Source organism: Sinohyriopsis cumingii, chromosome 18 (genome assembly GCF_028554795.1).
Source record: "Sinohyriopsis cumingii isolate HCF-2022 chromosome 18, ASM2855479v2, whole genome shotgun sequence".
Classification (NCBI taxonomy): domain Eukaryota; kingdom Metazoa; phylum Mollusca; class Bivalvia; order Unionida; family Unionidae; genus Sinohyriopsis; species Sinohyriopsis cumingii.
In genome coordinates, this window is record NC_142978.1 from 86,509,800 (window position 1) to 86,577,276 (window position 67,477).

Sequence of the window (67,477 nt, forward strand, 5' to 3'; positions counted from 1 at the left end):
ATTATTTATGTAATTGTCGAAGTTGAGATTGCGAAGCACTGCAATTTTTAGCGAAGTCTATATTTCCTCCCGGTCCGTTTCTGTATCAATGCTTATCCTTTGTTAAATGGATTACAAATACTTTCCTATGTTTTTCATATATCCAAGTCTTTTGTCAAACAGTTTGTAAAGTTTCTACAAGATCGGAACGAATTTAAAACCTCTTGGTAAATAATTCAGGGGCTTCTAAAATCTTCTTTTTTATGTCTGATTTCGTCGGCACTTCGAAGGGTTTGTTTGTCCTTTAATTTCATGTTTGTTCAATTGCAGATAAATTTATTAGCATTGTGACTTCACCATGACTTTATGTATTTCAAATTAGGATCTTCCAAACTCGTGTTGGTATTTGTGTCCAGGTCACTTCTTGCACAAAAGTTCTACTTGCTATATAGGATCCGGTTTATTCCTAATAAGGTCGGCATTTTAGGCTAAGTCGTTCTGTAATTCTGCGTCATCTTTCTCGCCTATTCTAGAAGCTGCCTCTTAAATTATATTATTTCCTTGATATGAAAGCATACCTAACAGTTATATTGTTGGAATCTATAACATAAGCATACCGCTCCGACTTGCAAACGAAACAAACACTACAAAAGCGAATTGAAAGAACACTTCCAAGACTGACATGATTACAACATTTCCAGTATTTTAAAGTCATGTTTGGCCCTTGCATAAAATACGTGGACAACATGAGTTCTCTTTTTATGTGCAATATTTAAACGGACATGATTGTATAATCCTATAATCATATAATTCCTATAATCCGAAGTATTAATACTAACATTATTGACGCTTAAAGCCGATGATTCAAGACTGATCAAACACTATTATTACATTTTACGTCACACATAGCTTTAGAGAATAATGTACGAGCAAGTAATTCAAACAAATTGTTTCGCCAGATGTTTCACATGAATGAAAACATGTGTAAATATTTATATATAAGCATTAAAGCCGAATGTCGCAAATTATTTCATTATCCGTTAATTAAATTTAAATTATACCAGCATTTAAATAACTTACGCTCTTTGATTTTCACTCTGACATTACTGCTCTCGCAATACATCGATCTGGGTATGAGTACATCCGACTGTTTTTGAATGCGCCACATAAAACGTAAATTTAAGCAATACAAAATGCTCTATTTTTATTTTGTTTTAACATTATTATTTGGTTTATTGTTATATCAAATTGTTAGTCGCCCATGGCGCAGTAATGCGTATATAAACATTATTGCAATCGTGTGCTGTTGATTTTAGAGCAATGATGAATTTTCACACAGTAATCATTAATGACATATGAAAATAACGATAAAAAGTACTAAAAATTGCATTTTTAACTGAATTGAATATGGTACACAATTTTGTCGCAATCCTTTCTCCTTTCTGTCCCCTTCTCCTCTCATGCATAACGAGAAATAAACCACACATAAAGTGTGAAGTGAAAGAGAAGAAGAATGTGTGGTGCATGAAAACCTTGAAAGGAACTTATTTGTGTAGCCAATCATGTGCTGAAAATTGCGTTAAATGTTACAATAACAACAACAACAACAACGAAACATGGTATATAGATGTATTACAAAACGATTGGTAGTTGTAGTGTTTGTTCAAAGGCAACTAACTAATTGTAATAAGTACGCTCTGTACATGCTATTCCCAATGTAAATGATGTCCATATATAATGTTTGGCTCCCTGTTCAAATCAAACTTCAGTAACAGGTTGAAAATTTTCGTACTTGTAAAATTGCTTTTAATTCGTCATATTTTAGTGGTATCCCTCAATAAATTATACTTCTCTACTATTGTTGTTATCAATGTCTTACCTTTCGATCCAGGTGAACGTAAAACTGGTCTCTTTGATATGGATGCTAATTGAGACAAAACACCTAGCTACTGACTTGGATATACCTCTCACCCAAAGAAGCTCACACCACTGGAACAACCTCTTTATACGTGGTGTTTGAGCTAGTAAGATTTCCTCTTCCCAAACGTAGTCTCATGTGGACTGATTGGAGGACAGTTCCGTTGATATATGCGACATAAAATGATTAGCTTGTTGATCGCGCATTTTTATTTATATACATTTATGACTTTGATAAGCGAGGAAATACAATTCAGCCGCCGGCAACCGTGAGTAGACAGTGTTGTGGGCTTCCGTCCGTGGCTTGAGTATGAGGTGCCGTAGCGGAAAAAAGCTAGTCCAATTAGAACGCTTAGAACGCTAAAATTAGAAATTTTAATATCATATGTCCAGAATTTCAATTTAACGTGTTGTATCAGAAATGCTTGTCCTTACAGTTTTATTTTTCTAGGTCGAGATTTTAGAATGTATCTGTTGAATTAAACAGTAGTCGTTGAAGGTTATATTTTCTATGCCGAGGTGTTAGATTGTGTCTTTGAATTACACTGCTGCGGTTGCAATTTCAATGTTATTAGCAGATAATACCTAATTTACGTATTGGATCAATGGGTTTATGTTGAAAGTTCCATTTCATATGTTGAATATTTAGATTTTATTTGTTGAATTGCACAGCGCTGGTTGAAATTTCGATGTACAATGTCGAGTTTTTATAATGTATCTTCTGAGTTACACGACGATTTTGAAATTGTAATATCATATGTCGAGAGTTTCAATTTAATTTGTTGAATCACATTGATTGTGCTGAAAGATCCATTTCGTATTTTGAGTTTTTAGATTGTATCTGTTATATTACACAGCAGTGGTCGAACATTCTATTTTGCATGTCAGAATTGTTATTTTTATATGGTGAAAGGATATGTTAGTGTTAAAAGTAACATTACGCAATGTCCACTTTAACAATTCAAAATAATATCTAGTTTTAAGATACATCATTCATGTATTCAATTGTGAGGCGCCATTGCATTTCGTGCAGTTACAGTTTGAAAATTACCATCCACGGGTCGAGAATTACTATGAAATTCTTAGCTACAGATCGCTCTTGTGAACGGACCGCGTTTTTTTTTAAAAGGAGGCTGCTTCACGTTTCTGTGAAATTCAACAGATAAAATCTAAATACTTGCTGTATAAAATGGAAGTTTTATCACAAAGAGTGAATTATGGATTCTCGACATGCAATATTGACATTTCGACAGCTGCTGTGTAATTCGAAATATACACTGTAAAATGTCGATATAGGAAATAGAACTTTAAGCCACCACTGTTTAATTCAACAATCTAAACTTTCGATTTTGAAAGTGGAACTTTATAGACATGCATGTTGATCCAACACGTGATATTGGATTTCTCGACATACGACATCAAAAATTTCAAGTGCAACTGTCTCATCAGAAGAGATTTCGTCCGCTAAGGCGCCTCATACTTACGGCGGTGGGTTCTACATGCCCAATGGCCAAGCTGTTTATTGTCAATATTAAGCAATAACTCTGTCAGATTTAGTCCGCAAGCTGTCCGATAACAGCCAGTAAAACTGCGCAGCTCCGAAGTGATGGCAGCAAGTGTCAGTAAAATAAATGAAGCTGCAAAACGAGCGATTCAAATGATTAGCTGGTGGGCCATCTCTGACAAAGAAGAGGCAGCCGAGATGGAATAAAATATAACCGCACACCTGATAGCTGGAAATGATCTGGCCCGTAGTCGTCGGTGATTATTGATCATTTTAGACCGCAGCGAATATAATAAAAATGTTTAAGTTTATGTCTGATCCCTCATTCGACATAGATGCACCAATACACAAAGAGGAGTTGATACGTGATTATCAGTCTTCTAATGAAACAACGAGAACCAAGCCAACGTAGATGGGGGGGGGGGGGTGGGCAGTACATCCAGGTATATTCTACCCACTTGGCCATTTATTGAAGTTCAGAGTAGACTTTTGAGAGATAACAATAATCCATAGGCTGTAGGTGACAAACATGGATTTGTAAATAACGGTGTTATGGCGTTACTTAAAAGTGTGTTGATCAAGACTGATAGTAAAGAAATCGATGTATGTCACAATAACGTCAATGTTGCAACGATGATACTAGCTTTTGCAAGATATTCTGATGATTATTCATGGTCTGCTGGTTCATCAATGATGTTCTCAAATGATATTACTCTACATCATAACCATACACAGTATGACATAAGTTGCCCAAAAACACATACCAACGCCACCACTGACGCCGTCGTAACCCCATGGCGGCAGTCCAGAATTTAACTTGGGATTTTCAGCACGGCGATCTCATAGTGATTGTCAAGGTTGATCCAGCAATGTGATACCACTGTCACATATCTTCGGATTCCGCAATTATGTTAGGAAAGATATCTTTGGGGCCAAATATACGGTTGAGTTAGTTCGAAAGTCCACCGACAACGATGCTATCTAGCGAGATATAGATGCGGCTGATGGTAAAGTAATGCTAACAAAACTTGAGTTGTGGATGCCAGCAATGACTCCATCAGTGACTGGAGAAGTGCGGTCGTCATCGTTCATACATAGTGGTGGTAAATCAACGTTGTCGGGGCTGACAGTGACAACAGACTCAGTTACAAGCACAGGCAAGAACCATTTCTCAATATGGAATTTCAGCACAACGACATATATTCGTTGCGTTTCAGGGTAACATAAGGCTAGGAAATCAAGAAAGAAACTTAATGGACTACCGTGTGGACTCGAAAGATAGGAGGAATTTATTTTATAAGTTAATAGTAAAGGAGGCTTACTCTAAATTTTATAGTTTTCCACATTGTGCTGGGGACCTGATGGCTGGGTTTAGCCACCTTATCCGTCTAATTTGTTTTGGTCCTATATCTTCATTAACTGATTTCAATTGCCACATTGTGCTGCTGAACCGGATGGCTTTGGGTTTTTAGCCACCTTATAAAGCTAATTTGGGTTCTTACGTTATATTTGATAAATAAAATAGTTAACTCTTGACTGTGATTTAAGCCACGTTATTATAACTACGTTTAACGGGCCAGTTTTGATTGCTTATTTGGTGGTGATCCACCATAATATGGGTTGTAGAAGAATGAAATTGATAGTAGCTGTATTGGGGATAAATTGGGATGGTTTGGCTGCCGACCACATTTTTTATATGCAGTTGTAGTGCATTGCTTTACGAATCACAGTTCCAACGCCTATAGGTTCGTAGTAGGTGATAGGTGCAGGGTTAGCATCAGCGCGGACCACCCCTACTTGCGTGAAATGCTGTATGCCACCTCCAAAACCTCTTCCCCCTCAGGGGTAATTCATAAACACGTCTAGCAAAAATATAGCCGTCTGTATGAAAGCAGCATCAGTGATAGTATTCGTTTTGTGTGATGTTAAAGTTAGTACTGAAACAAAAAACGGGGTGTTGGGGTTGGTAATGCTATATTAATTGAAAAATGTATATAAATAAATCTATAGGAGTGAAATCAAGCATTGCTTATTTTACTATCGCTTTTGCATTGCTTATTGAATTCTCATACTGCATTGCTTATTGATTACCTGCAGTCGTATTGCAATGATTAAAGAATCAAACTTTCGACGCCGAGTGCAGTGTCGTAGTGGGTGATAGGTGCAGCCTGCACACAGCCTGGACCATGCCTACTTGAGTGATATAGCGTATAGCGTATGCCACCTCCGCACCTACTTCCCCACTCACGAATAATTCATAAAGATGTCTGGTAAATTCGTAGCCGTCTTTATGGAAGTGGCATCAGTTAATATTATTCACTTTGGGTGAGGATTTTGTCTCAATTTTGATTATTTTTTTTAAACGAATAAGGATATGTTAGGGTTGGAAGAGAAGATAAAATGCAAAATGACTAAGATAAAATATAGGTGTGAAATCAATAATTGTACTGCAATGCTTGGTTACCTATTCCTTTTTGCATTGCTTATTGAATTGTGATAATGCTTTGCTCTATTAGGATAGGATTAGATTTTTCCTATTTGTCTATCTCTTTGAGGAAAATCAGTATCGATTCGTTAGTCAGTTCAGGGTTTGTGTTGTTCTGGTATAATAATTCATGACAGGAGTAGGGAGAGACAATGTGCTTAAGAGAACGGATTAGTTTTTCCCTTTTCCCTAGGGCAAATAATAAATACGTGCCGAACATCCTCACTAGTTGACTAATAGATGTAGTTGACTCCTCTTTCATTATTAATTTGTGTATATTTCCCCATACTACCTGCTAGCGGGGTTTTGCCAGTTTTGATCCTATTTATGGCACGTTGGTTGTGGTTTTTCTTGTTATTGAGGCTTTGGTTTTGCAACTCATTGTTTTTATGTATCGATTGCAGAGTACAAACTTTGGGGCATGACCCCCACTAAGTTTGTCATTTTGATGTGATTTGTTTGGATATATATATATATATATATATATATATATATATATATATATATATATATATATATATATATATATGGGATGCTGTAATCAATTTGGGCCAGGTTTGGGTCATTAAGTTTGGTCTTTGCTGCCACGTCGGCTTTGTCATTGCCAGGAATAATGATATGGGTGGCACCCACATGAATTCAACAATTTGATCTTGTTTCATCATGTTTCTGTGAAGCAATTATGTTTCTTTGACGAGTTTTCTCGCCCCTTGAATTTTCGGTTTCTGTGGATTTTAAAACGTTAAGTGAGTCGCTGATTATTTGCGTTTTGTGAAGTTTTTGGTAGTTTGCCAATTTTAGTGCTTGAAATATGGCCCAGAAGTATGCTGTGTATATAGAACAATAGTCAGGGAGTCTGTTTCCTAATTTCTTATCTAATTCTGAGATAGTTAAGGCTGCAGCAGTTCTGTCTGGGTCTTTTGATTTTGATCCAACTGTGTAGATTTTGATAAATTTTCCATAGGAGTTTTCAATTATTGTTATGATTTTGGATCTTATCTCTAGTGGTTGGTATTGTTTGGAGCCAAACATCCATGGTAAAGTATCTGGGTGTTTGAGGGGTTCTGCTTGAAGGCTGTCAATTTTCAGTTCTTTCTTTAATGGATCTTTTTCCTCGATTGTGGGAAGTGAACGAGGCTCTGGCCAAATAAAATATTGCATCTACTGATGATGCCTCGTGTGTGGTGACTAGGGCCATGGACTGAGATTCTGGTTGCGTATCGTAGGGTCAGTTCTTCTCTTCTCAGTGTTAATGATGTTTCGCCTGAGAGTATATGTAGTTCTTTTTTGGAAGTTTTGTTAAGGGAACATATACATATAGGCAACCTTTTGGCTTGGATTATGTCAAACTGTTTGATGAAGGAGGGTGTGTATGAAGCGTAGATCGAACATTCATAGTCCAGTCTTGACCCAATTAGGTCCCAATAGAGCAATGAGGCAGTTCATCTTTTGCACACACGACAGAATTCCATCAGTGTAGGAACTGTTTTTCAAAACGTAATAAAGTTCTCAGGTATCCATTTTTCCACAGGTAATGATGAGTCATCATTACAATTCTGACTTTTTACTTGAAAATTTCTGACAAGTAACCGTTTCTTCGCTTCGTCTCCGCACTCTGAGCCAAGAGAGCTTCGATGTGATAGATCTCTAGAGCAATCAATGGAGGATAGGAATGATCACGCAATTATTTATACCACTGATACAACACTGCGTCTTCCAAGATGAAACCCCAAGCGTCCTCCATATATTCGTCCATGTTTTCTTCTTGACTCATCATCAGACATGTATCGTGCTGAATTTGACTGGGATTATTGTTTTGACATCCACAGCAATCTCTCTTGATCAATTACGTATTGTTTTGCTAGGTGTTTGACAAAACAGGAGACTAAATGTTGTTTTTGTTCTAGCCATCTGGACCTCATCACTATGTCCTCCGCAGCTACTTTGTCTTCCTCGACGTCTACGATATCCTCCCATTCCATTTCCAAAGAGTCTCCACCATTCAAAGAGGGATATGTGTCTTCCATAATTTCTAATAGTCTAGAATGACTTCTCTCAAACTGTTGTTTCGTATTGTTTTATCAAATTCGGCATACAAGATGATGTTCACCGTTTCGGGCAGAGCTGTAACAAACTGATGGTCTGCACGAATCTTGCCGGATTTTATAGGGTGGAAATGTCACTCTTTGCTCCCTTGGTCTGGAGTGAAATCAAAAGCCCACAAAGCGTAGACTCCTGTATAATCGTCGTACGTATCGCCATGGGTGTCCGGTAGCTTCGTACATGGACAAGTACGATTTCAAGTAATTCTTTTTGGCTCTAAAGCCAGGTTCAAAAGCCAGGTTCAAAAGGTCTGGTACACAAGGTCTTGGCATATCGACTGGCTTAGATTTTGGAGACGTCGAAGTGCTGAAACTCGAAAGGATTTTGACTGGGAGCTCCAATGAAGGCTGCATTACCAACGATACCAACGATTAAACGTTTGGGTAACTGTCCTTGGAACAGATGATCATCGATCTTCGATCGTAGATCAGCGGAAATGGCGATAGTTTTCACTTCCACGCGTCCTATCTGATACTTGGCGATAGTTCAGCTCAAATTCCTAGTGATGTTGTTTCCCACTTTATTAACACTTTAGTAACCAGCATCCCCTGTCATCAAATGTAAATGTTTTTCTTGTAACCACATGTCCAAAAACAAGCGATTCATCAGTTCTAATCTTCGGCTTTCATCAATTTATTTTTGACGTCGATAAATATCGGATTGTGATCTTTCCTTGGATCCAATTCAGTAAAGTTAAATTTGCCTGCCGTGTCAGGTTTCCATACCACCCACACAAGCGTCCAGATTGGTGTTCTTGGATTCTTTTCCATACGTCAAGTAATTTTACAGATACGTTGTATAAGGATCCTTATCCATGCTGCTGCTGGTCCGTTTGTTATTAAAGTAAAAATCCACTTCGATGAACAAAGAATTCATAAAATTGTTGACGGGAGCTACTGATTCATCTTCGTCTAGTTCGTCGGGGATGCAGGAATGACTGACTCGGTAGCGTCCAGGGCATTAATAGGAGTTTGTTTGCCTGCTCTCAAGAAAGCTTCTTTGGGGTTTTGTTCGTCGATGATAACATTTCGAAGAAACTCTTTACCTTGCGTCAAAGTTGCATATTTCAAGGCGTGCAATCCTTGCGTCACCATTGATTTCAAAACGGGGGCCACCGAACGAAATGCTGATTTCAGCATATCTCTTAAAGCATGTCCTCGCTGTCGAGCAACTCCTCTGTACACAGGATAAATGACTTACAAACCGTTAGAGAATCGTTTTCGAAAATGGAGTTTCATCGTGACTTTCCTTTTGATGAATGCAGTATTTTCTCCTAGATCTCCTTTAATGGAAATTTGGACGATGTCGAAATACGACTTACTGACGGACAAATAGTGAGGATGTACAAATTGGCGGTGAACATGACAGGTGTTTCCACCTTCCTTTCCAGCGGTCGTGGTAGAATCCACTTTGAGAGGAATAACTCGCAGTAACGGCACGGAGGTGTGTCCCACCACGTTGTATTCCACCAATTCGGAGTACACAAATATCAAATTCAATCTTTCTTTCAGTTCTACAGGTGTTCTATGATACTTTTAAAATTATGTATTGTAGTTGGTCTTTGGGTCAAAATGCGGTGCCATTTTTCGTTTCTCCACCCAATATTTCAAACACACTACAATTAAATTTGATGGACAACGTTTGTGGAACCTTAAATCTTATCAGCAGGCGACGAGACACTTTATGGTACTCGAGGGTGTCACTTTTTTGACACTCTTCAGCGCTTTGAAAAACACTGACTCGAACCTAGCAGCAATTCTGTCCACCATATGTTGACAGCTAAAATAATAGCCTGCAGGAATTTTCACGGTATACATGTTGAATGATGAATTGGTTGGTGATGGTTTCTAGGAAGGGAAATATTATTTTCATCCAATTGGTTTTATACTTGTTCATTCAAAACTTCGACATCAAAAGTGTATTGAGTTATAGTGATGTTTTTGTTTTTTCTGTAGGGTGAATCCTTTTCACCAAAGCCACTTCCCATTGGGATTTGCGATCCAATGTGAGGGTCTTTGGTAATTTGTCCATGAAACAGCACAAAGTGTTATTGGGAAACACCTCCATGGAACTGTCACTGGGTAACATAAAGTAAAAATTTTGGTGTTCATAATTCTAGAGTTATATTGTCTGAGGGGTCACTGGAGGTAAGGGGAGTGTCCAAATGGGTTTTTTTGTTGATCGGGTTGGGAGAGTGGCCGACGTTAGGCGCAAGGGTCATTTTGTTCCCGTTAGAGGAGTATTTCAGAGAATGATTGGAAAGAAGGAAACCGATCCGACTGCTCAGTAAAATGGTCCACAATTGTTTAACTCCTTGTTGCAAACCAACATTTGCAATGGCGGTACCGATGACACATTACACCACAAAGATTTGGCAGAAAAAGATGATTTGTGTTTTAAGCACACGTTCTCCACACCACACCCACAAGGGTTACTTTTGTAGATCTTGCACAGAAGAACTGGGTGAAGGAGCGGTCACTGACGTAGTGGCTAAGAATGTTTTCTTGTGCATTATGGTCACTTGGTTTTATATCCGATCATCTCTGACACGATGTTTACCCACTTTAAGGGTTCTTCGAGCGAGAATGCTTTTGATGTCGTACATTTCGTCTTTTTCTTAGGTCACGTGTTGTAACTCGGGCAAGTTAAAAGTTCCTATTTTATACTTACCCGTTCATGTTTTCCAATTTATAGACGGCAGGATGACGGCAAAAGCTGCCCGTAACGTTGCGATTTTTCCGTTTTTGACAATTCTTCGCGATTCATCAACATTTGTAATTCGTGCATCAACGATTGAAATTCGTGTTGTAGCTGGAACATCTCGGTCAAATGAGAATTGACAGGTAAATTCGGGATCCATTGTTCTTGCCAACGATGGTATTCTATCCATCGTTTGTAAGGCACTAAAGCCAGCTTTCGTCCTTCGATCGGATTTAAATGGTCACATCTGAGATCAGATCTGAGATGTGGCTTTGAGTACAGATGCTAAAAACAGGTGCACAACTCTTGCGTGTTGTACCAACATCTTTTTTCTTTTGACGAATGGGCATTTTATTCTGGACCATTTGGCGAAGAACGTGTAGATGCATCCTTTCTGATGTGGACACGAAGATATCGTGCCTTTCAAGACATTCGGGCAACATTCGTACACCGTATCGATGACGTCTTTGTAGGCGGTTTGAATCATTTGTTTACATGGGCTTAGGCGCTTTGGACAGGACGGACAACATATCTCAATGTTTGGCTGAACATGGAGGCAGTCTTTTCCTTTCTTTCCTTTAAGAGTAGGAAAGGGAATGTTAATGGGGGTGATATTTTTGTTTATTTGTTTGTTCCTGGGAACACACAATAAACAGACTGACGTCGATGACTTGGCACACGCCCTTTTAATTTATTTTTCTGGACAATCGCTTCGTCAAAAATGTAACAACTTTATTTTCTATATCGCCAAACCCTACTCCCCTTTCGTTGCTTCTCTTTTTCTTTGGACGAGGGTGTCTTTTCTGGGTACACGTCTATTCTTGGCGAATCGATTTCTCGGATGAGGAGACTGTCTTTTTTTTCCCTTTTACTTTTTGGGCAGAAGAACGATGATGGTAACGGTGTGCACTTCTTTGAGTGGACATCTTTTGAGCGTCCAGGAGAATAAAATACACTGAATCTATGGTTTGACATGCGTTTTTTAATACATTGTTTGTAGTCGTGTTCTAGGATTAATTGGGCAGATGTGTAGCCAGTCTTTTTGAAAAACTCTTGGACCATATCATTATCGCCATAAAGAGAAAATCATCCATTTTGGTTGCTCCTCCTTTTCTTTGGACGAGCGTGTCTTTTCAGAGGGCGACATCGATGCTTGGCGAAGCGTTTTTGCGAATGAAGAGACTGCCCTTTTCTTTTTCCTTTTCCTTTTTGGACAGAGGAACGATGATGATGAGGATGTGCAATTCTGGCGGGTGACATCTTTGGGCATTCAGGAGCACAAAAACACTGATTCCAATTTATACAGCATGTCTATTTTATACTGGAATGCGTCGGCACTAATTGTCTTAATGTCGTATTAATTTGATAACAGGTATCACGCGTCGTGGAGGGGTTCGCAACCGACTAAATCGGGTCAGTTCTTGCTTGGATAAATCCAGTAAACTCTGGAACATGCCCGATCTCTCTTGGATTTTGATTTGGGGTGGCAGATACTTTGTGAGCAGCTGCCTCACAAGCTAAAGAGGGTGTCACCGATAGAGGAGGGGTTCTTGAGATACGGATTTCTATTGTTTCATCAAACGAGGAAGAACGGGTGTCAAATTGGGTTTGGCTGCCGTTACCAGCAACGGAGAAGTGGAAGAACCTGAGGGTACTGGAGACGCGGTCACCGTCGCTGCAGGTCGTGGTTTCCGAATGTAAAGTTACAGTATTTCTCTTGCTGGTTGAAGATGTTTTCTGTGGGCTTTTCTTTTTCTGGGGACATTCCTCGTAATGTGGCCCTGACCTGGTCTTGACACCACTGCCCTTTTTCTCTTTCTGTTCCGTTTGGATTTTTTGGAGAGGACTTTGGGGGCATTAGGATCTCATTGTAAAGGGTCAGCTAATAATGGCACCTCATGTAGCACCGCTACCCCCAGATTTCAAAATGATTTGCTTTTTGGTTTGACTGTCGATGCGGGGATTGACCAGTTGCGTTAAGGCTACGTTTCGCTTGATGTGGACTGTGAATGATGCCTTCCAATAATTGACGTGCTGTCACCGTAAACCATCGTAAGACTTCTTTAAGTCTGGCTTCTAAGACACGAGCACAAATTTGTGGATTTTGTTCCCGACTGATGCCATAAAAATCACGAATCAATTTTACTGAAGGTACGTCATGTTGACGATGTGTAAGACAAACCCAAAGTGACAAGGGTTTTATGGATTTTTTGGTTGTTTAGTCGACGATGAAGACCAGTGCATGACAGGACCTCCGTCTTGGCACCAGTGGTGAAACAGATGGGAAAGATAAAGCAAATAATCGGGAGTGGTAGGTTCTAAATCCACGAGTAAATAATCGTATGGGGTTTGAATGGCATCGGCGTACACATGGGTCAGCCAAGGCGTTCCTAACTATTTGGCTAAGACTTGCACTGTTCCATTTATATCTAGGACTTTTAAACAACCCCATGCAATGAGCATTGAGACTGATGGTACTATGGGATTCACTTTGTTGAAACAAATTTTTGGTCGTGTATATGACACTCATAATGATGATGTCCTTTGTGTGTAAATTACAGGTTAATCTTTTCTTAAACTTCTCCTAACATGTCATCGAAGATGAATATATATGAATGACTGGAATCACATATGATAACGTCGTTTTCGCCAGGAATGCCTTCCACAAACACAGTGGAATCGCCTTGACTTTTTTGCAGGAAGCGGTAAGCCGATTGCCACTCTTTATAACACTACACGATACGTTGAGGGGGACGATCGATCAAAAGATATATATGTTCGATCAAGCGTTTGACAAATTCGGTGTTGCCTCAACCGCTGGATCTTGCTAATTAACATGCTACAGGGATCACAAAGATACAAGGCCTCCCAAACGGCACTATCTAAGTTTTCGTCAATGACTTTGAAAGTTGAAGATGAGGAAGAAGGAGCAGAGACAGCAGAGGTAGCCGTAGTGCAAGGACTGTCACTTCTGACAAGAAGACAGACAAGAAAGAGTTTTTATAGTTTTTACAGGACACATTTATTTCAAACTTTAAAAGTGAGCGACACGAAAAACAAACATACATAAAATCCAAATGATTAAGTACATTATTAATATACACATCACAACAATCAAGGTGGAATATAAACAAGTCTTTGTACAACATGATTTTGGTTAAAGAAAATGTGTCCTATGGACAGTGTGTTATGTTCTTACAGTCTCTACACTAGGTAGGGATACACAAAGGTCCTCTCGGAATGGTCTTTTGGAAATTTCCATGTCGATGACAGACCTGTCCTGAAGGGAGTGGTTGTCATCGGTTTTAGTTTCCTCTGGCACTACAGTTAGCACGTGTTTAAAATTTACTTTCCTCACTTAACGTTAGACTTATGGATCACAAATCTTGGGCATAGTTAGCAACGTCTTTTGTGCAAACCTTAAAACACGAAGATAGACAGGACAAGAGTTTTTTGTTACTTTTTTAAGGACACGTTTATTGCTAGTCAAAATGGAACAACACGAAAGACAAAAGTAAATAAAAGCCAAATGGTTACGTACAGCGATAAAATACACATTGCAACGATCTAAGTGGAATATAAATAAGTCACTGTAAATATGTTTTTGGTATTCAAGGTGTCCTAGGGACAGTGTGTAATGCTCGTACAGTTTCTAGATTGGGTGCAGTCACACAGGTGTCCTCCCGAAATGAACTTTCGTGAATAATCATGACAGTCCTCTCCTGAAGGGAGTGGTTGTCCTCGGTGACGGCTTCTTCTGGCACTTTCATTAACACAGGTTTAAAAGTTACTTTTTTCACTGGACGTTTGAACTGAGGATCATAAGTCTCGGGCGTAATTGTCCACTTCTTTGGTCCAAGCCTCAAAACCCTAATTTTTCCTGTCACGTACATCTGTCCAGTGAGGTTAAAAGTCACAAGCTACACACACACCGTCGTGAACATCTTCAGTGCCTAAACGTTAACGATCCGTTTTCCTGTAAAGGTCGTGAAGTATCGAGATGAAAGCTAAGGCTTTTAACAAAATGAGACTATTGTGTACATTTAAAGGTACCACTCTCATGGTTTTGGTGATACTACGCTTTACAGGTAGTAAAGAATCCACAAAGAATTGGCTGCTAAACGAAATCCCAGAAAGTAAGTCACTAATACACACACCACACCACGACCCAAATTCATGGGATACAGTGCAGTAAAAAGCGTTGGTATTTCATCGCCGCCTAAATATTGTCATTGATTCACTTCCACGGCATAGTTGTATCTCTAATTATAAAGTTTGTGGCATGGTAACCACATTTAAGTGTACTTTCTGCACAGAGATGATCGTATTCCAGTGGCGAATCTAAAGTGTTTACTCACTAACTTGCACATCACACACCGTTTACAAGTGTCCTCTTGAACTAAGTTTTCATTATGTAAAAGATTTTGGCAACCCTCTAACTCTTCCTCTGGATTTTGTTGCAGTAAGTCTACCTTGTAGTAAAAAGAATTAGAAACACTGTCGTAAGAAGAATCAGAAACACTGTAGTAAAAAGAATCAGAAATCCTTCATGCCCACGAGTAGTTGATGAATGTCTGAGCACTGAAACATTTTCGTCAGAATAAGTCCTTTTATAGTATTCAGATACCAGTTTTTTTAAACATATTTGACGTAGCGGATGCAATTGTTATTTGCGTTGCACTTGTATTATGACCAAATCTGGGTAAATGAGTTCTCTCAACTCCAGAGGTAAATCAAGAATGTTCTCTTATAAAGTATCCATCCAGAAATTGCTCAGGTCGTCCCACCAAAGATAGGTAGTGACAGTGCGGAGACAATCAAGCAAGTTCCAGGAAAGCGGAATTTTTCGGTTCCCACTGTTGGAGTGAGACCGCAACTGAAGCCCTTCACTTTATCCCCTTCGCCCAAATGGATAAATCCAGTTCTGGCTAATTCTTCTGGGGTAGGTCCCCCCACCCCACCCCGATATTTAGGCCACTTTCCTTTGAACGTTTGGAATCGACTTTCAAAGTCTCACTATCCAAACAAGTGCACAGGGATCGAATATTCTTCTTTCAAAGAAGCATTTTGATAAAGCGGTTGTAATACCCGTAGTAGTTTGCTCAGGCATCAATGAGATTCGTTCTACAGTTGTACGACGTTGAGGATGATATCGACAACGAAAACCAGTAAAGTCTCCACGATAACAAGTGGCATCGATTTCGCATCCATTAGGTTTGACACGCGCAGCATCACTTTCCATGCCATGGGAGGTATGGTAGTAGTAGTCATAGCAAAGTTCCCATGACGATTTAGTGAATCACTTAGGTCACAGCGTACGGCATCGTAAGGTACAGCATCCCACTCCACTTGAGAACAACCAAACTTGAATGGTGGTGTCTGTTTAAAAGGATTCATCTTTCTCGATTGGTCTTTTGAATTACAATGACGTTTTCGACGTTTTCCCTTTTCACATCCCTACCAATATTGGCGTGTCCGTACGTTAAAGTGAAATGTTTGAGAAGCCCCACTTGCTTGTGGCACACGATTTGATACACTTTTTCCAAAGGCCGACTGACGATTTGGTGTGTACAATCTTGTGAGGGTAGAAGGTCGTGACTTTAAAATCTCGATCCTTTTCAAACTGGAAGGCTTCTTTAAAGACCCAAAAGTTCACCACTTGACTGGTGCGATAAGTCAGAGTCAATCTTTTCACTTTACATTCCGTATGTACTTCTTGTTTGTCCCGGTATTCGTAGCCATAATTTTTAGGACCGGCACTATCAAAACTTAGGTTCTTGACGTGTGGGTGCTCTTCCGTCCAGGCTAATGAACGGTCTCCTTCGATGATAGGGTGACGGTGACCAAGACGATCGATGTAAATACAGTACACGATCTCCTAGCAGTTCTAAAGCTTCGTACAAGTTTAAACTAGCATGGGCTGTCACGTAAGCCGAAATGATGACATTTCCAAATTTGTCGGCTTCTGCAAAGTTCAGTTCTTTGTAATTGGCCAGGATCAAGTCTTCAGGAAGGACGCTTCAAGTCTTTGGTTTTTGTCATGAATCATCTGGAAGTTACGTGAAATTTCGGAGAAATACTACGTCTTCGGTAAATACGGTCGTTGTGCCAGTTTGCCTCACAAACAATTTGACATCACTTTAACAAACGATCGCCTTCCTTAGTTTTTCTCCGTGTGGTTTAAAGTGATGCCTTCCTGCTTCCATTATTTCTCTTTGAATTTCTTTTGGTCTTAGGGAGTGTGGTACCAGGTATAATAGCCGCTGACTTCTTGTTTAAATTTCAAAAAGGCATTAACGGAGTCTGTGAAAATGCCTTTCTGAGTCGCATCGCCTATGTGGTATTGTTCTGTGTTGGGAAACTGGTAAATTTCATACACTTCTAACAGTTGGTATTCCAGGTCCAGAGATTTATACAATTATACGCTGACCCACGTTACCGTCAAGGCAAGTTCTTCCTGCGTGTGCTAACAATGTTGGTTCTTGTTTGCACGTTTCGGCACAAGTACGTCAAAAAGGAAACCTCAGATTTCCTTGGCAATGGTGAGGTAAAACGGGATGGTACATGTCCGTGGGAGTCATGAAATCAAATATAATGAGTTCTATCCTATTGTCGAATTTGTCCAGGTATATGTGTGCTGTCAGCAATTGCGGGTGCCGCGGAAAATTGATAATATTTACACACGTACCGATGCACTAAACACACGTCCAAATATTTTATTTCTTCTCCTTTCTCCTCGTCGGCTTGGTACAGCAAACAGGTGGCATTCGTCCGTCCTACATATATCTATCCCACAGGTTCAGAGGTTCCACCAGCTTGTAGTATTCCATAATACGTTTTAACTCGGGATCGCTTTTCAAACGGTGATCGTACTCGTGTTCTCACATTTCCTCCGCTTGTTATCCTTGCTGTTCTAACTTCAAGCGTCGTTGACAAGTGGTCTGGTATAAGCCGTCCATGGTTCGTTATAAAAACTGATTTTTAATGTCACGTTGAGGGTAACAGATGGGACATCAGTGAAATATGCACCATTTAAACTAGTACACAATTTGAGGGGTTTTCAAGTCGCAGCTATCCAACGAATACCTTCCGATGGTCTTTTCACCTCTTCTGCTGCGGGCGCGCTGGATCCATTTGTCTTCCTTTTCGCACAAGTAATGCAGCCAGCGTTTGACAAAATTGGACGTTTGAGAGCTGATGACAGCTAGGGTCTTTTTAGGCTTGAATCGTAACACTAATGATGGATCCCTCAGTGCTCCATGAATAATTCCCGAAATTGTCCACAGCCTCGCCGTAAAATGTCCACGTCAGTACGACAATACTTTAAAATTATGTCCTGAAAGTTGAGGAGATTAAGAAGCGTGAGAGTGGTATCAAGCGTGGGAAGCTTCTCGCTGTCAGGTGTGCATGTTGTTGGGTCGTAGTAGTGAGCCTCGTGCAAACGGTGTGTTTACTAGATTCGGTATTGAAAAAGTGCGGAAAATAGACTTTGGCCATTTCTGCCATTCCCAACGTTTTAGGCATTCGGCTCAATGGCATGGTCAAGTAGCTCGTCGAATCCTTAAATTTCACTTGTCCCATTTGCATGGAAATGATTTTGGATCCGTTCAAAGTCATTTTCGGACGTGCGGTACTCTGTTCCGTATAGTATCTGAGAAGAAACTGTCCATCGTACCCCGAGAAATTGTGATTAATCACCGTGGCATAGCGATCTCCATAACGTTCGATGTACTCTTGATTACACGTCTCGTCTATGGAGTTAAGATCAATTGGGCGAAATCGGTCAGCGTATAAGGTCCCCGAATTTTTTTCGACGTCCTCCACTAATCTTGCTGCAGTTATGTCAATGACTAAAGATAGATTCTTGGATGCAGTTCTCCTACGCTCGATGAGCCACGCAGAAATTAGGAATGCGAATACCGGTCTCTTGTATGCATTTGAAATCGAAAAAGATGAAACTGCCTTTCTTCCGGTGATCTTCTTCCATTTCCTGTTTGGAATGGTATTTTTGAATGAAGCATTCGTTTTCCACGTCCTCGATTTGGTGACAAATATTCCTGAACATAAGTGAGCCTTGGCATTATTGGTAGGTATCACGTGTCCGCAAGTAGAACAAGCACTTTTCCGCTGTAAACCTTGCATTTTCAAATGTTGTTGGTAGCAAGTAAGGCTGATAAATATGCGCTGACAAGCTGAGCAATGCAAACGTTCTTGTCCTTCGTCAAGACAGGGTGAGAGGCTAAACATCCCTCACATTTCGATCCACAATGCTTGTGTTGCTCTAAATTGTTATAGCCATAGTCACATTTCTCGCAGTAATAATTGTATCCGACGAGTGGGGAAAAACTGGTAATGCTATCGAAATGTTCATCGTGATGATAGACGTAAATGTATTTTCGATCATTGAAATTATAGACTCTAAACAACAAAGAGTGTGTACTTTCAAGGTGTAGCATGTTTCTAAGACTTCTTGCAATTGTTGCATTTAAGGGTTTGTCTTTGGCCATCCCAGCTAGCTGCAACAGGTGTTCTGCTTATCTCGTTGTTTGGCTCGGGCCGATCGTTGAATAGTTTTCCATGCTCTTTTCCATTCTGCCATGTCGTTCTTGTCAGCATACGTTCATCCTACGACGATGGCACGGGATAAACACATATGGTCTTGAGGGTTGTTAATTTGAACGAGGCTCGCTTTGGTGCTGCGAAATTCGTCAACCAATAACACATTTTTGCGTTTTCTCCCGTTGGGGGAGACACATGGGTCATGGACAGTGTAGCTTTTCCATCGATGATGTGAAACATGTCGTTGGATTGTTGCACGTGTTGAATCTTGTCGAAGCCTTTGGAAGGTGTTTATTCTGAAGTGCTGCTAAACTCGATCCAAACGGGGGACTTTAGACTGTCTTGATCAAAAGAAAGTCTTACGCGATCGTCTTATTTGACTTCGCATTGCCGCTTCAGTGTGGTTAACAAAGAATCCGACTCATCGGTGATGAACTCTTTTTCATTCGTCAGCGGTACGTCGGACTTGAAATCTTTGCACATCACCGTGTACATGAAGGCCGTGGTTCTAAATTGTCTAGAGGAATGTTCATCAGTTTCTCGAATGTGGTAGTACTTTTCAGGGTTTAGTGGTGGTCTTTGGTTTGGCGTAGACTCACTGCGTCTGGATTCAGGCCCACTCATATCATCTTCTAAATCGATGTCATGAATTTGAACCAAGACTTCAGCTACTGAGCGAGGCGACAAGTCACGTTTACTTTATTCCCCTTTCTCAACGCATGATGCGATCGTTTCATTTTTAGCGCTAAATGTCAAATGACAAGGTTTTAAACGCTATGGTCCCCTATATATTTATTCAGACGAGTGTCTTGCCTATGTAAAGGGTAAAGTCGTCCCTCCTTATATTCATTTCACTCTCAAACCTACTAGAAAGTTGGAAGAATCAACACAGATCTAGATACACTTCTGATCAGAGCTTTGCGAAGCGTCATAAAAAATTTTTGTTTAGACAAACCGACAGACTACTCGCCATCATTTCGATATAAAAGTCAAGATACTTGCTATATCCGCCAAAAGAAAGGCATTAGTCTTCAGAATGTCCACAAAGTCAAAAAAGCAAGTAAGGCATTAAAAGAGACAAAGGTCAAGATACCTGTTATCATTGTCAAGAGAAAGGACATTGGTCTTCAGGCTGCCCTAAGAAACAACAGGTGCAGGAGGATGGGAAAGGGATTATGAACAGGAAGAAGAGGTGCCATTCAAAAAGGAAAACCCCAAACACGTAAATAAGGACAAGAAAAGAAGACGAGAAGAAAGCTAGGAGAGAGAAGAAAAGCCTGTGAAAGTGAAGAAATTTAAAAAACAGAGAGAACAAAAAAAATGCAGAAGAAGCTAAGGCACTGTCTAAATTTATGTTGTGTTGTAAATTAAATTGTATATTTGTACCAGAATAGGCCAGAAAGAAAACGTAAGTGTCTCTTAGTTTTAATTTAATAATGGTAAGAACCCACTCTCTCTCTCTCTCTCTCTCTCTCTCTCACACACACACACACACACACACACACACATGTCCATCATGGTACAAAAAGGGATTTTGAGGTTTAATTGATTCTGGCAAAATAAATACTATCTCGTTTCGAGAGAGGTGGGTGGCCCTGGAAACGCACTCAGGAACGAGAAGTAATCAGCTTTACCTGACTTATCCGTTTGCCACGGCCAAGGCCTCCTTCTGGACCTGTTGCTGTCGATGATTTGATAGAATGCACTATAGTGGGTATCTCAGATGAAGCAAGTGTGTGGACGGGGTTGGGTTGTTTGGCTCGGGAAGGTCTCTTTCTCTTGGGTCGTATTAGAGAAGTCTGATACATTTGTTGCAGACTCCTTAACTCTGCCAAATGTCTAAGAGTACCGTCACCATTTGACTTTCATCTTCTTCATTCACTCATCTACCTTGTTTCTTGTTTGGTTCTTCTTCTTCCTGTCGTTTTCTTATTGTCTCTTCTTCTTCTCGGCTGTTGCTGTTGAAGGAGAAAAGCTTCTTCTGCTTCTTTCTGTTGTTGCAAAAGTTTCTTTAATACTACGTTCTCCTTCTGTTTGAAATTTTCAAAGTGTGTAAAGGGAGGAGAAGGCGATAAGGGTGCTGGTACAGGAACAAAGATTTTGTGAAGAAAATAGAAAATCCACTAAAGCACAATTAAAATCAGTCTCTTCTGGAAGTAGGACTATTTTGGCTTGGTACCGCTTCTTTGTCAAGAGAAAGAGACCTTCCCGATACTACTTTCTCCTTCTGTTTGAAATTTTCAAAGTGTGTAAAGGAAGGAGAAGGCGATAAGGGTGCTGGTACAGGAACAAAGATTTTGTGAAGAAAATAGAAAATCCACTAAAGCACAATTAAAATCAGTCTCGTCTGGAAGTAGGACTATTTTGGCTTGGTACCGCTTCTTTGTCATCACTTCTCGTCTCCACGCACCCCAATTCATCGTCTTCTTACTTTCCGTCTTGTTTTAACAATGTCACATAGATTAAATGCGCATGGACGCTAGCGCATCAATATAGGGAATGTGACGTCACATGTAGCTCTCTTTGGATTGGAAGAAAGATTTAGCCCTGTGACTACATTTTTGTATCGCGTGTTTGGATTGGTGAAAGATCTCAGTCCGTTTCGATCCCCTCCTTCACTATAAATAACCATGGTTCACTTCATTTCCTTCGCCTGTTCTCGTTAAAAGATGTGGAAAAATGTAGAATCGTCTACTCTCGTATCGTTAATGATGTTCCACCAGGTCTATCCCATGTTTGTCAGATCATCATGGACAATCACCCGAATGACTGATACAGCCCTTCGGAAAAGAAGATTCTTGTGGAGAGACAAAACTTTCTTAAAAGAGTCCTCGTCAACGGACCAGAGTTCAGACGAAATTTAAGGAAGAGAAGAGGATCCTTGAGATGCCCTCTATGTTAACGAAATGGTGTTAAAATAAAAATCTTAACGCTCGATTCAGGGCCACTCCATTGCCTCGAAACGATAGCTATTCTTTCTTGCCATCTTTGTGTCTTTGTGTTTGTGTCTTTGTTAAGTTTGTGTTAGATATGTCCCACCCCTCCAAGCGTTCTCGCCTGTATTTCCGCTGTTCCGCCCGATTGAATTGTCATGCCTTTGCCACATTGTTTCCAATGTCCAGTACCATGACGTCACCCTACCTGTTCCATCCCTATTGTCGCTAAACAGCCCCAATATTTTTGTCGCTATATAGCCCCAATTTTCCCATGTTAAATTCATCCTTGTCACCATACAGCCCCACGACCATTTGACTGGGTTTTCCATTGTCAGCAAACTTCACTTCTGCCAACACAAACAGAGCTTCTGGTCAAATGTTTGCGAGGCGTCATACGAAGGTTGACTTCAGAGAAGGCGATTAACTACTTGCCCTCCGTTCGATATAAAAGTCAAGATATTTGCTATATCTGTCAGGATAAGGGACACTGGGCTACAAAATGTTCACAACGTCAAAGCAAGACATGTGTAAAAAAAGACAAAGGTCATGAAACCTGTCATCATTATCATGAGAAAGGAAACTTGTCTTCAGTTTGCCATAAGAAAAAAGGTCACCGATCAAAGAAACAAGCGGAGGAGAAGACTTCCGAAAATGAAGACGAACCCTTCAAAACGGATAAACAGCCCAGACCAGTCCTGAAAGATAAGAAAAGAAGATAAGAAAAAAGATAAGAAGAAAGTGAAGAAGAAGATGAATAAACTGTGGCAGTGACTAAATTTATAACTTAGTAAAGCAGAGAGTGAAGAAAAGAAGAAAATATACTTTTAGTGATGTGTTGTGAAATTACATCTTAACTTCTACAAAGGAAAATGCCAGAAAGAAAACGTGAGTGTCTCTTGGTTTTGATTTTTATAATAATAAAGACCTACACTCACGCAATCATTGTCTAGTATGCACCTTTATATACACATACATAACTTCCCAGACTAATTTATTTTACACAGTTTATATTCTTTTCACCTTTACTCTCCTCAGTATAGCCGTGACGGTGAAGAAATCTCAGCAATGTTCTACACACAACTCGCTTTCTCGTGTATTTGAGTTCTGTGTGTAGCACGAGTATATTGCGCTCTCGTTTTTCATTCCCAGTCTCAGTTTCATATGTATTTCAGATAGTATTAATTGAACCTAAATTTAGGCTTTCCATTCAAAATAGGACTAAGGTTTTTGAATAGAATGTACTAATGACTCTTTGTACTTATTTAGCAGAATTTAGTTTCATCTAAAATTATTGTTTGTTTTTTTTTTTTTTTTTTTTGTCTTGTGTGTGTTTTAATGTCGAGAGGTGTCAACTTCCAGCCACTTAGTATTCAGTACTTGAATATTTCAGTCTTGGGAGCAGCACTAGATTATAGTGTTATTCTCATTTCATTGATAATTCTTTGATTTCCAAATATGTCTTAATTAGATTTGTTTTATAGTTTTTCAAAATCATTTGAAATAGCAGATTCTCTTTCCATTTAAATTTGATCAGGTGCAACGAAGATTATCTTATGACCTGAAACATATCATGACAAAAATAACTGTTGAACGTTTGGACATTAAATTAGTATGCTCGTTCTCAGGAACGTTTAAAATTAATTTAGAGAGTTCTGATCTTTATTTAGATCCTTACCTGATTTAGAGAAGAACGTTTCTCTTGTGAGAAGTTCTTAACTTTTATATGAATTTAGTATCATATCAGGTCATATCATAAAGTAGTTCGTGAAACCTCCATTTTGAATACACCTTATTTTATATAAATCTTGGGTGTGCGCTCTGTTATTTATCACTTCTTTGATGCTAATGTCGAAAATAAAACAAGGCCATATGATGGGAATCAAACTGGAGAATTGCTTCAAAATAGAAGTAGAGGGAAGGCGAGAAATAGAACATAGTGGCATACCATCCACCCGGATGCCAACCTATTGACTTTGGGGATAGCAGAGTAGAAGAGTGCCCACGTCCAACATATACCCTGAGGACATTAACATTTAGAGAGAGTAAAGTAACAGATATTGATGGAGACTAGATGGAAGAAAATGTAAATATTACATGCACACCAAAGGAGACCATCCCAACAGGGATAATCACAGTAAATGGGAGAGTAGCAAGGGTGCAATAAGGTTCCCCAAAAAACCAGAGAGGTAGAGATCATGAGTGTATAAATACACATCTCATGATTTCCCTACGAAGATATCCACATAGGAATTGCGAGATACTGTGGATAATCAATTCACTGTTAAAATATTGCACCAAAACCCAAAACTGTTTGGGGAAATCTGTCCGTCACGTCAGGCGCGCGAATATAAACCGTCCGAAAAGAGACGGCAAAAAAGGTACCTACCATTTATTACATAATGGCGTAATGTGGTTCATTTTAAAAACATGGTACAGGGCTATAAAAAAGAGACGGCGCTCGAGATGCCAAAAACAGAACACGCCAAAAGGGATTGTCCTAACCTCCGAACTAAATTGTCATAAAAGCCGAACAAATAAAATGCAATTAGTATAAACGTGAACGGTATAAATGAAGAACAAATTAATAAAATACATAAAGAAACCAAAGAATATAATGTAATTCTGCGACAAGAGACCCATAACATAGATACTGAGATGATAAGTAGCAATAATAAAATAATGAACGCAATAGTTCTAGTACACAATTACCTAGTAAAGACTAAGGCAGGAGTGGCGACAATTTTAAAATTAGCAAACCCACACCTCATTGGGAATGCTTGAATGTCAAAGAACACTTCAAAATGTACGTTTAATACATATTAAAGTGAAGTATTGCCATATTTTAAATGTGTACCTTCCACTTCAATAAAGTACAGAGAAAATAGAATTCATGTAAACACAGATAGACTACATGCAAAATTTTCAATGGAAAACTTTATCATAGCTGGAGATTGTATTAAAGTGGAGTCGAAATTAGATAGATGCACTGGATTTACTGAAAAGGATTTTTAAAAAAGGAAATTATTTTTAATTTTATTACCTAAAACAATCTAAGAGATACCAATTAGGACCAAAAGGAGGATATATACAAATAAAAATGGGACTGACAATGAATGTAGTCCAAAACAATTTTGTATTCACAGAGAGTGACACAATACGACAAAAACTCGAAATGAAAGACTTAAACATATCTGTTACTTTGACCAAAAAAAATCAGAAGCAAGGGAAAACTGGGGACGGGAGTCGTGAAAAACCAATAACTTACTTCTCAAAGATGCAGAAAATCAAAAATCTGATAAAAACAAGACTAACTAAATTAATATACAGAGGACAGTACAATATATTTGATGAATGAGATGGAGATAAAGCAACAACAAGGAAAAAACAAAAACACTGTTTCATTTCCATGGTGTTAAACTAAGCAAACAAAACGAACGAACACCATAAGGATTTTACAATTCCAACAAATTATTTATATCACCTTGAATGCAAAATGAAACTTTAAAAAGAACTTAACCGTATTGTGACTTAATTCCCAAATAGTCATAAAAGTTCTATTACAAGTCCAAAAGGTAGGAAGTTTCAATTGAATTCCAGTGGTATTCCAAATAAATTCAGATGTTGAATATGTTGATGTGCCTGTAGTCTCGAACGTGTTAATGTGTCAATGGTCTGGAATGTGGCAACGTGTTAACAGTTTGATCCTTTTTTTTCGGGAGGGGGGTGTAGATCGCAATAATATTATCCAAAATTATTATTGACTAAATTCACTATTATTTCAAATTATTGTTTTAGTCCAAGAATATTATTAAGTACATTGTAATTCCAGTGATTAATAATTTGAATAAATAAATCCACTCGAATTAAAAACAGAAGACAATAGCAGGGCTGATTATGTGTCAGATGTTAAGGTAAGAATGAATAATCCTAACATAAACAAGTTTATGTACCCCTTGCTTGTCCTTGGTAGCAATCGCTATTTTCTGGTAATACTTTGTCATCTTAAAAGGACATTTACTTTCTGGACGTTTCTAAGGCCAGAATCAGATTTTATCTTTAAATCAAACTTAAGCAAATATGTTTGCAATTAATCATAAAATGTTAGCTATGTATTATATTGTTTACAAAAATGGTCACTGGTCAGGTACACCATGAGTTCAATATGGACGAGGTCAGGTACAAAAAAAATGTATACATAACATATAATCATGGAGAGAAACTAGCAAAAACTGCAAAGTAAAGGTACATGACAATATTGGTTGGTGAGAAGAGGGCTAGAAACTTAAAAAAAAAAACTAAGAGCAAATGAAAATTATAAGCGAAATAATCGAGAACGAGGAATCAATACAAAGCGCAAAATCAAAATATAAAACAATACAAGATTAGAAAACACAGAGGTTAAAAATAAGGGCGGGACAATGTGGGTATCTCTACGAAACAGCAAGAGAGACATATAGCAGAGAAAAATTAATGAGGTGCCAAGGGAAGTCATTAAAAGTATTGCAAGTAGGAAACACAATATACACGGATGGAAACAGTATTTTAGAACTGGTATATCCATTCTATACAGAACTAAATACAACTATAAATATATACGTGGATGAAATACAGAAATACACACAAGAAGTCCCATTTCAAAAAATAAAAGAGAATCAAAACAAATTGTTAAGAACCTATAACGATTAATATGAAATAGAAGAAACCATTAAAAGTATACGGAGTCCGATGCTCTAACCTCATTATTGTTCCACACATTTAACAAAGAACTGACACACCGATCTTTGAATTTTTGTACATAAACATTGATTGTTCAAGACAAAATATGAAATACCAAAACTGAAGTGATAATAACTATTTTATACTAGGGGAATGAAGATCATGATAACCATAAAAACTGGAGACCAATATCTCTACTAAAAATTGAGCCACTAAACAGGCATGATCCTTGGTACTGTCAATTTTGTTCAAGATATTAGCAAATACATGGACCTCGATGCAATTTTCTTATGCCATCATATTAAGTGTTATTACGACTCTATCGTCGTAAACTAACTGAAAAGAGCTAAAATTAAACAAATAACATTTTCCGTATTGTTCAAAGTGTAAATTTAAAAAGAACTTGTAGTGTTGCGAATTAAATCCCAAATATTTCAAAAAGTTATGGCGCCAGTCCTAAAGAATAAAGTTCTAATTAAATTCTAGTGGTGTTCGAAATATGATCAAGCGCTAAAGGCGTTGATGTGTCTGTAGTCTTGAATGTACTAATGTACCAGTAGCCTGTACGAACAGTTTTCCATGTAATCAAAATAATATAACTCAGTATGTCCCTGTCTGAATTCACTATAATTCCGAATGAATAGTTCTGTCCAAGAATATTATTTAAGAGCACTTTGTATTTCCAGTTAAAAAATAATTTTATTAAATTTTTTCCAGTCAAATAAAATATTGAACACATCAATAAGACTGATTTTCGCTTCATATTTTATCGCATGAATGAATGATTTCTCAGATAAACAAGATATAAAGCCCTCTATTTGACCTAGATCACAACTAGCATTTTCTGGAAGTACTACGACTTAATGAAATCTCCGTTCTAGAAAAGTCTGATTTTTTTCAGAAATATACAATTTGTTTCTAAAACTAAAACACAGATATGATAAACATCCGGTAAACTATATATTGTTACGAGGAATACCAATGGTTTAACAATACTTACACGCATATCTGACAGTGTATCATTTCTGATGTTATATTTTTACGTTAATACTGTTCAGCATTTGTCTTTTTACTATTTTGTCATGTCATGGAAAATCGGCAAATATACAAGCATGAATATTTGTTTCAGTTTAAGTTTAATTTTGAAATATTGTATCTAATAACATTAGAGTGAATTCAAATAATTGAACAGGTTAAAAAGTATCGAACTGACATATCTTGTATATAAAAAACATGACCCTACGTAGCGATTAAATTTATTTTGAAATACAACCGAAGCATATTATGTTGACTAAATCGTACTGAGACATATGACGCATATGACTTTTTAATTTCCGATAGCAGTGAAGATTAAATTATGTAATTAGATCAATCTTTCTTAGACATTGCCCAGTATATTTTATTGTATCCATGAAACAAAGACCGAAATTGGTAGAAATTAGGAATATATTAAACGAACTAGAACAACCTCAAGCAATATATATATATATATATATATATATATATATATATATATATATATATATATATATATATATATATATATGTGTGTGTGTGTGTGTGTGTGTGTGTGTGTGTGTGTGTGCGTGTGTGTGTGTGTGTGTGTGAGTGTGTGTGTGTGTGTGTGTGTTCCATATGAGTTTTAACCCTTCATATTTGCAGTTGCTGCCACTGGATTCCTTTATACGAGATATATTGAGATATATATCTTATTTTCTCACCCATACGACGGGGAAATCTTCCTCACTTTACTTTTCTCGTCTCAAACTGGTTATTGCAGTTCGATTGCCTCTGACATGGTGTGACACACGCACTTTACTACATTTCAGTGGAAGAAACCATTGTTTTCTGCTGGGCCTGAAGGAGTTGTTTTAAAACCAAAACCACACTCATAAATCAAGTTAAAGCCTCTCCAACTTCGTTAACACATCATACAAAACATTTATAGAACAAAAGAGAGAGAGAGAGATAGTCCTAGTTTCCTCTTACCCTTGCCACCCCATTTTTGATGCTTGGATGTTTATGTTAGGGTGTAGGGTCAGAGTCCATTCCCTATCGAAAAGGTGGAATTTGCCGACACCATTTGGTGTCGGCACACGGTATCCGCTTATTAGCCGGCCTAGCAAACTTTAACGAACTTTCACCGAGATATATCTGCATGAAATCGATGGGAATATGATCTATTTTCTCAGATATTGAGAGTAGAGCATTTGCTATATCTTTGATCAGCTGACAGACTAGCCGAAACAATAGCGTTGATGAAATTTGACCTGGAACTCGCCATTTGCATTCCGAGTCGGACCGCTCCTATGGCCTAGTGGTTAGAGCGTCCGCCTCGGATTTGGGAGGTCGTGGGTTCGAACACCGGCCGAGTCATACCAAAGGCTTTGTAAAAAATATTGTACTAACAGCTGCCTCGCTTGACGCTCAGCATTAAGAGGTTTGTGTTAGGACTGGTCGGCCTGGTGTCAGGATAATATGACTGGGTGGGACATCATGCTACATGTCTGCGGATGATGCCCCAGTGCTAGATAACACTAGAAACTGCCACACTGCCGACATCGTAGCGATATGTACCAAAAAATGTTAAAGCTAAGTTAAAATCCTAATCACACACATACACACACACGCATTCCGAGTCACATGACTACACAAATCTCGCGACCTACATGTCAATGACATACGAGTTTAAATAGTCACGTGATATTAACAATAAAGCATTGCTAATGTTGCTGCAGGAAAACAAATTGAACATATAAATGAAAGTCACGTACTATTTACAGAAAATGAAAGAACATAAACTTCTACAAATATTTGTTCTGAAAACTACCACCAGAAATCTGTAAATGTTGCAACTTGGGAAAAAACATATTCAATAAGCGGAGACAGGTCATTGCGGTAGTCACGTGATACCAACAAAATATATTGCAGACACATGCTTAGTACTTGATGAATCTGGTTTTCTCCATCTTGCTGCGATACCGACAGGTTTCTAGTCGTTGTTCTCAGAATAAATATGTTGGGAATTAAGTGTGCGTTATATTTATGTACAAGTATTACGTGACCTTTAATTAATCTTTTCAAATTCCAAGTACAACAACTTTCGAAATAGTATTTTGTTGATATCACGTGGTTATTGGTCCTCTGATGTCATTGACATGTAGGTTGCGAGATTTGTGTAGTGATGTGACTCGGAATGCAAATGGCAAGTTCCAGGTCAGATTTCATTAACGCTGTAGTTACATCCCCTCTGTCAGCGGATTAAAGTTATAACGAATACTATATTTGCTATTTCTGAGAAAATAGATCATGTTCCTATCGATTTCATGCAGATATATCTAGATGAACGGTCGTTATAGTTTGCTAGGCCGGTTAGTAAGCGGCTACCCTATGCCGACACCAAATGGTGTCGGAGAATTCGAACTTTTCGATAGGGAATGGACTCTGACCATACACCCCAACATAAACGTCCAAATATCAAAAATGGGGTGGCAAGGGTCAGAGGAAACTTGGACTAAGAGAGAGAGAGAGAGAGAGAGAGAGAGAGAGAGGAGCGAAGTCTAACTGTTTAGTAGAGCTTATGAGTGTAAGTGTACTTAGAGTCTTTTTTAAGGAAATCGAATCTGGAGTTTTCACGCCAATATTTAACGCATGCGCGATCAACGTAGGGCAACTTTTAAGCGATAGTCAACATATTGTATATTCGTGAAGAAAGTTTCAAACAAGTTTGTAAAGGTTAGACATCTGTATACCGTTCACATAAATAGTGTGTTTACAAATCATGAGTGGATATTTCAGTAACCTACCTAAAACAGAAAAGTAGATATGAGCACAAACTGCATCAGTGAGGACCAGGGCAGCGGACTGGATTTATGGATCCCATAAAAAATTATCCAGTAGGCTCCAATGAATTACAAAATTACAAAATGAAACAGCAGTGGATCCCCTGGCCGTTGTGGCTCCCTTGAATTTGTCCTAGTCTGTCCGCAGTTCTGGATAGGAATTATAAAGCTTGATGATCCATTTTTGAAGAGACGGGTGGATGAACGATTCTCCTATGTGACCATTACAATTTGTACAAATTTACATGTATTTAGTTGACTCTTTGCACTATATGCTCGCGAAAACACGAGGGCTTACAAATCTCTTTGAAGTATATAGTTAATTTCAGAGAAGTCGTTCGAGTTACACGGAGCTGATAGTACTGTTGTATATAGCCATTGCTCGTGTATCGTAGGATGAATTATCTCATCAGTATTACCATGTTTATTCAATGTGTCAACAAACTAAGAACATGTAGAGAGAGAGAGAGAGAGAGAGAGAGAGGGAGACAGTAAATTTCTTTGACAATCCGATATATCATGTGTAGTTTTGGGATTCACATCCATTCCCATTTAATTTGCTAACTCAAAGACAAGTCTTTGAGGAAGCGGATTGCTTACTATGTGATGTGCCTCCTTTGGTGTTCATTGATTGCTGCTAGTCAGACAAGTTAATTTGTTTATTATCGGAGTATTAATTACCATGCAGTCAGATGAGAGTCACTATGCAGTAGCCTCAAACAATATATACTCATTAATTGTTAAAATTACTTGGGGAAACAGGGCCGGCCCTAGAGAAAGGCGAACGAGGCAACGGACTTGGGCGCAACGCTACTTCGCAATGCAATTTTTTTTAATTGGGGCTCCGATGCTAAACGCTTGCTGCCTTGGGCCCCACACATCCTAGGGCCGGGCCTAGTGGAAAACGTACAGTTTAACTCTAATAATAGTGGGCTAGCATATTACTGTTTACTAATATCTGCGGCGATCTATAGTGACAAGTATTCTACTCGTGTAAGACGTGTAGGTCACTCGAGTTGCCCTACGTCAAATGCACTTGACCGTACCGGATGCGGCAATGGAATAAGTTTGGCCAGCTAAAAATAGTATCGGAAAATTGTCTATATCAGGGGTGCACAACCCCCGGATGCAGCCCTCAAACGTGGCAAATTAAAACAACAACAGAAATCTGGCCCGTGAAATTACTGTTTGCAACCCTCGAGTGATCTTAGAAAATGCAATCTGGTCCATCAATGCTGATCAGATAACTAAACTGTTTAAATTCTCGCCCTTGGGCCATAATAAATCATCTACTTTATTAACCACTTTATGATTTAAAAATATGTCTCCTTTGGGGTACAGAGAGGGGGTGAATAATCCATATACATCAGGGGGTATATATCTCATTAAAGCAAGCTTATGAACCAAATGTAGAAGATTTCGAGTTTAACGAGAGAAAAACGGAAACACGAAAACGGGGGACATTAGCACAGGTGTGTGTGTGTGTGTGTGTGATTTGGATTTTAAACGTAGCTTTAGTAATTTTTCAATTATATCGCTACGATGTCTGCAGTAAGGCAGTTGATAGTGATGTCTAGCATCATGTCCCATCCAGTCACATTTTTATCGTGACACTAGGCCGACGAGTCCTAACACTAACCTCTTAAAGCTGATTGCCTAGCGAGGCAGCTGTTGGAAGCATTATTTGTCTCTGGTATGACTCGGCCAAGGCGGACGCTCTAACCACTTAGGCAACCGTGGCGGTCCACATAAACACATTGTACGCTAAACCCATATTTCCAGAGAGGTGTCCTGTATCTTCGCATTTTATAAGAACAAACGTCCCATATTTTATAAGAATAAATGTCCCTGTTATTGTTATTGACCTTTCTATGGGCACCAGTTAAGGGAAGAATGCTATGTACTTTACTCAGAGAGAAGGGAAGATAAAGAATTTCTTGAATAATTGGAGAGGCATCTAAATCTTAGTTGGCGAAAATGAAAGCTAATCTGTTGACGCGAATAAAATCGTTGGAGAAGCTAGTGTCTCATTCTATCTTGCTTTGGCATCATTGTAACTTACACGGACTGCACACACAAGACTGTCAGATAGAGCTTCACATGTAAGAGCTTAAAAATAGTCGAGTGCCAATAAACTCAATGAACTAATTTTAAAATGCACAACTTGAAAAGAGAGATCTCCTTTTCAATTGAAGAATTACCTTAGCATATATTCGTAATGGATAAAACTTCCCAGACCAATGCTCATAATATTTTGAAAGAATTTACAGAGATCTCAGATAACAACATCGTTCTTCCTGATGACGGAATATAAAAAATATTGCAGAGAAGCTTAACTCACCGTTTCATTGGAACGCATCATAAAGCTTTATCAAAGGTGTCATACATTTTCAGACACATCATTCGGAACCTATTAATATATTAATTAACTTAGAAATGATCAGCGATGTCGGCTTTGTCAAGCTTTTGAGCAGGAAAAGATAAACACTGTATTTGATATTGTGCAAGAAAAAACATGAAGCCCCTGGTATGCGTCACATCTGAATGAAGTTAATACTATGAAGATCTGAACGAACATTCTAGCAGTAACTAAGATCGACAGGAGCAAATCAAACAGAAAAATGTATTGGTATATAGCAATATCATCTACATTCACTAATCAACAAAATATCTTTTACACAATGATTCAGAAGTAGAGCAGCGCGAGCACTTGATGAAATTCGCAACAGCTTTTGTCAGACACAAGAAAACAAAACCTATTGTTGAAATTTGCAATGCGTTATTGGATACACGCATGCAACGTCTGGCTACAGTAATCTAGGTGGTGTAATGTTGATTGGTCATCTGAGCTTATAAATGCTGACTCCTTTTAATTGTACCTAATAACTCAAAGAATTTTATGATGAGGACCTTGATGTACGCGAAATCAATTATTTGAAAAGGACTGATTCACAATTTTATGTTACTGTCATCGGATCCATGTCTTTTTGTACAAAATAGCAGCGGAGGCTTTTTATGAAGAAAAAAAAACAGCAAGAACTGAGGAGATAAAAAAAAAACTGTGTTGACGCCTGATAAACATGACATAATTTTTTTTAAAGATCAAGCGCATTGTGACGCAATCACTATAAAGGTGTATGCATTGAAAAATATTAACTATTTGGCAAAATTTGCCATAATCAATACTGTAATTTACATCTGCTCGCGTATCGTGTTGTTACAGTTGCTTGAGCATGTCTTAAATGTGATATCCGAGTCAAATAATGTAATCAACTTTGCGGACCATGACGATATGTTCGTGAATATTATAACATGTTGTAACAATATCTTGAGTGCCCACGTTAGATGTTCGCAGCTTTCTTGTTCTATATTCAAATAGCACAAGCTTGCCCGGGTCGACATCAATAATATCCCGGGTCGACATCATTAACGTCCCGGGTCGACATCGTTAACGTCCCGGGTCGACATCATTAACGTCCCGGGTCGACATCATTAACGTCCCGGGTCGACATCATTAACGTCCCGGGTCGACATCATTAACGTCCCGGGTCGACATCATTAACGTCCCGGGTCGACATCAATAACACTGCGACTAAAATCTAAGTCAAATGAAGCTTTGTTGGCAAACTTGGTGGCAATCCTGGCCACGATACAACAAGTCCCAGGCGGGTTTTGTTATACCTTAGTCAGATGCCCGTGGCATCTGACTAAAGTATAACAAAACCCGCCTGGGACTTGTTCAGAGACTTGATTTGTGTCGTTAAAACCTTCCGTTGTAATCAGATTCCCCCAAGAATGTTAAGGCATTCGAAGTTTGCATAGACCATGTACGGAACATTCATTTATTGTTCCATTACAGACTCTATTATTTGGTTTTGGCACAAAAATAATGGCGAATTTACTTTTACTTGGTTCTATAAAATATTTCTCCAGGAAAATTTTAATCTCTTTTTTCAAATATTTCTGCTTGAGAGGATTCATCCTGATAGGATACTGTTTCACAGGTGTTGAATCTACAATCTCATTGTCATGATACATTGTATTTGTTTGTGTGTGAACATCAAACAACAAGTGTTCATATTCATATAATTGCCATTTCGGTTCACTCTTTCCCTCTTGTTCTAGACGTACAATTTTCGGGTCCAATATGGTCGAATAATATATTCGATATTTCATAATTACGAAAATTGTTTCAACCAATATCGGTATTGTATGCCATCGTTTACATGCACAATGTGCATAATATGGACAACCAAATTGCTTAAAGAGTTAACTGTGTAGAATAGGTTCAACCAAATTGAATATTTAACTGTGTAGAATAGGTACAACCAAACTGAATAATTAACTGTGTAGAATAGGTACAACCAAATTGTTTGAATAATTAACTGTGCTATCTATGTCAGTATACGTGTTTAACAAATTTATATGACAAATTTCTTTCATTTTCAGTCTCTCAAAAGTGTTAATGATACAATTTAAGTCATTTACGTACTTTTCAATGGCATAAGGACCATACAATTTAGACCGTAGACCGTACATCAAGTGATCTCCCTCTTCTCATTAAGTAACACCTTTATCGCGAAGTAGTAAACTGAAACTTGTGTGATTTTAGTATCGCTAATAACCCCCTGAGACAAGCAGGGGATCTCATGATCTCGTTCGTGTTCGGCAGCGAGTGATTGCCTTTTGTCACCCTGATTAGAAAAGAGAGAATAGGTACTAAAACAAGAATCATTGTGATTGATACTAATTGATTGATCATTGCTAGGAGCAAAGGTGACATCAAAGGACTGACCAACGAAAGTGTAAGCTTATTGAATAATTTCCTGATTAACATCATTCACAAAATCTATTTTTGCCAGATATCTGGTAACTGTATAAGTAGAATATAAATCGTGCTTGCTTTGGCACCATGGATTGTAAGATTAGTGTCACAAGCAAGACAATCATTAATTACCGCTAAGATGATACAAAGAAAACATGACGGAGCCTCTCAATCTCTACGATTAGTCAACATTATTCGTGCCTGCCATTGCATGCCGCTACACGGCAGAATTATGGGGATATGAATATGAACAAGACTGAAGATATCCATACCAAATTTATTGCCAATATTTTTAATGTACAGCAAAAGAAGTTATATGCATTTTCTAGATATGATTACAACCCCTTTACTCTGTGCATTCAACACTTTCCAGAATATGTTAAGTACTGGATAAACCTGAACAGAATAAGAATTGAAGCAAATGCAAATTTTTACAAATAGCTGGTGAAGTTTGATGAAACTTGTAGATATAATTTGGTCTCCAAAGTCGATGGTTTGTTACACAGATGTGACTTTGGTTATGTGTGTATCCCACATGACTTTGTGATGAGACCCTTTTTATTTTGTCCTTTACGCGATGTTTACTAATAACTTTTTACACCAACTGGCTTGAGATATCAAATTGTAATAAAGCTTGCTATTACGTGTATTTGAAAATTTTAGTTAAATACTGAATATTATTTTAGTACTGGTCAACTGTCGGAATTACATATTTTATATCTTCTATCAGTATCCGAATGATTGACAGTGAAAGACACAGCAAATCCACACATCTGTAATATAATGTATACACATATGTACTGAATACATATATACTTCAAACTGTACACACATTTGTAACGTATTCATATCTATACTGTATACTTTATTCACATCTAGACAGTGTACTGCATACAAATCTGTATTTTATACTCATCTGTACTTATTATATATATATATATATATATATATATATATATATATATATATATATATATATATATATATATATATATACACACACACATCTGCAGTGTACACACGTCTGTATTGTATACTGTATAAACATATGTACTACTACTGGTTTGACATCTGTACGGTATACATATCTATATTGTATACTATACTATATAAACATCTGTACTGTATTGGTTTGACATCTGTACTGTATACACATCTGTACTGGATACACATATATTATGTATATTCATCTGTAATGTATACACATCTATACTGTATGCATTCTACGCATCTGTACTGTAAGTGCATCTGTACTGTATACACATCTGTACTGCATACATTATACGCATATATGATATATGCACATCTGTACTGTATACACATCTGTACTGTATCCTGTATACGCATCTGTACTGTATCATGTATACACATCTGTACTTAATACACATCTGTACTGTATCCTGTATATGCATCTGTACTGTATCTTGTATGCGCATCTATACTGTATACACATCTGTACTGCATACATTATACGCATCTATGATGTATGCACATCTGTACAATATGATGCATTACAACTCTCTCTCTCTCTCTCACACACACACACACACACACACACACACAGCATAGCTATAATCCAAGCCATAGTATTGTCATTTAGGAATAAATATTCTGATGTGAGGCTTCCTGTTATAGTGTTCATAACATGTATTTGGGGCGATATATTAAAATTTATATTAAAACAAAACATGTCATTGAGATAATAACGTATCCACTTTGATATAAACAAACCTGAAGGGGCGTATCATTATATATATATATATATATATATATATATATATATATATATATATATATATATATATATATATATATATATATATATATATATATATATATGTTCTGATATCGTTAATTATTAAAGCGTCATCATTTCTAGATTGCTATTGACATACGGATACATTTGGGTTATTGCTTATTTCTTGAAGTAAAAGAGTTCTTCCTCGTTGCACTGTCTTTCTCAGAGTCATAATGACATTTTTTCATTAAGAGTAGAATGGTGAATTATGCATGTACGATGTAAACAGAATGGTGTGGCCGACAATACTAGACAAACTAAAATTATGGTATAATCGGAAAACTGCGTATCCAAATATCAGAAAGCAATATAATCGGAAAACTGCGTATCCAAATATCAGAAAGCAAAAACAAGCAGTGTACTCGATAAGAATATTTTTTTATCGATGATATCATGCTTCCGTTCGATTTCCTTTGCATGCATGGTTGGCGGGGCATCGTCATCGGCAGAAACGTAGAAAGCAGCAGTTTTAAAGCAGAGTGTATGAGGAAACAAACAGCAATCTGATTCATTGACATCCTTGTTAAGTCACACGTGCATTTTACAGTGTCTGTTCAAACACGACAAATACTACATCGTAGGGTCGGCTCAGTGCAAATTTGTGCACATTTTATATTAATATCAACAGCTAATAGTTGGGGTAGGTAACACTTTAAGAAGTGTTAAAAAAATTAATTTTCGTTTGTTTTCTCTTTGATTCAGAGCACCGAAAAGTCTTTAGACTTCGTCCATTTTAAGGACGATGAAAATTGCATTTCAAATGGGTCAAGGTTAAACGTATGTATGGGTTCCTACATCTAGGCACGGCCTGACGTGAGTAATGTAGTCACGTGGCGCCTCAAAGTGTAGTGATGCACAGATAGCAGACAAACCGTGAGAGAGACAACGAGCTAGTATTTTCATACGTTCCCGTTAATTCCTGCGGTAGATAAGGTAAGAAAATACTTTCTACTAATGGAATGAAATATATTTCATGTACAGTAATATATTCTCAGAGGAGTAAAGCAGTTGTGATAACGCAATTTTAGAGCAACAGATACAACATCTTATTGTTGCTGTTGGAATGGGATTGCGGGGGAAATGCCAGTGTCTTGTTACCAAGTGAACGTTTACGCTGTAATGTAATTTCTCCCACACTAGTACTGTGTACATAAATGTATGTAGCACTTAACAGCACCTGGTCAAAACAATAGCAGTCATTGCCCCAAGTAAAAGTAAAGTTCTCAAATTTAAAGATAAAGAATTTTCACAGACACTTTAAAATCTGCATTTAGATATAGCCAACGATCCTAATTGCTTTGACTACATACGCCGCACACTCATTATCGTAATTTGCTCAATTTCCTCGGCGCTGTGCTATGAATGGCCATGCAGTCTCATGTGTACTTTCACATTGATTGCTGATGTGAAGACCCATGAAAAGTTAAACTGAAACTGTAATGACCTAATGATTTTGCTATACTGGTTATGTAGCGTTTGGAGTATGTACTCTACAGGCGATGCAAATTTTCGTTCTACACATTTTCCTGTTGGTTCATTCGTAGCGCATTCCTTTTAATGTTGATCCATTTATAGACGTCGAGGGTATACAACTGCTTTACTGTAGGACGTTTGAACACCTTTGACAGTCTTGAGACATTCAGATTGGGGGAAATCTAACAAAATTCAACTTCATTTTATAGGTTGCTGGTATTTAAGTCATTTGTTTTCATAATTAAAAGTACTAGCAAATAAAGGAATGGCAATCTAAATGAATGTGATGGCACTAAAAATGTACTTAAAGAGATACAGTCAGTTATTAATATTATTTAATAGGAATTATTAGTATTATTGAATAGGAATTATTAGTATTATCGAATAGGAATTATTAGTATTATTGAATAGGAATTATTAGTATTATTGAATAGGAATTATTAGTATTATCGAATAGGAATTATTAGTATTATCGAATAGGAATTATTAGTATTATCGAATAGGAATTATTAGTATTATTGAATAGGAATTATTAGTATTATCGAATAGGAATTATTAGTATTATTGAATAGGAATTATTAGCATTATCGAATAGGAATTATTAGTATTATTGAATAGGAATTATTAGTATTATTGAATAGGAATTATTAGCATTATCGAATAGGAATTATTAGTATTATTGAATAGGAATTATTAGTATTATTGAATAGGAATTATTAGCATTATCGAATAGGAATTATTAGTATTATTGAATAGGAATTATTAGTATTCTTGAATAGGAATTATTAGTATTATTGAATAGGAATTATTAGTATTATTGAATAGGAATTATTAGTATTATTGAATAGGAATTATTAGTATTATTGAATAGGAATTATTAGCATTATCGAATAGGACTTGTTAGTATTATTGAATAGGAATTATTAGTATTCTTGAATAGGAATTATTAGTATTATCGAATAGGAATTATTAGTATTATTGAATAGGAATTATTAGCATTATCGAATAGGAATTATTAGTATTATTGAATAGGAATTATTAGTATTATTGAATAGGAATTATTAGCATTATCGAATAGGACTTGTTAGTATTATTGAATAGGAATTATTAGTATTATTGAATAGGAATTATTAGTATTATCGAATAGGAATTATTAGTATTCTTGAATAGGAATTATTAGTATTATTGAATAGGAATTATTAGTATTATTGAATAGGAATTATTAGCATTATCGAATAGGACTTGTTAGTATTATTGAATAGGAATTATTAGTATTCTTGAATATTAATTTTTAGTATTATTGAATATGAATTATTAAGATTGTTGAATAGGAATTAATAGTAGTATTGAATAGGAATTATCAGCGTTATTGAACAGAAGTTATTAGTATTATTGAATAAGAATTATTAATGTTATTGAATAGGAATTATCAGCATTATTGAATAGGAATTATCAACATTACTGAATAGGAATTATCAGCATTGCTGAATAAGAATTAATAGTATTATTGAATAGGAATTATTAGTATTCTTGAATATTAATTTTTAGCATTATTAAATATGAATTATTAATATTATTGAATAGGAATTATCAACATTACTGAATAGGAATTATCAGCATTGCTGAATAAGAATTAATAGTATTATTGAATAGGAATTATTAGTATTCTTGAATATTAATTTTTAGTATTATTAAATATGAATTATTAATATTATTGAACAGAAGTTATTAGTATTATTGAATAAGAATTATTAATATTATTGAATATGAATTAGTAAAATTGTTGAAAAGCTTTATAGTAGTACTGAATATAAATTATTATGATTATCGAACAGAAGTTATTAGTATCATTGAGTAAGAATTATTAGTATTATTGAATAGGAATTATCAGCATTATTGAATAGGAATTATCAGTTTAATTGAGTAGGAATTAATATCAATATTGAATAGGAATTATTCGTATTATTGAATAGGAATTATCAGCATTATTGAATAGGAATTATTATAATTATTAAATAAAAATTATCAGCATTATTAAATAGGAATTATCAGAATTATTGAATAGGAATCATTTGTATTACTGAGTAGAAATTATTAGCATTATTAGTGGTACTTAGTAAGTATTATTTGTATTACTAAATATATAATATTATTATTTCGGAAAAGAAATTACTAATATTAACGATTAGGAATTATGAGCATTGTTAAATATGAGTTGATGACAGTACTGAAGATGAACTATTCATATTTCTGAATTGGAAGTTTACTTAACCTGATTCTGTCTTATGAATATTTGATGAATTTATTATGACATATTGGGAAACTAAAAAGGAAACTATTAAAGTAATCAAGTTCACTAAAATAAGTTTTGAAAATAAGATTTTACGGTAACAGTTAGTTCGGTTTGTAAAATTGGGCAGCAGTGCAATTAGCCAATGCCGTAATTGTTTGTTATTTTTGGCTTTAGCCCAAGTAAGCCACGGCATTTTTGTACATTGTATCGCTTTAGCCCAAGTAAGCCATAGCAGTGTTTTAAATCTCTGATGTACACCAAGAAATACATTATTTGATGACTCTAAACATATTTTTATGATAATTGATACATTCATAGACAGAAAAAAGAAAACCTTAGGATATTAGATATTTTAATTTGTAAAATTAAAATGATTTTTCATGCTATTTGCATTTCGTTTTTATTGCTTTCGGTCAATTTTTTGCTTAATTGTATTTTATTCTTTTGTTAATTTTAGATTTATTTTCAAAGATTATAAACCATAATGTTTGCTCGTCTCAAAGGACGGTAAGCCACATTAAACTTTTTGTGATTTTTCAGAAGTGGCCCACACAGTGATGATGTACCAAATTAATTTTCTTACTTGTTCTATATATCGTTTCGAAGTATAAACTCTCAGGTCACATCCTGCATATGTCAGAGAAAATTGAGAGTGCATGGCATTAATATAAAAGGTATGTGTACTTCTATCAGTTTGTTCTTATTATTTCTTTCTTGAATTGCCTTCTTCGCATGACTTCGGGGTTTTCAAATAATTCTTGTGATAAAAAAACAATAATGTTTTTTATTAAATTTCATTTGTAGCATGAAATACAAAGAGTATGTACATGAAATAAAAACAAAAGGACAAAAAAATAGAGAAGGCCAGTTACAAGCGAAATGAAATTGGAAACGTCATGAAGTGCATAGCTTTCGTATCATTATATATCATGTTGTGACTTCCTTACTCCATAACGGTGGTTTGTTAACACGGTATGGTCATGACGTGAATGGGATATACATGTCATTGGAATAATAGCTTGCGGGAATGTATGTGATCTACATTCAAAAGCATGACGTTCAGGGAATAAGGTAAGCAAGTACGTATTATTTTGTATATTAGCATAGTACAAGTACGTATTATTCTGTATATTAGCATAGTACAGCCACGTCTGGCAAATGAACCACAAACAGAATTTTACTTGCTCACCACGAATGTTGAAAAGGAATAAAGAACAATTCGCCTCCTTTGTCTCATCTTCTGTCTGTCCGTCCGTCCGTCCGTCTTTTGTTTTATCGGTTTTGTATTTACGCATGTGTCTCGTATGTGGATGAGCATCAAAAATATTAAAATTTCAAAGCAAAATGCGGTCCTTACTAACAAACGTTATAATGGAGACTTTGTTCAACGAGTATCCTTTCTTGCTTGGAAACACTGTCCAGCAACATTGGATGGTGGTGTTGCACCCATGGCTAGTTCGTGTCAATAATTACTGCAAAATCTATCAATACACAGCACAAAGAGGGCACCAAAAGTTTGTATTTTGTCGATGAATATGAAACTTGCGAGTAAACCTCTGGACAGTGAATTCATAAATGATATTCCTTTTGACCAGATCTCAGTAATTAGGAAGTGTTTGCGACAAAAGTATTATCTATATTGCATCATAAACTTCAATTCCAAATAATGAATGTGTTATATTTATTTACAAATATGAATAATAATACATTATAAAAGAGAAATAATTAAATAAATAAGCCATATTTAAGGAGGCGATATTGATATACGTTAATTACTACATAACAGGTTGAGGTACAACAAAGGTTGAATAAAGTCGCATTGTTATTTGTGTTCCCGGTGTTACGAGTCTATGCTCTTAAAATAAGTAACATATAAAAAGCGAATTTATTTCCCTCGAATATAATGTGAAAATGATAAAAGAACGTACGGTATTGGGAAATAAATCCCAAAATGATCCTAGAATTACAGACACAAGTCCTAATAAATTAAAATTCTGAATAAACTTTAGCAGAAATCCAAATTATGTCCAACGTTGAAGTGTTGATGTGTCTGTGATGGCCTGTATAATACGGATGTGCCAACAGCCTTTGGTTGAAACAGAGTAATATAATTCCAGGTTAGAGTTCATTATAAATGACAGTGAATGTCTCTGTCTGAAAATCTTATTTGAAAGAGCACTTTGTATTTAAAAGAAAACAATCACTTGAATATAATAATTTGAAGAAATAAATTCCTGTCCATGTCATCTTCTGGTCGGAACAAATACAAATTGATTCTGCTAAATCTTAAGCACGAATGAATAATCTTTCCAGTAACATCATTATATAGTCACAATTAACATTTTCTAAAAACAAAAACAAAATCAAACAAACAAAAAACATTACCTGCTGGAAAATAACCTTCTAAAACGTTCTTAACATTTACCAAATAAAATGTATAGTTAGCAGTCTGTTACTAAAGTTATATATCCTGGATAATGCCAGGTACACCAGGTAATTTATAGGGGAATCCCAATATTCTAGACCCAAACCCAAATAAACATATTTGCTTCTATTAATAATTATCCTGATAATCACCTCATACACACAGAGAATATTTAGTTATGTATAATTGTTTACAGAATATTAAAACAAATCAATAATTCAGGTCAAGTAGAAAATGAGATTGATTTTGACAAGGTCAAGTCCAATATACAGTGCTACATTACAATAGAAAAAAAATGAAATAATAAAAATCATTAAAAAATAAAAAAATAAACAGTGCAGATTAAAACTACACAACACTGGTTACATGTGAGGAGAACCCAATTAGTCAATTATTATGACTGACTGGTTTGATAGTGTGGCTCTACAGTTTCAAATTCACGATTTCAAAGTTCTGTTTTTAACAAGTCCAGTTTCACATTCGGAACAGATGTTTTTCTGCTTATATTTGCCGTCAATGTTAGATAAAATAAGAATAGATATTCACCCAAAGATTACATCAAGATGGCAAGATTGTAATATGACGGTAAGATATTAACCTAAAATGTATAATATAACAGCAGGTTTTTGTTGCACATTTTTATATAATCTCAATAGGGTTGATTTTAAATGCATAACTCAAAATGTAGCAGCACATTAATATCTTTCAATATGTAGTTAGTCGAGTGAACTGCATTAGAAATTTTTGAAAGCAGTAATTCTTAATTAGATATTTTCAAATCGTCACATGTATTTTAATAGGGAATAATATTTACAGGTAACAAAATTCGATACTATTTAGAAGCAATAAGGCGACAAAATTAAATACCGTTTACAGGCAAAAAGGCAACAATATTAGATACTATCTAAAGGCAAAACATTGATCTTTTAAATCATATTATCACTGATTATTTATTACAAAAATTCGACGTAGAAGATCTTCTTTTGGCAAGTACATACATACATACATACATACATACAGGGCCGTCTTAACAACATTGATGGCTGTGGGCAAAGCAATGCACTGGGGACCCCTACCGGCCCTAACCACCCACAGGAATTCCGCTAGATATCACTATTTTTAAAAATTGGGAAACGTGCTTCCCACTGCACTTTTAAAGCAAATTAAATTGCCAAAAGATCTTTCAATATTCATTAACAATATGGGCAGCATGATGCCCCTAGAAGCGTGAGGCCCTGGGCAACTTCCCAGTGTGCCCATGCCTTAAGATTGCACTGCATACATACAGCATACATACATACATACATACATACATACATACATACATACATACATACATACATACATACATGTGTGAATATTAACGGTACATAAAGTAAGACCAAAAAGAGAAACGTTGGGTCAGGAAGCATGATGTTATTCAAACTACTGTCATAGGAACGAAGGCACTACATTCAGCTAATGATTACCTGATTAGTTCATATATTACGGACTTCTGAAGAAATTTTGCAGCGTGTACACTGTCAAAAATCCCAATTTTATGTTAATACAGTTAGTAAAATTTCGACAAAGTTTTCTTAGAATAAGCTTTAACGTCAACATCCCTTTGGCCCATATAGATAACCAAATTACGAAACATATACAAGTGTTTTTAAGTTGCCGGTGAATTGAAGTCGATATAAGTTGAATTATGCAAAACTGTTGAATGCGAGCAGGAACTGAACAATTATAAACGACAGCCACTCCACTTGCTAAAACTGTTGCATACATCTAAAACGACGGGAACTGTTGCATAAAGCTAAATAGTAGCTTACCGTATGTACTCTCTTTTAAGACATCCAAATGCATGCTGCACAGACCCAGATCTGCCGTCGCATATCTGGGTCTGTGCAGTTTGTTAGGAAAAATCAGTCGAACAATTAGCATAAAGCTGATCTGCAGTCGCATCATGCTACGACAGATCAGAGTTATTGCTGTTTGTAGTTTGATTCCACTTATAATTAAGTACATAATGTAAATTCATTGGTATTTCATTCCAAACTAGAATAGCAGTTCCCGCCACAAATCATTACCCAAATCAGGACTGCGGTGGTCCTCAGTAGGATCGCCAAGGGTCATCAGCAGAAATCATGTTATAAGCGTGAGGGCTGGGTGTTTCTGTTGGTGGTCAATTTAGGGTCACATAAAAAAATAGGTTATGAAATAACTTTAAATGTGATCTCACAGTGCCGCGGTATAGTCTTCTTGAACGAGACTATCTTTTATTTCGGCCTGATAGTTTCCCGTCATTCATTTTCTCTCTTATGTGTTTAATTTACATAATAAAATTGTTGCATCAATAAATTGAAGGGCGATTCTCAATGTTTTGATTTTACTTTTGCTTAAGTACAGTGGAACCTAAAAAGCTTTAATATCCATGGAAATCTCCAAATTTTCGACATATCAGTACTTTGGTGAAACGAGGTTTAATGCAGATATTTTGTCTTATTTTAAGCACAAGATCAAGAAAACCATTCTGTGCATGTCCCATAAAAATATAGGGGAATGATAATCATATATATATATATATATATATATATATATATATATATATATATATATATATATATATAGTTAGGTGTTTAGGCTCGAATAAACGGTAACACAGAAAGGGTGAAAACAACAATCTTTTTAAAATTTAACAAATAATTTATTTTCCTGGAACAATTCTGTAAAAATGAAAAAAGAGAAGAACTTACGGTTTCAAGAATCAGATCCAAATAAAATCTAGAATAATCCACGAATTAAATTGCAGACGTCCTAGCCATAAATGTTCTAATAATTTCTAATTAGAATCCTGATGTAAAATCCAAGATGGATGACGATGACGTACTGTGCTTATCTACAGTTCCTTGTAGAAATACAAATAATGGGACTCCGGTATTGGAAATCCAAATTGTACTTGTAAACAATGTCTTTCCAAATTATGCGTAAGCACTCTTCAAATATTTCCAGAGAATAAAGAATTAATCCTTTGAAATCCAAATGATCTGAAGAGAATTAACTCAAAATCTGGCAAAAACAAAGAAAACAACTTGATACCAAGTGTAAAAGCCCGAAAACTGAGAAATCTGTCCCAAAACAAAGGTTATATTGTATCATAAGACGCAGTTTCGAAATTCTCCCAAGTTGTGAAATCAGAAGGGGGTCACGTGATCATGTTTATATCACATTCACAGAATATGGCCTTGCTTAGACCAATTATTTTCTCTAAGAAATAAAAAAATGAAAAAGTTCCGAGATAAGCTTACTTTCAAGGTCATTTTGTACAGTTTTTCAGGAGTCAGGTGAGATGATTGAAACATTGAATTGGTACGAGGTCTCGATTACGTGACGTCTATCATCCAAACGTATTAAAATTTACGTTCCAGTATACAATTGTGGTCTGTTACTATTTGAAATGTGATGTCTATCACCATCTAAATTAGATGTCTAATACCATTTGAAATTGTATGTCTATTACCGTTTGAAATATGACTTGTACCACCATTTGGAATTTTATGTATTGAAATTTGGTATCTATTACTAATTGAAATTTGATGTATTTCACCATTTGAAATTTGGTGTCGATTTCCATTTGAAATTTTGTGTCTATTACCATTTGAAATTTGATGTGTATTGCCATTTTAAATTTGGTGTATATTACAATTTGAAATTTGATGTGTATCACCATTTGAAATTTGGTGTCTATTACCATTTGAAATGTGATATATATTACCATTTGAAATTTGATGTGTATCACCATTTGAAATTGGATGTCTATTACTATTTGAAATTTGGTGTATATTACCTTTTTGAAATTTGATGTATATCACCATATGATATTTAATGACTATTACCATAGGAAATTTGTTGTCTATTACTATTTGAAGTCTGCTGTGTATTACCATCTGAAATGTGAAGTCTTAAACCATTTCAAATTTGATGTCCTTTGCCATTTTGAAATTTGATGTGTATCAAAATTTTGAAATTTGATGTATATTTCTATTTGAAATTTGATGAGTATCACCATTTGAAATTTGATGTCTATCACCATTTGAAATTTTGGTGTATATTGCCGTTTTAAATTTGGTGTATATTACAATTTGAAATTTGATGTGTATCACCATTTGAAATTTGGTGTCTATTACCATTTGAAATTTGATGTCTAATGTCATTTGAAATTTGGTGTCTATCACCATTTGAAATTTAATGTCCTCCACTATGTGAAATTTAATTTTTGCCAATTGAAATTTTATGTGTATCATTTAAAATTTGATGTCTATCACCATTTAACATTTGATGTATATTGCCATTTGAAATTTGGTGTTTATTAGCATTGGAAGTTTAATGTGTATAACCATTTGAAACTTGGTGTGAATTACAATTTGAAATTTGATGTCTATTACCATTTAATGTCTATTTACCATTTGCAATTTTATGTGTGTCAGCATATGGAATTTGATTTCTATCACCGTCTGAAATTTAACGTATATTACCTTTTGAAATTTTGTGTGTATTGCCTTTTTGAATGTTGATGTCTATTATCATTTTGAAATTTGATGTCTATTACCATTTTAAATTTGATGTGTATTACCATTTTAAATTTGATGTAAATCACCATTTGAAATTTTGATGTCTATCACCATTTGAAGTTGGATGTCTATTACTATTTGAAATTTGGTGTGCATTACCGTTTGAAATTTATTGTATATTACCATTTGAAATTTGGTGTATATTACCTTTTTGAAATTTGATGTATATCACCATATGAAATTTAATGACTATTACCATAGGTAATTTGTTGCCTATTACTATTTGAAGTCTGCTGTGTATTACCATCTGAAATTTGAAGTCTTCAACCATTTCAAATTTGATGTCCTTTGCCATTTTGAAATTTGATGTGTATCATAATTTAGAAATTTGATGTATATTCCTATTTGAAATTTGATGTGTATCATCATTTGAAACCTGATGTCTATTACCATTAGACATTTGATGTCTATCATCATTTGAAATTTGATGTGTATTACCATTTTGAAATTTGATGTGTATTACTATTTTGAAATTTGATGTGTATTGCCAATTTAAATTTGATATCTATTACCATTTGAAATTAGATTTCTAATACTGTTTGAAATTTGAAGTTTATTACCATTTGAAATTTCGGTGTGTATTACCATTTGAAATTTGATGTCTGTTACCATAATAAATTTGATGTCTAATACCATTTTCAAATTTGAATTACCATTAGTAATTTCACAAGACCATTTGAAATTAGATGTTTGTTACCATTTGAAATTCGATGTGTATCATCATTTGAAATATGATGTCTAAGACCATTTGAAATTTGGTTTGTATTATCAGCTGATTTTTTGGTGTCTATTATCATTTAAAATTTCATGTGTATTACCATTTGAAAGTTGGTGTGTATTACCATTTGAAATTTGATGTTTATAAGACCATTTGTAATTACCCTTTGTAATTTGATATATATTACCATTTGAAATTGTGTCTGTTACCGTTTGAAATTTGGTGTATTACAAATAGTTTTTTTTAATGTTTATTACTATTTGAAAGTTGGTGTATTACTATTAGTTTTTTATGTATATTAGTATTCGAACTTTGATGTATTACCATTAGTTTTTTATGCATATTAGTATTCGAAATTTGGGTCAAGGTTCCAGATACATATTCATTTACCAAATCGTATGTTTTCGTCAAAAGTTTCAGAAATGAATGAATGCTAATTATATTCTTAGTATTTTTGAAAGATTGTTTTATATGCATACATCCCTATATACATGAACATAGAGAACATTCGAATAATGACAATTAATCAACAAAAAGGACACAATCAAGACTATTTTCAATATAATTCAGATTAATTGATTTCATCTGAATTATCTGTTTATCAAATCAACTCCATATACCACCAGTGAGCAGATCTGGTATAACAGGAATTTACTCTTTCTAGCGACTTGTGTATATCTTTGAGAGCAATATACACGCAGTTACATTGGGTTTGTATGTAGTTTGTATATATACCAGACAGGGATAGACGAACACTTACACTTCTACTGTATGTACTTTTCAGTTGTCTTTAAAAGAGGGACATGAACGACGTAGCGACACTTAAACCAGCACCAGAAAATGAGTCGTCACTTTAGAAGCTGCAAAATAGTCGTTGGGTCAGGTAATTTGATAAATACGTGTACATTATATATATATATATATATATATATATATATATATATATATATATATATATATATATATATATATATATATATAGAGAGAGAGAGAGAGAGAGAGAGAGAGAGAGAGAGAGAGAGAGAGAGTTTGAGCAATTCACAATAACGTTTCCTTGTTAATGTTTCCTTGTTAATATAGACTGATGTAGAAACAACATAATATATTAATATATAATTGATGACATATTTTATTGATGACATGTTTATCTTCCCTCTAAAATTGCATATCTTTATTAATATGAGCTTCTCTCTCTCTCTCTCTCTCTCTCTCTCTCTCTCTCTCTCTCTATATATATATATATATATATATATATATATATATATATATATATATATATATATAAAGTTAAATTTAGTAAATCGACTGTTATCAGAATTGGTATAAGATGAATTTTACTATTTTTAAACATATCTCTTCCAGTATTGATTTTTCTGACAACGTTTACCTTCTACCTAACCATCGTAAAAAAAAATCCAACAAACGTGACTTACAAACCCTTTCAAGCAACAAGCAAGAGTTTTTTACAGTTTAGTCGGGATTTCAATTCCATCAGTGATAGATTGGCAATCATCCCGAATTCTGACAGAAAAGCTGATCCTGTTATAGCAAGCCTGCACTTAGTAAACCCTAAACCAGGAGCAGTACGTCTTTCAACTGGACCTGAAAGATTAGAGAACATGGGATGGAATAACCCAGCCTCAGACAAGTATATTGCAAATAACCAGAATGGCCCACCTTCAGACAAGTCTATTGCAAAAAGCCAGAATGACCCACCTTCAGACAAGTCTACTGCAAAAAGCCAGAATGACCCACCTTCAGACAAGTCTACTGCAAATAACCAGAGGTCAGCAATACTTCATCAGCGTATTAATCCAACAGATCCCGGAAAGAAACTTGACGCACATCACGTGGACATTGAAAGGGATGGACTATTTCCCTTGAAAACGAATGCTAATGCCCGCTCCTTGTCTAAAGAGTTGAAGAATTTCCATAATAATATCGTACATGAAAAAAGAAGCGAAAAGGAAATTTATCAAAACCCAAAAGATTCCATCCCAGTCCAGCTTTTTGAAGCACTGTCACAAGATAAAGCCGAGAATGAAAATCTAAGAATGCACAGTTTTACTAGCGATAATATCCAACAGAAAACATCACACTCACCAGCTGAATCTATGCAACAGCATCAACGACACTGGGAGTATGACATAGACATAAATTCTATGAATCATATAATGAATGAAAATGCGCAATATAAACAGGGCATCAGGAATAGAAATACTCAAGCTCAACACCCGCCAGTGAAAGTACAGCAAGTGCAGATAATTGCGCAAGAACATAGTACAGACAGTTCATCGCTAGGTTATTATCATGGTCCAGATGTATACTACCACAGCCCTTCAACTACTACTTCAGCGCCTTCCATTATCAAAGACAGTAGCAAATTCCGTGTTCAAAATTTCGCTGCATTCAATTTAACTCACAAGGAAGATATGAGACATATCTACACCTTACACAACCTGTATCCATCAAGCGAAGGTAGGAGTTTCCTATGCATTCCTACGCATACAATACCGTCCTTTACAATATGTGTATTTGCTATCCAGAAAGATATATACGTATCAGGTTCGCTACAACAATCAGGAATCTGGGATTTACAACAGACGCAGTTAATACAAAGAGCTTTAAATGAATTTCCTGAGGCAACTTTCATCGATGTCGGGGCTAATATTGGGTATTTCAGTTTACTTGCACGGGCAATGGGGCGAACTGTAATAGCTATTGAACCAACAGATGCAAACTTTCTCAGACTTCAAGAAGGAGTTGTAAGGAATAAGTTTTCTGATAACATTCTTCTGCTAAAATACGCCATATCTGACGAAAGAACGACCGTTGTAATGGGTGAAGATGACCACAATCAAGGTGGAATTGCGGTAGACAGAGAAATTAGCGGTCCGGCTAATATTTCGCGGTCAGTTGAAGCTATAACCTTGGATGACCTCGTCAACCTTATTCTGGCCAAGGAAATCATTATAAAGATGGACATAGGTAAGCCAACATTTAAAAGAAAGTCTATATTCTGGCTAAGTTTATCGACCTTTTCTTTCTACAGTTTAATTGGTTTATTTACAACCAAAGTGACTGGATGTGAACAAGGATTATCCAAACTTGTCAAGGGTCATCTAACTTGTCAAGGGTCATACACCCATTCATTCTTAACAGGGAAGTACGTTTCAATGAAAATCAATGCAAATCTGTTCAGTCAAAATTATAAATAATCCAACATTTCTCATTAGATTTATTTTGCCCGATTTCTCTCTCTCTCTTTCTCTCTCTCTCTCTCTCTCTCTCATATTTTCATCTACCTTTGAAAGAATAAAATGTACTTTATGCAATAAAACTTTAAATATCCGCTTGCTGTTCTATAAAGTAATATAGTTTCATGATCGAGTGAATTTTCGAAGGATGTACTTATTACATGACCAAACAGCACCCATGTTTTGGTTCATTTTTAAGTCACCTTTAGTATGTATTTTTCCTATTATTTGTTGGGTGTTTTTACATGACCAGTGTAATACTGTATTCAGAATTGTGACCTGAAACAAACTTTCTTTTGTGATATTTCCCAAAATAAACGTGGTTTATAGCGGTCTGTTATTTCTAAAATTGTTGATAAGGAACCAGTTTCTTTATTTTTACTTTATGATATGCTGCTAATTGGATTTGAAATGTTAACGAAAATCTGGACGAGAGAGAGAGAGAGAGAGAGAGAGAGAGAGAGAAAGAAACAGTCGAGTGCGGTAAACCGTAACCAAGACCTCCACGTCAAGGTTTTTGACTCTGAGAAGGTTTCTTTTTAATCTTGCTTGATCGATTGATCAATGATATGATAGCAAAATTTGCTTGGCATATTTAGGGAGTTTGTTTTCTTTTGATTTTCAGGAGGATATGAATGTAAATTATTATACTCCATGGAATTGCTGCAGAAATTCCATGTTCGCTCTATGTATTGTTTAACTTCTCAGTGAGATGTGAATGTAAATTATTATAACCCAAGAAATTGCACCAGATAGGCAGGATTCGCTATAATTTGTTTGTTTGCTTGTTTTACCTTTCAGAGGGTTATGAATGTAAAGCATTATATTCCTCCATGGAATTACTCGAGAAATTCAAAGTCCGCTACATTTTCATGGAATGGCTCATTATGCCTCAGAACCAGGATAAAAAGGACACTCCGTGTCCAAAGGTGAACATTCTGCACACGCTGGCCAACATGTATAGCTTGGGATTCAAACCGTACTCAGTGCACGGCCAGGAGCTTGACATAAACAATAGTGGAAGTTGGAAAACAAGTGATATCTACTGGAAACCAGATGATTCGCCGAGACTTAATGAAGTACATTTATTCAATTAGTTGGAATGTTAAGAAGAATTACAGCTTTTTCAAAGTTACGTTAGTAAAGCTGAAATAGCATGAATATATTTTGCAACTGAGACATTAATGTATTTTGCGTCCAAATGATACTTGCCAAAAGTCTGGTTCTCTAGAAGGGTTTACTATTACGGAAATTCCTCAAAATTAAGGTTAAAATGATTGTTGAGTGGCTTAATCCTATTATACTTTTTCTTAAGCCACGCATTCTGCGGTACCTGACGTTACACCTTAACAACCTGAACATCCTTTCACATTCACCTGACACCGCAGCCGCCGCTATTGACGATGAAGACGTACGACAAGGTAATCCATGTGGATATAAACTGTTTTCATAGAAAAATATACTGAACTACTATGCAAGTCGTAGCGTAATTCCTGCATGTAAGATTTTGACAATTTTTTAAGAAATGTTTGTATGCACGTGCATAAGTGCTGCAGAATTGGCGTGTGTTGTACCTGCTGAAAAGCTGCCCCAAGTTCTTTTAAACTTGTATTTTAGGGATTGACATGTATATTTATGTTTGGATATACACAGGATATATCGTCGGACCTGTGTAGAATTATAACATTGTGGATTCAAAGTTATGTATTCATTATGTGAAATGATATAATGGTCCTCCACTATTTTTCCTTTATCTTAAATTCTGGAGGATTATTAGCTTGGGAAATATACATAGGCTGATTAAATAAATAACAATAGTAACTAGCCGTCAAAGACTTCCAGACTACTGCAGGTGGCCGAGTGTCCTACTGCCATCTCACTTCTGTCCACACGTGGATATGTGAAAAGTTTTCCACTAACTTCGCATTGGTCGATGATATTTATCAGTTCTTCGTCCACGAGTCATACTGGCCACTATTTATTTTTTTATCTTACGCTGACTAATGTCGTTAAGCCCACAACAACATCAAAGGCTACGACACTGCTTCAAAGATTCAGCTTTGTACTACAGGCGATACAGTGGTCACAACCCACTTTGTAAACAAATTAAAACTGTCACAATGTCTACGATAGTTGAAGTGATATATAAAAAGAAAGACAAGAAAGAAACAATTACAGGAATCCATTCTGCAATGGTTAAGAACAGACAGCCAAAGAGAGTACACACACACACAGACACACACACACACACACACAACATACAAATATATATATATTTGATTCAGTTTAATTGTTTATTTGTTATTTTGTAATTCAATTACATGATATTGTAATGTAAATTTATTTACTTGAATTTGACATTTTCCAGAAATTAGTTTGACCTTACTGTTTTTTATTAAACCCCTAATTTTAGAACTTAATATCTTAATGCTGACCTAGTTGCTGACCTTGATTCACAATCTGTAAAGAACTTCTTTTTTTAAATTCATTCTTAGTGTGAAATTTAGAGTGCAATCGAGGCTGTACTGGGAGTACGTGACTTTAAACATGTAGAAAGTCTGGTTTTACTGGAGCGTAGACCCTTATCCGGGCGTCTGTTTTCCGCAGTAGCCAGATTTAATAGCGATGTTTTGAGAAATAATTTAAGTCGGGCTTTTAAACACTTATACGTCAAGATGTTAATTCTGTTGTGACCAGTTGGAGTTAAATTTTAATTTTTCTTCAAATTATTTTGATTCTAAGAGATCAATTCTTTTCCCTGGGAATATTCTTGGACAAAGACATTTATTGAAATTTTATTCTGAATTCAAAACTGGAACATTGTTTTCTGTGGTTCAACAAAGAATTGTAGACACATCAATACATGTACTATACTGGCTATAGCATTCGTCATCGCCTTCCATTTTGGGTTTCGTCGGGACTCGAACTCAAATTCATATGAACATTTTATTACTAACACTTCTAATTTTTAATTCTTTGATTATTCTTTGATTTTTTGAGGGGATTTTATTCTTGAAACCGTAAGTTCTTTTTTTCATTTTTACCTTGTTTGTCTAGGGAAAATTTATATGTTAAAGTTTCCAGAGCAGGTTTTTCTCACTTTGTTCTTGTTACTGTTTATGAGAGCCTAAGCACGTAACTATGTGTGTATATATATATATATATATATATATATATATATATATATATATATATATATATATATATATATATATATATATATATATAAACACTTAGCAACACACACACACACGCACATATATATATGACATGACATGTCATCTCATTTCACGTGGGTTCTCGGGCTCAATTATCGCAGGTAAGTGATAAAACATGCCCTGGTTTGGGGGTTCTTTCCGGGGTTCTTAGGAAAACTGCGATAAATTTTTAATCTTTACATAAAACAGTATCATCATCATCATGATCATCATCTTTTTATCATTATTATTATTATTATTAGTAGTAGTAGTAGTAGTATTTTCAACTGTCTTCTGAAACACCTTAATTAAACATTTTCGCTCTGCCTTCTCCACACTTTACGGAAATATTTAGGTAGATATTGAAGTTTCTTGTCTTTGAATGTGTAGCGAACAACTCTGTGATCTTAATCTATGTAACAGAAAACAACGAAGAAAAAAACAAACAAATTTTGTAAAATTCAACAGATAATTTAGTTCACTACAAAATAAAGTGAAAACTTTAAAGAACCTATAGTATTGTGACTTAAATCCCAAATAGCCCTTAAAGTTATATCACAAATCCAGAAGTATGGAGTATTCCGAGTGAATATCAGCGGTGTTTCGAATGATTACCAATTAATAAATGTGTTGGTGTGCCAAGAATCAGGATAGTGTTTATGTGCTAAGAGTATCGATGTTTCACATTCATATATCCTAAAAAGTCCTTGAAAGAACTCTCAATAATTCCAAAATGGTGATCTAGTCCGAAAATATTGAGCACTTTGTAATTCAAATGATTAATGTAAATAAATAAATCCTCTCAAATTAAAACTGAACACAACAATAAGAATGGTTCCAGTTTGGTTATAAGAACCTTTTTCAAAAGTTCTTTATATTCGGTTTAGAGTTTTGTTTACGCGTATGAATTCTTGTTGATTGCACCTGCTACGTGGCTATATATAAAATGTGATTCTCTATCAATAACGTAATAGCTGCATCAACATCAAACAAGTAATTTCATCAATGGTAGGCAATCTAAAGATTTAAATATTCCACAACATAGGATCAAAACATTTTATCTAAATTAGCACATGTGTTCTGAGTAGAACCTCAGACTTCAAAGCAAAAAATGACTCTTCGAATGTACGCTTTCAAAGAATAGTTCAATGTGACTTGGCCAATGCAATAGTGTCAAGCCTCGTGAGTAACCAATTTTCATTTCTTTAAATCTGTTTTCTTGTTCATTAACAGTTTAGGCTACCTACAGTGGCTGCTCACAAATTTAATTAAGACTATCGGTAAATGGTTATAGTAATTGTGGTCCAATAGTCAAACAAAGTAAGACATCAACGCTGACGGCGATGATAGAGGAGTGGCAGAATCTATCTCAACTCACCTCCACCCCCACATCGTACCTTCAGTGTTGGCATATTACATTGTAGGAGTTTGGATCCAATTGTTATCGTGTTAATCTTTGAACCCAACTCCTCACATTCTTCCAATCCGTGTATCAGTTTACCTGTACTTCTAATTTTATTTGTGAAAGTGATGTAACTCCAATGTTCTTCTTGGTAGATTTAGAGTTTCACAGCTCTTATATGGGGTTCTATATGGGGATCTACATGAGAGATCTTACTCCTTTAGAGACTTAAATCGTTGTGGTTTCTGGTCGTCCTTCCTCTTTGCGAAATTTTAATTCGTTTTAAATTGTGATCATCGTGCTCTCCAACTGGCAAGTGGCTACAGTTTGGTTATTTTATTCGGAATGCTTGATAAATCAGTTCGTGAAATATCGTCCATTTCAAAACAAACTTCAGATACGGATGCGTCAGTGTAAGTAGTGCCTCCATCGATGATTTGGAACAAAATCTGTATGAATTCTGACATTTCCGACAAAATAGATGCTTGCATAATACCGGTCACACAACATGCCATCATCTAGAGTAAACACAACATCTTTGGAGTACCTACTCGACTCGTGTAAGAGGATTAGTATATTCATTGTATAGGTACGATTAGGTGACGATGCAGATAAGGGTCAGTTTGACTATAGATGGATAAAGTAAACTGATTACGTTTTAACTCCTGGGAATACGTTTCCCGTCATTAAGAGCTTCAAAGTACGTTGTTTTACTGTATTTTCAAATCGTACTCCATTTTCCTTGCTAATATTTACTGAGACATTGGGGGAGTTGGAAGAACTATTTGATCGTGGTACGACTGGGTTCAGAGACCAAAGTTTAATCCACGAAAAAGCTGCAAGCATATATTAAGAAAGAATGCATAACTTGGTTTAAATAGCATCAACCATTATATATATATATATATATATATATATATATATATATATATATATATATATATATATATATATATATATCACAATAGTGATCCTAACAATTTAACATGGGCATGACCCACTATGACACTCTACCCTATTACTATGTAAAGAAACGGCAACTCTTGGCTGTCGAAGATCGAGATAAGCATTCTGTCGCAGTTAAGAGGCAAATGGAGAAAAAATTCGATCTGCATAAAAGTGAATCTTTTGGTTACAAAATCTGCTGATCTGGTGACAGAAAGCAAGTAATTTGGAACCATAAGGATTAAATTATTACGGTTGTTTATTTCTCGATGTGTAAATTGTTACCCAATCACTCACAGAGTTAACACAAAGTCTTTCGTACCGTATTTACTTTATGAGTGATTAGGTAAACTTTACACATCGATAAATACCCGATCATGATCATTTAATTATATAATGAAAGCTCTTTCATTAATAACAAATCCTTCAAATCAGATGTAAGTATAAGGAACTACACAATGAAGAATAAATAATATTGAAGGTACTGCCCAACACGTAAGTTACATTACAACAAATGAAGAGGGCAAATAGTGCATTTCCGAACATAAATCCGTGTGAATTTGTGAATCATTTTAAAAGTCCGAAACAAAAATACAAAGGAAATGAGTTTTCAGCCTGGTATTAGAGTTCTGGCTCTCTTTCCCGTGCCACTAAATCCTCTTCAAACTAAGTACTATTCCTTACATGTTTAAAAAGAAAATAAATGACTTAAATTATATCATTAATACCCCTGGGAGACGAAACCAAAAGCAACTTTGCCATATAAATATGTTAAAGGAATATGCTGATAGAGATAGCCAGGTTAGCCATGCAATCAGTTTCATTGTACCTGTCCCACACAGTGAAGATTTAAGCGTTGGAATGCAATCAGACTGTAGTGACTTCAGAGTAACAATCTTCAAAATTCAGAAATTATGCACACAAAAATCTGGATGAGAAACTTTCACATTTGCCAAAAGAGGAAAAGAATGAACTAAAACAGCTATTGCTTGAATATGACCACTTGTTTCCAGATATTCGTATACGAACAAATAAAATTTACCATGACGATGAAATTTTAGATTCCAAACATGTGAAACTTGATCCCTACAGGATAAACCCTTTCAAATATGAATGTTTGCAAATGAAATTCAGTATTTGCTGGAGAATGATTGCATATAACCGAATAAAAGTGGTTGGAGTTCACCATGTATACTTGTTACAAAACCAGATTATACCTTTCGCAGTGTAACTAAAACATATTCATTTCCAGTTCCAAGAATCAATGACTGCACTGATAAAATTGGAATGACAAGAGTCACCAAATTTGACCTTCTGAAAGGATTCCACAAAAAAAGGGCGAAGAAAATTTCGGTATTATTTACTCCAGATGGACTTGATCAATATAAAAAGATGCCGTTTGGGATGAAAGGTTCGCCTTTTACTTTTCAACGTTTTATTGAACATGGTTACATCTGGTCTAGATAACTGCGATACTTCCATCGATGATGTCATCATCTTCAACGACACCTGGAACGATCATCTAGAGACGATTAAAAAATTCATAAACAGACTCAGTGATGCAAATTTGACAATTTATCCAAAGTGAGTTTTGCCGTGCTTGTGGTACATTTCTAGGACATATCATGGGACATAAGTTAAACATATAAATGCTTAGGTCAAGGCTATCTCTGAATTCCGAGTGCGCAACTGATACGATTTTTGGGCATGGCTGGATGCCATCGGCAATTCTGCTCCAATTTTTCCATAATTTTTGAACCCCTGACACATTTGTTGAGCAATAAAACCAAGTTTCATTGGTCTCAAAAATGTCAGGAGGCTTTTGAATAGTTAAGGGCCATAATTAGGAGTTCACCAGTTCTTTCAGCTCCAAATTGCAGACAGTTATTTAAAATAACCATAAAAACAAGTGATGATGGGGTCTGGTGCAATATTGATTCATGAAGACAAAAATAGTGTGGATGATGCACTGTGCAATATTTCTAAGAAATTAAAAGCGCACCAGAGCAATTAGTTCACTATCGAGATGGAATGTTTTGCTTTGATATTGTCTTTACTTTGAAGTGTATATTAGTTCAGCTCCTTCTCCAGTTAGTGTGCTTAGTGATGACAATCCCCTTTCCTTCAATAACAAGATCAAACACAAAAATCAGAGACCATTAAGGTGAAGTTTGATGTAGCATGACTATAATATGGACATTAGGCACGTTAAGGGAAGAGACAATTTAAAAGCAGATACACTTTCACGGATATAGAAATAGTACACTGTTTCATATATACGTTGTGTCATTCATAAGATTTTAACGTATGTAATGTTTTGACACATGTGTAAGAAAGTTTTATTGCATAAACCTTTATTTTTTTATGACAGGAAGTGTTATGTAAAATTATTTTGCACATATTTGTAAGTTGGATTGTTTTGTGGGGACGTTTTGTTTCTTATTTCATTATATGTTATTGTAATGTAACACTGAATGTTGGACTTAACCATGTCCAAAATCAAGTTTATTTCTACTTGACTTGAATTATAGATTTTTTATTCTGTAAGCAATACATAGCTAAAAGATTCTCTATGGGTATGGGTTTAATATCAGAATCATTATTGATAGAGGTATATATATGTATGTTTTGCTCTGGGTCTGGGTTTTATATAATTTTCCTACAATTTACCCTGTGTACCTCACATTGTCCAGAATATATATAATAATTTTAGCAACATTTTCTCTGATAAGAACTAATATTGTATTTTATAAACATTATAAACGTCTAGAAGGTTATTTTCCATTATGTAATTATTTTTAGAGGTCAAGTAGAGGACAATATAATCTTTTCACTGTCTTGTCATTCGTGCTTAAGATCTAGCATAATCAATGTGTATTATCATTGTGTCCAGTAATTCATTTGGGCTGGAATTTAGTTCTTCAAATTCTTCGATTAAAGTGAATTATTTCTGGAAATACATAGTGCTCATTAGAAAATAGTATCCTTGGACAGATTAATTCAGTGAGATTTATAGTGAGTTCAAACCTGGAATGATATTACTATGTTTCAATAAAAGGCTGCTGGTAAAGCAGAACAATACAGGCCGCCACAGGCAAATCGAGACATTTAACGTTGGACTTACTTTGGATTTCTACTAAAGTGTATTCAGAACTGGAAAGCATTAGAACTTGAGTCTGTAATTCATTCATTTTCAATCTGTCGTATAGGGAAATGTATTATTTGATGAATTTTACAAAACTTGGTGCTTCTAACTCCTTTCTGGTCATTTTTTTAAGAGCATAGACATGTAATATATATATATATATATATATATATATATATATATATATATATATATATATATATATATATATATATATATATATATATATATATATATATATATATAAGGCGATGGTCCAGTAGCTCCCGTTGATATCTGTACATAGAGGAGTACTATAGGGTGGTGGTCAGATATCACGCTCTCTTCTTGATTTTAAGTAGTGTGCCTTTTTAGCGCATTATATTATGTACATGACAGCAAGTAATCTGATTGATGAAGAACCTAGAAAGACCCCGGGAAGAACCACAGACTCGAGATAAGATACTGGTAAACTATCTGATATACCCTCGCTATCAGAGCCAAGTATCTAACCAATGCAGGCGAATGCCTCCTGGAAGCACATTAATATCAAACATATCTAGACGACTTCAGCCTCCTGGAACCACATTAATATCAGTCATTTCTAGACGACTTCAGAATTCGCGAAGCACACTAATATCAACCATACCTAGACTACTTCAGCCTCCTGGAAGCACATTAATATCATCCATATCTAGACTACTTCAGCCTCTTGGAAGCACATTCATATCAACCATATCTAGACGACTTCGGCCTTATGGAAGTTCATTAAGATCAACCATATCTAGACGACTTCAGCCTTATGGAAGTTCATTAATATCAACCATATCTAGACGACTTCAGCCATATGGAAATTCATTAATATCAACCATATCTGGACTACTTCAGCCTCTTGGAAGCACATTCATATCAACCATGTCTAGACGACTTCAGCCTTATGGAAGTTCATTAATATCAACCATAGCTAGACGACTTCAGCCTTATGGAAGCATATTCATATCAACCATATTATAGATGATTCGGCCTTATGTAAGTTCATTGATATCATCCATATCTAGACTACTTCAGCCTCTTGGAAGCACATTAATATCAACCATATCTAGACGACTTCGGCCTTATGGAAGTTCATTAATATCAACCATATCTAGACGACTTCAGCCTTCGGGAAGCACACTAATATCAACCATATCTAGACTACTTCAGCCTCCTGGAAGCATATTAATATCAACCATATCTAGACGACTTCAATCTTCTAGAAGCGCATTAATGTCAGTCATATCTAGACGACATCGGCCTTATGGAAGTAAATTACTATCAACCATATCTAGACGACTTCAGCAACGCAACAAACACACCCGTTAAGTACTTTTTGATAAATTATTCTTTTCTATCAGATTTTATTTTAACACAAATAAATCATCACGATTGGTAGGAACTAATTATATCCTTCTGCAATAGAATTATTGATACAAAATTATCCTCCACTAGCTTCTCTTTTTTCAACTCTGTCTTCTTTAAACTTTGATGCCATGCTAAAAATCTCAAATCTCAAATATATATTTCTAAATGTTCATTAGCCCAAGTTTCATATATCTTCAATTTCAAACAATAATATCTCATCTGTTTCTAATCTATTTATAGATTTAGTTGAGAGTATAGTCAACAGAATGATTCGTAATAAGTTTATCTCCCTTTTTGTTTACTGTAATTGTTTTTTATGCCCAAGGCTCTGGGGAAAACCTCCATAACTTTGCTGCTCTTATATCTCATAGTGATTATATGAAATATCCTGATCAGTTACTGTCCGTGAATACATACACGTGTTTGAAGTTTCTGCTCATATTCATTCAAATATAGATCAAATTGGCTGATTATTTCTGATTTTAATAATAAACTGGTTTTTGTCATATATCGTCGCATCTACTGAGCGCTTTGCCCATGATCCATCCGTTTCAGAGTCTCAGAAATACAAATGCTATTCATTGTTAGGTTAACTCATTAAGACTTAAACAAAGTAGACCATTCTAACTGTATTTCGTTTAAATAGATGCGTTATATCATACAAGAAATGATAAACCAGGAAGCTTTACTATCCGATGAAACTGTCAACATACATGTATGTATACCATCCGGTGAATAATTTGTCCTTTATTTTTTTGGATGGAAAGAATTATCACATGCATTTTTGATATTAATATGAGATTGTTTGTTGTTATGTTTTTCGATAACATGGAAATTCTTATAACTAGCATTACGTGACTCGGATACAACGAGTAGTACTGAATCAGGAGAATTATAATATTTGCTAGTAGCTAAAACAAGGACGCTTTCGGGCAATCACTAATTTCAAACAATATCCTCAATTGCTGGTATTATGGATGTGACAGCTTCACTATCAGAATAAATGCGGTCCAATAAATCAACATTCTCGTTACCTGACCGTAGTCGGCGTAACGTGTCGGACACCACGGCCAGAGGAATATCGTCATCTTCAGCATATACGTCACTGATAATGACGTGTGTTTGCAAACTAAGCTTGACAAAACGCAATGTGTAGACACGGTACTCCATTTGTATTTAGTTCACACTTAATTTTCATTAAAGCCCTGAATCTATTCCTCATATTATATATATATATATATATATATATATATATATATATATATATATATATATATATATATATATATATATATATATATATATATATATATATATATATATATTGTTGTTGTTGTAGGGTTTAACGCCATTTTTCAGCACACGATAGGTTATACATGGCAGACAGTATTAATGATGGAGGAGGAACCCGGGAAAACCCCGGAAAGAACCACCGACCCACGAGAGGCTACTGGTGACGTGGTCTGAATTAAACGATAAAAAGTATTAATAATCCCCGTTTTCTAAGTTAATTTAACATGGTAAACAATTTCATCGCAATCCTTTCTGCTTTCCTTTCCTCTCTCCACTCACGTGTATAAGGAACAAAATACGCATAAATCTGGAGTAAGAGACAAAAAGAATTTTGGCTTGATGAAAACTGAACTTACACCAAGAAATCTACAAGAATATTGTTCATCGTAACGGTATGTGTTCATATTCCTTGGGATTTATCTACAGTGCTTATATATTCGATGCATGAAAATACGGTGTCAGCATGAACCATAATTATATGGTAAATACGACATAAAGAAATTATTATTATTATTATTATTATTATTATTATTATTATTGACCGCTCCGGTGGCCTAGTGGTTCGAGCGTCCGCCTCGGATGCGGCAGATCACGGGTTCAAACCCCGGCCGAGTCACACCGAAGACATTTAAAAATGGCACTAACAGGTGCCTCTCTAGGCGCTCAGCATGAAGAGGTTATTATTAGGACTGGTCGGTCTGGTGTCAGGATAATGTGACTGTGTGGGATATGATGCCCCAGTTCTACATATCACTAAAAACTGCCACAGTGCCGACATCGTAGCGATATGGCTGAAATTTTTTAAAGCTACGTTAACAATTCAAATCACACACGCAAATAACACAGCCATAATCATACGAGTAACTTTTAACGATTTAGCTAGATACTGAGCAAAATTATGTGCGACATTCATAGACTTATAGAACCTAATGTAATTTATATTACACCGAATATTCTCTGCAAGGAGTTATAGAATGTAATGCCATTTGCATTACATTGAATGTTCGCTGCAAAGAGTTATAGAAAGTAATGAAATTTACATTGCGTTTAATGTTCTTTGCAAAGAGTTATAGAACTTATTGTAATTTACATTACAATGAATTTCGGGGGATAAACAACAATGTATCAAAATATATTACCTGTACTATTTAATAAGAATGGACAATTATCATAGCAAGTGAACTAGATAACAGAACAACTATTAGGGAAATATTCATTATCACAATCATCCTCGGACTAACAATTATCACATCACGTCCTTCCTGAAAACATGTATAAATATAACCTAATATCTATAATAATAATTGATATTATATATTGCACTGACAATATATAACTAACTATAACATATACTAATAATATTAGTACTAGCAATATATAACCCATTATAATGGTTAATTCCATATAGAGCACTGACCATATATAATTATTACCGATAACAACAATTTCTACTATACATAGCACTAACCATATATAACTGTAGCCTATAATAATAAGTGTTGCTATATTTAGCACTGACCATATATATATATATATATATATATATATATATATATATATATATATATATATATATATATATATATATATATATATATATATATATATATATATATATATATAACTAGGAATTATTGTTATGCATGTCTAATTTGTATAGTTCTGTTTTGGCTTTTCTCCATGATTATATGTTATGCATATTTGTATTTTGTACTTGACTTTTGTCCAAAATTAGATTATTGGTTGCCTGACCAGTGATATTGATTTTGTAAACAAGATAATACATAGCAAATATTTCTCTACGAGTACAGAATTAAATATTCAGAGAATTACTAATTGTTTGAGTTATAGATACAGTCTTTATTCTACCTCGAAAAGTTCCAAATTGGAAATCTCCCAGGAAGTATTTCCAAAAAATGATAATTGCTACCTTGGTCAAGGGGAGGAATATATAAACTTATACATTAGGATTATGCTGTCTTGACTTAACATCCATGGCAGAATCAGTATTAATGTTGTGTTCGGTTTTAATCTGGTGTTTTTATTTATTCGGACAAGGACATTTTGGATTATATTATTGTGATACATCAAAAGACTGTTAAGACATCACCAGATTCCATGCTATTGGCACATTAGCACATTCGAAACTACAGATACATCAGCACATTTAATTTAATATAGGAATTTATTTGGAATGCCACGGGAATTCAATTGTCACTTCATATATTTAGAAGGTACTCGAGTGGCCGAGTGGTCTAAAGCGCTCTCCGTTACGGATCACTACCATCTCACCTCTGTCTGCGTGGGTTCGAGTCTCGGATTCGGCTGATGTGGGTATGTGAGAAAGCTTGACAGTAGCTTCTCGTGAGTCGATGGTTCTACCTGGGATTTTACCGGGTTCTTCCTACACCATTAATACTGGCCGCCATGCATAGCTTTTCGTGTGATGAAATATGGCGTCAAACGCCACAACAACAACAACACAAATATATTTAGAGTTTGATATAACTTTTAGTACTAGGTGTGATTTAATTCTCAATAATGTAAGCTCTTTTCAAATATTCACGTTATATTCTAGGGAAATAAATCATTTGTTGAATTTTATAAAACTTATTGGTTGTCGCTCTTTTCTTTTACTGTGTTTATAGAGTCGTAACACTTTCGTAGCAATTATTACTATATTTAACATCGATCATATATAATTGTAACCTATAATAACAATATGATAATAATAGTTTTTATTTGAAGTATAAGCCACTGACCCATGGTACATATCCATGCATCATGCGGTACAAAAAAAATGTTATAGTGCGTAACAACAGAACATCGTATTTATAAGAAGTAATATACATGAAAGTAATAATTATTGCTTTTTTCGGATATAGGTGAGATACAGGTATATACTGCACAGTAATCAAACAAGCGGATTTAAGGATAACCCTAAAACTTGTGTGTAGCAAGATTTGTGATACTAATCTAAAGTCTTATGCAACAGGAGTCCTTGATAAAACAGTTTCTCTAATCTTTAAGACTTTTTATAGCAAACGTTGCTAAATTAGTCATCAGAATTTTACTAGTATCATTGTGTATAAAAGACGTAAATTTTTCTAAAGTTTGATTTTTATATACAAAGGTGGGTGAGTATTTTTTTCGTATTTCTCCATATAGCGGACAGGAAGTAATAAAATGGAATTTATTGTCGATGTTAACGTTACAAATTTGGCACAATCTATCCTCATAGCTATTATTTATATTTGATTTAATTTATATCTGATTTAATTGTTTGTAAATTTTAAAATCATTTTCTTGTTTTGATTTCATTTTATGTCAAAATAATGTAGCTTTGTTTACAAGGAACTCGATACTTTTCCAGAAAATGGTTTGACCTTGACTGAATCATTTGTAGGCATATTAAGATGACATAGTTCCCGACCTTAATTCAAAATTAGTAGCAGTCACATGAACAAGTTCTTTTTTTTATTGTGGGAATAATAAGGGTGAGATCGAGGCTGTATTGGATACGGGAACCTCGAATTATAAATAGTTTTAAGTGAAGTAAACAACTTTTGTTATTTTATTCTTTGAGTAAAATGATTGGTTTTGTCAGGCCATGCTGAGAGTACGTGATGTAAACACGATCATGTGACCCTCATACGGACACCCATTCTGCGCCTCAAAATTACTGAATAACCCTTGTTTAAGAAAAATAATCTCAGTCTGGGCTTCAAAACACTTGATGTAAAGTCGTTTCCTTCTGTTGTGTCAGCTATTTTAATGTTTATTCGAATTATTTGGATTTAAAAGGATTAATTCTTTTTTCCCTGGAAGTATATGTGTGCTCATACCGAATTCTTGAACAAGGAACTGTAGACAACAACATTGTGCAGGATACATTATACATAATCACCTTCTATCTTGGATTTTTCGTCAAGACTCGAACGTGAATTCATTAGAACATTTCATTATTAGGAC

The 67,477-nt window shown here is 35.5% G+C and overlaps 2 protein-coding genes across 4 annotated transcripts in view; one reads left to right on the forward strand and one right to left on the reverse strand.

The window, feature by feature from the left end:
- The window catches only part of LOC149777224 (uncharacterized), a 55,568-nt gene extending 53,428 nt beyond the window's left edge, over positions 1–2,140 (reverse strand). Inside the window, exon 1 of the mRNA XM_089941964.1 lies at positions 1,859–2,140. The gene's annotated coding sequence lies outside the window, so the exon portion shown is untranslated. The remainder of the gene's footprint in view (positions 1–1,858) is intronic.
- Positions 2,141–38,176: 36,036 nt separating this feature from the next.
- On the forward strand, positions 38,177–55,850 carry LOC149777225 (uncharacterized). 3 transcript variants are annotated; one of them, XM_089941965.1, is made up of 5 exons: positions 38,177–38,297; positions 41,671–41,804; positions 49,671–49,769; positions 50,249–51,874; positions 52,945–55,850. In XM_089941965.1, exons 3-5 carry the CDS (start codon positions 49,727–49,729, stop codon positions 53,238–53,240), a joined length of 1,965 nt encoding a protein of 654 aa, XP_089798091.1. In that variant the 5' UTR covers positions 38,177–38,297; positions 41,671–41,804; positions 49,671–49,726; the 3' UTR covers positions 53,241–55,850. The 3 variants fall into 3 exon arrangements, with proteins under 3 accessions (XP_089798091.1, XP_089798093.1, XP_089798094.1); XM_089941967.1 differs by lacking the exon at positions 41,671–41,804 and adding an exon at positions 41,935–42,209 and having other exon boundaries at positions 38,188–38,297; XM_089941968.1 differs by lacking the exon at positions 41,671–41,804 and adding an exon at positions 41,935–42,201 and having other exon boundaries at positions 38,188–38,297.
- The last annotated feature ends 11,627 nt before the right edge of the window (positions 55,851–67,477 follow it).

Coding starts and splice junctions, on each gene's coding strand:
- LOC149777225 (XM_089941965.1), top strand. CDS start 49,727: ATGAGTCGTCACTTTAGAAGCTGCAAAATAGTCGTTGGGTCAG. Junction 49,770..50,248: donor CAAAATAGTCGTTGGGTCAG/GTAATTTGATAA, acceptor TATCTCTTCCAG/TATTGATTTTTCTGACAACG. Junction 51,875..52,944: donor CATTATAAAGATGGACATAG/GTAAGCCAACAT, acceptor TTTACCTTTCAG/AGGGTTATGAATGTAAAGCA.